This window comes from Tauraco erythrolophus, chromosome 13 (genome assembly GCF_009769465.1).
Source record: "Tauraco erythrolophus isolate bTauEry1 chromosome 13, bTauEry1.pri, whole genome shotgun sequence".
Classification (NCBI taxonomy): Eukaryota; Metazoa; Chordata; class Aves; order Musophagiformes; family Musophagidae; genus Tauraco; species Tauraco erythrolophus.
In genome coordinates this window covers 16,959,127-17,027,566 of record NC_141477.1, presented here as the reverse complement: position 1 = coordinate 17,027,566, position 68,440 = coordinate 16,959,127, and the positions used below count along the sequence as shown (strand labels likewise).

At 45.8% G+C, this 68,440-nt stretch overlaps 5 protein-coding genes across 7 annotated transcripts; 2 read left to right on the top strand and 3 right to left on the bottom strand.

Annotated features, from left to right (window-relative positions):
* Positions 1–1,146: 1,146 nt before the first annotated feature.
* Positions 1,147–4,808, top strand: STEEP1 (STING1 ER exit protein 1). Of its 2 annotated transcripts, XM_086619571.1 has the most exons (7): positions 1,147–1,281; positions 1,380–1,497; positions 1,676–1,717; positions 1,806–1,944; positions 2,472–2,561; positions 2,710–2,802; positions 3,570–4,808. In XM_086619571.1, the coding sequence occupies exons 1-7, from the start codon at positions 1,158–1,160 to the stop codon at positions 3,630–3,632; spliced, it is 669 nt and encodes a 222-aa protein (XP_086475697.1). In that variant the 5' UTR covers positions 1,147–1,157; the 3' UTR covers positions 3,633–4,808. The 2 variants fall into 2 exon arrangements, with proteins under 2 accessions (XP_086475697.1, XP_086475698.1); XM_086619572.1 differs by lacking the exon at positions 1,676–1,717.
* Positions 4,809–11,476: 6,668 nt separating this feature from the next.
* On the bottom strand, positions 11,477–13,378 carry SLC25A5 (solute carrier family 25 member 5). Its single transcript, XM_086619452.1, has 4 exons — positions 13,268–13,378; positions 12,667–13,153; positions 12,418–12,558; positions 11,477–11,811 (listed from the first exon to the last, which is right to left on the bottom strand). Exons 1-4 carry the CDS (start codon positions 13,376–13,378, stop codon positions 11,654–11,656), a joined length of 897 nt encoding a protein of 298 aa, XP_086475578.1. The 3' UTR covers positions 11,477–11,653.
* Positions 13,379–16,342: 2,964 nt separating this feature from the next.
* Positions 16,343–34,961, bottom strand: SLC25A43 (solute carrier family 25 member 43). The gene is made up of 5 exons (XM_086619736.1): positions 34,690–34,961; positions 31,465–31,706; positions 30,308–30,480; positions 17,943–18,077; positions 16,343–16,857 (listed from the first exon to the last, which is right to left on the bottom strand). The coding sequence occupies exons 1-5, from the start codon at positions 34,959–34,961 to the stop codon at positions 16,654–16,656; spliced, it is 1,026 nt and encodes a 341-aa protein (XP_086475862.1). The 3' UTR covers positions 16,343–16,653.
* A 14,952-nt stretch (positions 34,962–49,913) lies between these two features.
* On the top strand, positions 49,914–53,477 carry LOC147527926 (A-kinase anchor protein 17B-like). Of its 2 annotated transcripts, none has more exons than XM_086619889.1 (3): positions 49,914–50,003; positions 51,294–52,800; positions 53,341–53,477. In XM_086619889.1, the coding sequence occupies exons 1-3, from the start codon at positions 49,914–49,916 to the stop codon at positions 53,475–53,477; spliced, it is 1,734 nt and encodes a 577-aa protein (XP_086476015.1). The 2 variants fall into 2 exon arrangements, with proteins under 2 accessions (XP_086476015.1, XP_086476014.1); XM_086619888.1 differs by having other exon boundaries at positions 51,294–52,808; positions 53,337–53,477.
* Positions 53,478–59,224: 5,747 nt separating this feature from the next.
* PGRMC1 (progesterone receptor membrane component 1) lies at positions 59,225–64,000 on the bottom strand. Its single transcript, XM_086619740.1, has 3 exons — positions 63,679–64,000; positions 61,563–61,718; positions 59,225–59,432 (listed from the first exon to the last, which is right to left on the bottom strand). Exons 1-3 carry the CDS (start codon positions 63,998–64,000, stop codon positions 59,332–59,334), a joined length of 579 nt encoding a protein of 192 aa, XP_086475866.1. The 3' UTR covers positions 59,225–59,331.
* Between the last annotated feature and the right edge of the window lie 4,440 nt (positions 64,001–68,440).

Sequence of the window (68,440 nt, the reverse complement as noted above, 5' to 3'; positions counted from 1 at the left end):
CGGCAGGCAGGTGTGCCGCCATCTCCAGGAAAGCAGGGCTCTATCACACTGACATTTTTTTGGGAAGGCAAGCGCCATCGCTCTGGATATCCCCGGCTTTATTGCCGAGCATGACGTCATATGGTCTGGAATATCCCTTTAGTCAGCTGAGGTCAGCTGTGTCCTCTCCCAACTTCTGGTGCGCCTCCAGCCCCCTCGCTGGTGGGGTGGGGTAAGAAGAAGAGGCCGTGACTGCGTGAGCAGTGCTCAGCAGTGACACGAACATCCAGCACAAATCCAAACCACAGCCCTGTACCAGCTCCTGTGACGAAAATTAACTCTGCCCCAGCCCAAACCAGCACAACCTGCTGTGCTGCACTTTCTGCTTCCACAGAGAGCTTTTCCAAGCGGAAATAATCTATTTTCTACCCCGTTTTTCTAGCTTATCCTCACTTGTAACTTCATGTAATACAGCCGCGTGCGGAGGCGGCTTCAGAAAAAGACACAGAAGGCAGAGCCGCTGCCTTCCACAGAAGCTGAAAGAAAATAACAAAAATATTGCTTTCATGGGTGCTGAAAACCTCCTGGTTCTGACCTTTTCTGCTCTTACCCCGCCTATGCAATGAGAAACGGATGAGCGCTTGGTGCTTGTCAAAAACAGTTCAGTGCCTTGCCTTTAGGTACGCAAGAGATCCCTGTTCCCAAGAAATCCCTGTTTGCCAGCTGATGACGAACAGAGTTGGATGGCGCTGCCTGAAGCTGCAGGAGAAGGGAAACGGTGTAACCACCACCCTCGTTCCCCACAGTTCAGAGCAGTTCTGTGATGACTTCCGCCTAGCTTTTTTGTTGGGAGAAATGACGTAATGCCTAAATTTTGCCGTTCTAATTTGCATTTAAGGCACCATCCTGCTGTACTAGCCCGGGCTCGGAAGCGGGGTGCCTTTAGCCCCTCCGGTGCCAACATTCCCCACTTCCCCTTTCAGGAGAAAGGACCGCGCCTCGAGAACGTGCGAGAAAAGAAAAACAATTAAAAAACCAACCAACCAACCAACCAAACACGCGAAAAGGGCAGAAACAGACGTGACTCCCCGAGCCTCCCCGCCGGGGCCGCCACTCCGCGGGCGGAGCCGCGCTGCGGCGGGGGCCGGGCCTGCGGGGAGGCCGCGCCCGGAGCCGCCATGCCGAAGGTGGTGTCTCGCTCCGTCGTCTGCTCCGACACCCGCGACCGCGAGGAGTACGACGATGGGGAGAAGCCGCTTCACGTCTACTACTGCTTGTGCGGGCAGATGGTGCTGGTGCTGGGTGAGCCGCGGGCGGGGCGCAGGCAGGGGGGCAGGCGGCGGGGCTGCGGGTGCCCGTCCCGGCGCCGCCGCCATCCCGGCCCTGCCGCTGCCCCGCAGATTGCCAGCTGGAGAAGCTGCCGATGCGGCCGCGGGACCGCGCCCGGGTGATGGACGCCGCCAAGCACGCCCACAAGTTCTGCAACGCGGAGGAGGAGGAGAGCGTCTTCCTGCGCAGGTGGGACGCGGCCGGGCCCCGGTCTCTGCCCTTCTCTGCCTTCCTCTGCCCCGGCGGCCCGGGGAAGGGGCTGCCCGGATCTCCTCTCCGGGCCTCCTCTCCCCGGCTGGGCTCCATCAGCCGGGCACCAGTGCCCGCTGTCTGCGTGCTCCGCTCAAGCTCTTCCTCTCTCCCCCAGACCCGAAGGCATAGAGCGGCAGTTCAGGAAGAAGTGCGGCAAGTGAGTGGCTGCAGCAGCTCTTCAGTGACTTTAAAAACCCGTTTGGGAGGTAACCGTAGGAATCTTGAACCTAGGTTTGTGTTTCCAGGTGTGGACTGCTGCTTTTTTATCAACACCAACAGAAAAATGCTCCCGTGACGTTCATTGTTGACGGTGCCGTGGTCAAATTTGGCCAGGGTTTTGGGAAAACAAACATTTATACTCAGAAACAAGAACCTCCCAAAAAGGTAATCGGCTTCAGAGAGGTAAAAAGGCTATCTCTGCTTTTCAAAAAGGTGTGGTGAGTAAAATCACTTAATGGTGGCAGCACAGGAGATAAAAAAGAAAGAAAAGGACCTCTAAACAGTAACTCCGTTTAGCACCTTCTCCCTGTCTGCCTTAAGCTTTTCTTGACAGAAGTCACTGCAGCTTGGAGTCCTAGCACTAAAGAACAGCAACATAAACTTGGAAGTCTACTGTGTACCAGATGCATAGGCTCAGTTACCAGCAAGTTTCCGTTTGTAAGTAGGTCAGATTGGTAGTCTGCCCAGTGATTTTCAAAATCTGGCTCATCTACTATAGATCAGTAAGTTTGCTTCTGATAACGACAGCTCTAAGCCCAGAAATCACTGGGGATAATTCTCCTTTGCCACCCACAGAGTTCAGGTTATCTTAATGACTTGCATGAGAAGCCTTAAAAGCTTTGGAGGGGGAAGTGATCCCTGGTGGCACAGCTGTCACCAAGGTTTAACGAAATACTCTGCTTCTCACCCAGGTGATGATGACCAAACGGACCAAAGACATGGGCAAGTTCAGTTCTGTCACAGTCTCCACAATTGATGAAGAGGAGGAGGAGATTGAAGCGGTGGGTTTTGTCTGCCCTTAGTGGCAGTTGCATCTGAACTGGGCAGCTGTCTCAGACACCGATCAGAGAGGGTGATGGTCTCACCATTTGGATGAGGCATTGTTACTTTGGGGTTTACCTTTGCAAAGTGAGATGTTTTGTGTTTCAGAGGGAGATTGCAGACTCCTATGCACAGAATGCAAAAGTGATTGAGAAGCAGCTGGAACGCAAAGGCATGAGCAAAAGAAGGCTACAGGAGTTGGTGAGTGTTTTCTTCAGGGTTGAACACTGATCCCTGACATCTGTTGGTTTTGTACGCAAAAGTTATCTTGCAGATCGGACTACAAGTATAGAGAGGTCCTGGTACAGTCGTGTAGCTTGTAGCTTTGTGAGGATGACTTTTCCTTTACAGATTTTATAGAAATGTTCTCCTAGTCCTCCTAAACTTAAAATTGTATGCAATTACCTTGAGAGCTAACTGAAGACCAGCCAGCAGAGCTTTTGCAGAGAGACTTTCTGTGACCTGTTGGACAAGGAACAAGGGAAGGGGAAACCAGGCCATGGCTTTGCCAACCAGAACACCCCTAATGCTGTGCTCTCAAGCCTGTCTGGCAGAGCAGGTTTTTACCATGAGGCATCAGGGCAGGCTGAAGCCCTTGTGGAGGACCTGTGAGCTCAGCTGCTACCAGAAGGGTCACTTGAAGAATTAATGGCAAGAACATCACAGCTGATCTTACCTGCTGTGACAGAAGAGGAGCAGATAAGAGGTGGGGAAAATGTGCAGCTTCCACCTGAGGATAGAAAGTATGAAATTGTCTCCTGTGCAGTTAGTCTTGGGCTTTTTATGATTTTAAAGGTGGTCCTTGTTTTGTACCTCAGGGGAGGAGGGAATCAGCAAAGAACTTGAGCTACTCTTGCTCCTAGTGTGAAAAGCTTGCAGTGGTCTGCAACTAAGACCAAGCCTCTTTGGAGCACTGAAGTGAAATGTATTCAGACATTATTTCATCCTGTCTTAATTTTCTTAATCAGGCTGAGTTGGAAGCCAAGAAAGCCAAGATGAAAGGAACCCTGATTGATAACCAGTTCAAATGAAACGCTGCACATCTGCCGGGTATTTGGAGACAGGAGAAAGCTGCGAGGAGCTATTGCAGATCTGGCAACAAAACAGAAGTAACAGACAATGTTCAACATGCTGCAACTAGCTTGGAGGTTGAGTACCTCTTTGTCATAAGTGATACTCTGGTACCAATTTTAATAACTCCCAATGGCACTGGAGACACTGCTGAAGCTACAGTTCTCTACAGGCCCAGTGTTGTGAGCAAGCTGTCTGAGCCCAAGTATTTACTTTTGGGAAAAATCTTCGCTGGGTGCCTTCCTGGGTTCAGTGCACTTTTAGATACCTGTCTTTTTGTTTTGGTAGTTTTCAAATGTGTAAGATTTCCATAAATGCATTAGAACAATAGGTCAACTGTACAACAAAGAAATCGTTGCAGAAGTAAATTCTGTGCCTGTTGTTCCATTTTGTTATTTTAAATGTGTCCAGAACATGCAGCAGCCTGAGAGACATGCCATTCCAACACAGTCTGGAAGGACTCAGATGCAAGGCTTGGGGATCTTGCTGCTGCTCACCCTAACCAGCAGACAGGCTGTCAAAGGTAGCCAGCACAGGCTTGGCTGCAGCTTTGAGTCTCAGCTTCTGTTGAACATCAGAAATCCACAGTTGTACAGAATTACACTGTCCCAACATATCCTGCCTGATACAAGAATGTGAAATACAACCCTGTTTTAAAAACTACTGAAAACAAAGACTACCTGCATGGTATACCACGAATGAGTACAAATATATAATTGGAAGCTATCGATATGACTGGTGATCATTTAAAGAATACAACTGCACATCTGAACGAACCTGTTCCTGCAAAACAGTATCAGTATTTGGAATTGTAGAATGTGAAGAAGGGAAAATTGTTTTGAATGCATTGAGCACTAAGGACTTGGATAAAGACAACATTAAGAATTGGTGTGTAAAGAGCCTTGTTTGGGAAATAGTATTTTGAGTCTCTTGTGTGATGTACTAACAGTGCTCTAGAGCCTATGTCTTTGTTGCTCTACTTGGGATTAAATACCATGTTACAGATTGGAACTAAAATACTACTGCTCTACCAAGTATGGTAAAATGATGTGAGCAATGAACAAGATGCTTCACCCCCCACGGTTATTATGGAAGGCTTCCTATAATCAATAAAGATTTTCCATCTGGCTTTATAACTCTGAACTGCGAAAACTCAGGTCTGCTTAGCCTAAGGATGGATCCTTCTTTTCTTTGGGAAAATAAGGTGTGAGGGAGAGAATGAACTCTACCTCAGAGCTGGCACACTGGGATGCATCCATCAGTCGTGTGATAGTTTAATGCCAGGCTGGGTAAGCACATGTTCAGGTTAACTCGAGCAGCGCTGATCTCGTTCACTGCTGATGATCTGCTAATCTGAAGCCTATTTCCAGAAGCCTATGTCCAGAGGCTCTTCAGTTAAGCAGTTATAAGGCGATGTGTAATACTTGGGAAGGGCAGGCGGAATAAGTGGGGATGGCTTGGTTACACAACCCCCTTTTCCAGGTGTAGTAGCACTGTCCAGCAAGGCGAGGGCCTTGGGGTGCCTCTGGAGGCAACCCAAACCCCAAATAATGGTATGTTGGTCTCCATAAACATTAGAAAGTTTTTTCCAAGCAGCAGTCAGACTTTGAAACTTGAAAATAGGTTTTGAACCATGTGAGGTCTGCTGGGATGCAGACTTCTTAGTCTCCTGTTGTTACAAAGGATGAAGTATGGTCCTGCTGCCAGTGACACCCAGAACAAGGCTGACTCAGGGAGAGTGTGATTTACAGTTAGGGTTAAGGTTGGAAGTGACAAAACACAGGGCTGGGCCTGGGAAGGGGCTTCCAGGCAGAGCAAGGACCATCTTTGCGGTGTGGTGGGGCACAGAGAAAATCTCATGAGTGCACAGCTCAGCAGAAGTTGTCCAAAATAGCGGTTACCAACTGCCATCAACCTCCTCAGCTGCTCACCTCGAGCCTTAAGGCAGTGTTCAAGGCACAAGCACTCCTGCTTTCTGGCTTTTAGAAGACCAGGCCATGTTCAGTCAGTGTTTTTCCATTCTTGTCATTAGAAATCTGCTTGGTTTGGCTTAGGACTCACTGACAGACCCAGTCAGAGATGGGAGCATGCAGTTTGTCACACTAGGAGTCCCCGAGATACTTTTAATACACTCTGGTTATGCAGTCAATGGCTGAAACAACTCCAGCACAGAGAATCTGATCCAATACATTATGAAGTATGTATTTCTTACCCTAACTAGATCTAGTCTAGCTCACAACAATTTATATCAAGTTGGGTTTTTCATTTCTAGACCTAAATGAATTAAAAGATGTTAGCTGACTATAGCAACAGGAAGCAGAGGCACCTAGTTCAAAATGCTTGATTAAATGTCTTAATATATAAAATCAGACATTCTGCAGGGTTTCTCACACCCTGGTAGCAACTGGGTAATCTGCAGCAGTGTTCAGACCAAAGAAAAGTCAGATTTTGTGTTACCATAAAAGCCAACATTAGTTTTTATAGATCTGAAGTACTGGTAGGTGATAACTTTAACCGAGCCCTATATTGTACTTAAGAACTTGTCCAGATGCAGAGGTATTACACAGCAAAGTAGCATGTGAAAGAAAAGAGGAGAAGGAAATCTATTCCAAAAATAATGCCACACATGGCCAGACTTACCTTAGTGTGTTTCACGGCTTAGCCCGGTTTCCAAGCACCTTCACAAGAACCTGCTCTGAATTACCATGTCAGAATAGCTCTGTTTGTAGCAACTCAGCCTTGTTCCTCATAGCCTGTAAAAAACCCCTACGTAGTTTGCAAGCACCGAAGAAAAGCAGTAATGGTGAATCCGACCTAATGAGCGTTAATCGCAGCTGTACCTGGGGATCAATGCGGGGTCCTCCCCACCTGCCTCCCTACATGCAGCTGGTGCCATCACAGAGGCTCCAGGGTGCTGGGTAACACCAAGGCTTGTTCAGAAGCTGGTGTACAGCTTTATTGGCATTTCATAGAATGGCATAGGCTGGAAGGGACCTTAGAGATCATCTAATCCAACCTCCCTGTCATGGGCAGGGACGCCTCTCAACTAGATGAGGCTACTCAAGGCTCTGTCCAACCTGGCCTTGAACACCTCCAGGGAGGGGGCATCCACAACCTCTCTGGGCAATCTGTTCCAAAGTCTCACCCCTCCATCCTCACCACCTGGACACCTGGGGTCCAGGCAGGTTAATAGCTCAGAGGGAGCCGGGCCCTGGGAGCCCCATATGGGCAATCTCCCAGGGCAGGGTTGCGGGGTGTTTCGGGAGCCCTGCAGAGCTGCCCAGCCTTGCTGTCCTGGCCCCGTAACCCTGCACATGGCACAAGGAAGGTACTCGTTCCCACTCAGCATGGCTGCACAGGGCAGAGAGCTACCTTCGAGGGAGCAAGTGCTGATGGTTCCCTTGCTTTGCACCCGCGGCTGGTGCCTTGTGCCCTGGGGTGTGCTGGGGGAGCCGCGTGGAGCACTGCGCCCACTGCAAGGGTCTGCCTGTGGGACATGGCAGCAGCCAGCACCGGCTGGGACACTCTCAGCTCCCCAGTTCCACATGCATCCCCACGGTGCAATGGCACCGTGGTGCCCGGCAGTGACCAGGTGGCAGGACCACGGGCAAAGCTCGGCCTCAAAACTTGAAGGTAAATATTTCTGGTCAGCTATTACAGCTCTCCTGGGCTGTGCTCTGTGTTTCTGCTATTCCACCCGCTAGACTGGCATACAGATGGCTCCCTCTGACTCCCTAGACTATTGCAATGAATATTAATCAATGCACACAAACTTTTTTTGGTGTACGACAATGTGAGCAGCTTGGGAACAGCACTGACCGATCAGCCTAAATCAAACTAGACTCAGCTTTTGCTGGTGTTTTCTAAAGAGCCCCATGGGTCCATGGGGCACTGCCACACCCAGGCATTTAAAAACATATAACAAAAATTATGGGCTTGTTTAGAAGACTGCAGGGCTGGGCTCTGAGGAATGGGGGAGGAAGCCTTGTAGCTCGCTGCTGGGGAGATCTTATGAACCTAGCTGGCCACAGGATGCTGGATTTTTTTGGGTGGATTTCAAGGCACAAGTGGCCAATCTCTCCTTACTTGTCAGCCAGAAAAACACTGCTGCATCCTTGCAGCCAGGACTGTAACTCCTGGTGTGGGTCTTGGCAGTTCCTGAGGGCTCAGTGTGCCCAAAACCGCTCCCCCACCCAGCAGCTCAGTATGGTGCCAGGGTGTGCAAAAACGGGGCTGTGTCCCCGCAGACATGTTGGCTTTAGCTCCTGCCCCACAGCCTGACCCATGTGCTTTGAGCAGCCAATGGGGACACCTTGCACCGCTGGGCAGCAGCAGGGTCGGTCCTGCAAGTGGTTTCAACACACCCACCCCGCTGGGAGCGACGGATTTTATCCTGTGCTACCCAAAGCATTGCACCTTCCCCTGCCCCCCTGCACCAGCCACAGTGACAAGGGCAGGGGGACTCCTGGCTGCATCCAGAGCCCGGAGCCACAGCCTGGGGTGGCTGGAGGGGATGGCGGGAGGTGGGACCCTCTCCATTGCAGGGCCCAGTGAGATCCAGGCACCAGCCCCCGCAGCAAGAGGTGCAGCGCATGCACTGGAGCAGCTTTCGGACAAGTCCCTGTTTCCTCAGGAGCAGGTTTACTCCATGCAACACAACTGGTTTCTGTGGCTGCTCCTCCAGCCGAGGTGTCTCGGCCCTGGGCCTTGGCTTTGCCTTGCTCAGAGCCCACACCGAGCTGCGCCAAGCGCTGGGCACGGTCTGGAGGTCAGGCTTCAGTGGCACTTTGGAGGCAGAGATGTGAAGGTGGAAACACGAGGTAGAAATGTGGCCTCACGGAGGCAGAGCGAGCCTGGGGGTACCCGCCAGCCTGCCAAGGCATACCCCGAGCCTCTGCTTCCTGCCTGCACCAGGTGGATGAAGATCCCTCCTGCCCATGTGTGCCTGCTCCCTCCTGTTCCCCCCATCACCCCTGGGACACCCCAGCCATCATACTCCCCTGCAGTCTCCACAGCTCAGCCTGGACGTAGGGCAAGATGGGGGCCAGGGGACACTGCTGTCCTCCCCCACCACTGCCTGGCCCTGCACCCATCTCCAGCAGAGGTGAGAGCAGGGAAGCCCAGCCATCACACCTCCCTCCTGCTGCCCAGGGAGAGCCCCAAAGCCCTGCTCCCGTCTTTGCTGCCATTAGCGCCTCCCAAATCCCCCCAGGAAGAGGGCGGCTGCTCCTGCCTCTGCCCCCAAACCTCCAGGTGAAGGGTGGTCTCTGCAGCCTCCAGCACCGCAGAGCTGGCAGGAGGCAAGGGCAGTCCCATCCTGCAGCCCCCCCGGCACCATGGCCAGTCCAGCCCGCGGGATCTGGTACACACCGCACCATTCCGAACATCCAGCACCGCTCACCAGCTGCCCCAGCCGCTGACAAGTGTTGCACAGCCGTGCCACGTCAACAGCTCCAAAACCCGGGATTTATGGCCACTGGGCGAGGGGCCGAGATGAAAGCTGCACTACAGGCGCTTGTCCACCCCTCTCCGCCAGCAAAGCGGTTGGGCTGGGCATGGCTCCAGTGGAGGAAACCATGATGTATGAGATGTTCAGTGCTCCCCACAAGAGAACTGTGTTTAAAAGCCACCCCTGCCCCTGCTATCCCTGAGGCAGCACAGCTCGGTGGACTAAAGGCTTGTATTGGAAGGCTTGTACTCAGCTCGCTGCTGGCTGGCCCCAGTCCCTTTCCCATGCCTCAGTTTCCCTCCAAAATCAAAGCCCTTAATCCCTCTGGAACATGCTCCTGTGGCAGGCAAAAGCAGCAGCTGAACCCCCCAACCTGCTTCCCCAGCTAAAGCTGCTCCCAGGGGAGCTGTCAGAAGGGGGACGTTAAATCCCCAGGAGTCCCAAGCCAGAGGAGGGTGCCAGCCTGTGCTTCCTGGCGGCAGAGCACTGGGAAAACCCATTGTGGGCTCTGCCCCACGCCTCCTGTGCACCAGAGCTAAAAAAAGCTGTGAAACATGTGCTTTTTTCCAGAGTCCCAAAAGCTACTGTGGGTAGCTACAACCCATTTACTTGGTGCCAGCCCTGCACCCCAAGCCCGATGCAGAATGCTGAAGGTCTAAGGACTCATGAGTCCCCCAGCTGAGCTCCTTTACAGCCTGGCATAACAGCCTGGCTCAGCACCTCAGTCACCCACCACTGTGTGGAGGAAGAAATGATGCACCTACCTTACTGCTCTAACGGTCCAGCCATGCCACACCTGCGGAGGAAAGGTGAGGAAAGGATGCCCCACACTCAGCAACCAGCAGTGCATCAGAACAGCCCTTGAAATCCAGGAGAGCTTAGCAGTAGGAGGCAATAAGAGCCCTTAATTAATTAGCTTGCATCTGTGCAGCAGGAGAGGGCTCCCCGGTAAGGCTGCTCCATGGCACAGCCCCCACCAGGCTGCTGCCTGCTCCCCTCAGCTTGCTGCCCACCGCGTGTGGCATTGCTCTGCATCTCATGGGGAAACTTTCAGCCTGTTTCGTTCCACGGCAGTGGGGACCTCACACCACAGGAGCCCAGGGGAAGCTGAAAAGCACCAGCAAAGGCTCTTGGTCAACAGTGTGGCATGAGTCTGTCTCCCATCACCAATGCACATGCCCATTCACGGGGACCCAAGCACAGTGCTGTGCTCTCATGCCCAGCTGCCCCATTAGATTTCAGTAAAAAAAAAAAACAACTACCGCCCTTTGCAACACAAGGGCTTGTTCATCTGCCTTGGACAGTGGTTGAGATTGGTTTCATTGATTGAGATCCACCACTTCGAGCAGGCCTGGGCGCCAGAAAGGACCAAAGACGTGGGCGCAGTAAGGAAGGACTCACTGATGAGGGCAGAGGACCAGGAGAATATCCACTCACCATTCCAGCTCCCTGGAGAGAAACTAGGCAGCTTCAGTGGGGCAGCTCACAGACCCACAGAGATGTCTGGGTAAAGGCTAAACCACACACATTGCCCAGTCTTGCAGTGTTTTCCCCAAATTGCCCCAGAAGCATGAGGGAATTTCCCCCTTCCCCCAGAATTTGGGGCTGGGACAAGTTTAACTTCCAGGGGTAAGGCATGAGCCTGGGGATGCAACTCCCTGCCTTGCAAGCCCAGCCTGGCACAGGAGCTGCCTGTCTCCGCTCAGCTACTACATCCCTGCAGCACAACACCTTGTGCAAGGGCAAGGCCAGCCAGGGGCTCTGCAGAAGAGCAGCAATTACCTGCACTTATGTTCTCTGGCTGGGTTTTCACATGCCTGAGTAGGCAGCTCTGTTTCTAAGCCAGAGTATGTGTTGCCAGCTCTGCTACTCCAGACAGCAGCAAATATCCCTTAGATATTTCTCCAGCATCCCAGTCATTCAACACCATGGGGAGGGCTGTGCTTTGGAGAAGGCTTAGGCACTTGGCACGTTAAATATGAGGTTTCACCAGCCCCAGGGAGCACACGGGCCAGAGGCAGGACTGGTGGCACATGGTTCATTATCTCTAGTTACTGGGGTCTCAGGAGAGACCAGCTGGGAAAGTCCTTCAGAGCTGCCAGTGCCCATTCCAGCCCACACCAATGGCCTCCACTGGGGAGGAAACGCTACACACTTCCTCGGCAGCCTGCACTGTGTTTACTTGCCAGAGGCCACAGGTAGTCAGCAGGATGGAGGTGGTTCATCTTCCTCCTCTACAATCTCTGTGCAGAGACCCACACCCCGTTCACACTGCAGTGGTAACAAACATGAGACGAGGCAAGTTGGTTTTGGATTTTTATTTCTTTGTACTCTTTTAAGCAGGAGTGACTGAAATAGAAACCATGTTTGAGTCCCGTCAGGGGGAATGACTCAATAAAGACGGGGCAGGCAGTTGCCCCTGCCCCATGCCAACCTGTATAAATATCAGCCGTCACTGTTTAGTAACTAGGCGGTTTTCATACAAGTCCGTGGTTACATATTACAACATGCCAGTTCACAACAGGTAGTAACTTATGTGTATTTCTTGATTTCATCATACAGGACTAAGACAAAAGCACCACCCATTCCTCGGAGTACATTCGACCATGCACCTTTGAAAAACGCCTTGGCACCCTCGTCCCGGGCAATCTTCCGCCAGCAGTCAATAGTGCCGGTGTACATTATGTCAGCTGCAGGAGACAGACAGCATTAGGAATCGGATGCCCGTGACCCATGACATCCAGGCTGGAAATGGCCTAAGGTTATCTGCCAGCTTCATAATCTCAAGTGCATCCCGTTTCTTGACTGACTTTCTCCAGTATTAACCAGTCAGAGGACAAGATTGCCCAGGAGATAGGCTGCTGCTGCACTACCCTTAGGAGACACTAGAAGGACCGGTTTGAGCAGAAGGCAGCTACTGTTTGCTTCAACACCAACACTTCCAGACCCAAAAGCTATTGCACAGTCAGCCAGGCCATGTCTGCTACCAGAGATGTCTGTTCCTGGCCCACAGACACTAGCTTGCAACAGTCCTGGGCAAGTTCTGCCATTCCTACCTACTGACAGATATCGACTTGTGCACGCCACCTTACAGTGGTGCTGTGGAGACTGACCCATCTGTGCCCCCCACCTGACATCTGCTTCTGCAGCCCCTCTCCCACCTTGCTGTTTAAGAGAGGAGAGGAGATCTGCATGGCTTGGTGAAAGCCAAGCCACCCTACCTTCACCTCAGCTCCACCACCAACTGTTGATTCAGGGATGCCCACCGCTTTCTACACGAGGAGGTAGAAACTTACTTCCTTTACGGCCAGACTGCATCATCATGCGACGACGAACCGTATCAAATGGGTAGGAGGTCAAACCAGCAACAGCGGTAACGGTCTGAGCGATCATCCAGCTGACAACGATATGGGTGTTCTTTGGGTCCGGAAGCATTCCTGCAGGAGAGAGGTTTTGATGAGAACGGCAGGTGAGATCTGCCAAAAGGCACTATGGACCTGCCACAGCCCAGCATCTCCCTCTTAGCACCGTTTCAGCCAACCCACCCTTGGCGGTGTCGTAGATGCCGAAGTAGGCAGCTCTGTAGATGATGATGCCCTGGACGGAGACATTGAAGCCCTGGTACAGGCCCCTGAGGCCGTCCGACCGGAAGATTTTGACCAGGCAGTCACCGAGCCCACTGAACTCCCGGTCGGCCCCGGCTTTGCCCACATCAGCTGCCAGGCGGGTTCGGGCAAAGTCAAGGGGGTAGACGAAGCACAGGGAGGTGGCACCGGCGGCACCGCCAGAAGCCAGGTTACCGGCGAAGTACCGCCAGAACTGGGTTCGCTTGTCCACGCCGCCCAGAAAGATCTGCTTGTACTTATCCTTGAAGGCGAAGTTGAGGGCCTGCGTGGGGAAGTACCGGATCACATTGGCCAGGTTGCCGCGCCAGAAGGAGAGGACGCCCTGCTCCCGCGGGATGCGCACCACGCAGTCGATGATGCCCTTATACTGCTTGTCGGCGGCGATCTGCTTGCTGGCGTGCTGCACCTGCGGGGGCCGAGACGCCGCCGTCAGCGCCGCGACCCCCGGGCCCGCCGCCGCCCGCCCCCCCCCTTCCTCCTCCTTGCGGCGACCTTGGGGCGGCCCCGGCCCGGCGCTCACCTGCAGCAGCAGCTTGACCCGCTCGATGGGCGCGACGGCGGTCTTGGAGATGGCGGCCGCCACCCCGCCGGCGAGGAAATCCTTGGCGAAGGACACGGCCGCATCGGTCATGGCGGGAGGCGGCGGCGGGCGAGGCGAGGCGCGGGGACGGGAGAGGCGGCGCTGCGGGGCGCGCGGCTGAAATGGCCGCCTTATATAGGGGCGGCGGCGGACACGTGAGCCGGGGCCCGCCGCGCCGCCGCGTCCCCCTCGCCCATTGGCTGCGGGACGGGGGCGGGGCCGCCGCAGCGGAGCGGGGCCGCCGCGGCGGCCGGCGGGGGGCACATGGCCGCGGTGTCCCCGGCCCGGGTGCCCGGGCAGAGCGGGAGGAGCGGCGTCCCCGGGGCGGGGGACACACTCGGGATCGGCGGGATCACGCGCAGCCTGTGGGGCACGCACCGCCGCAGCCCCCGGGTCCGGCCAGCATCCCCGGATGGGGGGCACGCCGCCAGCCCCGCGCTGCGCGGGCGGGAACGGGGTCGGAGCTGCGTGGACCGGCCACGCTTCCACCTCCGTGCAGCCCACGTGGCAGCGACGGGGCTTTCCTTGGCCGTGTCCCCCCCAGCCCCTCTGCGCCATCGGGGTGCCATCAGGAAGGCCACGCAGGCAGCCGCCGGGCTGACAGCACGGCTGTGGTTCGAGCAGGAACGGGGGAGACTCAGAGCCTGTTTGATTTTCAGACACGACAGGATGGAGTCTGACTGCCCAATCTCACTGAACCTCAGCTGAGAACCCCACTCAGAGACACCTCTCTCTCCCATCACTATCCCCCTGCATATGCAATGCTGTGGGAGTCACAGAGCTCTAAGTATCCTATGGATTCCCTACAGCAGTCACACTGCTGAGCTCAGCTGTGATGAGACGCTCAGATGGACACACATACCACCACATACCACCTACCACCTTTGCTGCACGGCCACGTACCACCTACCACCTCTACTGCATGGCTGCATCCAAATGTCACTGGAGTTACAGTTCACTGACCTGAGTTGTCTCTGCACTTCAGCCTTGCTCTCAACTGGTTCTTCGTGATCACACACCATTTCACACTTTAGTGCTCCACTGCTGAAGCACTTTGTTTCGGTGCTGTCTTAAATATTTCAGCATTACCTTTCGGGTAATTTCTCATGCATAGATGTGATTACGCAAAGTAGAGGCTTGGTTGATAGAGGGTTAGTAAGTGATTTATAGGTCGTAGGAGTACATTACAATACGAAGGTGTTATCAGCATATTAGAAACAAGTTAGAGGTAACTTTTTGACTCACTTGGCTCTCACCAGGTTTGAAGAGCTGATCAAACATTCATATGCACTCATCACTCAACGTTTAAAATCTATTTAGAAATACAATATTAGTAAAAAACATACGGGTATGCTTGGACAAGGTAAGGGCACTCTTTTGAAATCCATTCCTCCCCAACGCACTCAGAAGTCACATCTCCTTCTTCATACATCTCAAATAAGTCTCAGTATTATTACCTGCACTGTGCAGATGGGGCAGCTGAGGCACAGAGAAACATATTCATTAGGCAGGTTGATCAGAGACCCAAGAGCACTTATAGCCTCAGTTTGATGCACAAGCCACCAGGCCTGCTCTCAACCATCTTAATTTTTGCTATCAATGCTTGCATTTCTTCTCTATGAAGAAAACCAGTATGAAGCACCACTGCAGCAGAACTGAGCAAGCCCATTAAGAGAGATACTGCAAGACCTCAGCTGTAGGATACATCAAGTTCTAGGTGCAAGGCAGGCCTTACAATTATCCCAAATCTTTCTGCAAACCCCTCTCCATAGTCACAGACTGTTCCTGCATTGACCTGCCATTGCCTTATCCCACTCTGACCTGGCCTAACCAAGCAGTTTCTGAGATTTACTTATTTTTATCCAGCAGGGACATAAAACGGTACAAAAACACACACCAAAAAAACTGTGTGGACCAGCAGGCAAACCCCGTGTTGAGCCCAGGCTGCTGCAGCTGGAGCAGGAGCAGAGCTGGTGTGCACACACCTTACCGAGCCGCTGTGATTCACATGCTGCCGCAGCCTGAGGCTGGTGGGACATGCCGCAGAGGGCAGAGCCACCTTCCCACGTGGACACAGAGTTTAAGTTTTTTAATCAGAAGGCACGAGGGATGGGGCTGTTCCATAGCTGTACTTCTACAAAGGATCCGGAGCAACAGCGCAGGTCCTCGGGTATAACGCCAAGATGTTGTGTTTTTTTTTTTCGCCAAAAGCTCCCTAGACTGGTCAGAGGCCTGTCAGCTGCACTGGCACTGGCAATAACCCAGGGGACTTGTGGAGAGGTTCCTATCTACAGAAACTATCTGTGGTTCGTGGATCACAGCAGTTAAAGTGGAAAAATCAGAGGTTGTGTGCACAGTGCTATTCTGCTGGCAAGTTCTGAGCAGCACGGTAGGCCTGGGTCTGTGCACAGGGATTAAAAAGTAGTTTAATATAAAAATAGAGCTTCTAGAATACCAAAACAACACAACAAGGCTAGTGGCTCTGAAATACCTAATGCATTTAAGAACTGCATTTTTCAGCTAATATTTCAGTTAGAGAACTTCAGGAAAACTATTTCTCAAAGCCTGAAATAATTCACGAACGTGCGGTAACAACACAGGAGAAAGGGGGGGAAGATTTTCTAGTATAAACTTAAGTTCACAGGATTGTCATTCCAGTGTATTACAGTTCATTTTACACATTACAATCCTGTCTTAGCAAAAGCACAGTTGCAGCAGTGTATTTTCATATTTACACCAAAGGTTCATACAAAATTATTATTCTCGAGTAAGCCTCAAAAACTGAAGAGTAGATTCTGGAGTGTGACTGAACTGAGATGCACTCTGCATCTGCAGAATTCCATGTCCACACACAGTATCAGTAAAAAAAAAAGTTATTTCAGTATAAATTCTTGCATGTTGTATGTATTCTAGTCTGTTTATCATTTTTGGCAGACTCGGTATCTCAGATTACTTAAAAAAATCCATTTGAATTTTCTTAATATTTCTGAAGACAATTTATACTCTCATCTCTTGCCTCTCTGCAAGTGGTTTTATCTCAAAATGGCTATTCAGTATTGAAAAGCAACTGGAATAAAGTAATTTCGAGTTCCAATAGCATAGTGTTCTCAAACTAGTTGTATCTTTCCTCTTCAGTATATGCTTGCTATTCACATCGTTTATATCCATTCAGCAAATGAGGTACAAGATTTATTCACTCCTGGCACTGGTGTCTCAGTACTAAAACCGTGCAATCCACTGAGATGCTGGTACCTGTAGCTCAGCATGACTTTCTTGCAAAGTTCCTAAGAAAGGTAGTGCGTACATGTGCAATGGGCACTCCGATGTCAGTTTTCAAGAGCTGATTTCCTTGGCTCAAAGTTTTCCCTTAGGAGGAGCTTTAATTCTCTCAGTTCTTGTGGCTGTAAACTCTGGTCCACGCCAGGAGTCAGCTTGTAATTTAAAGGGGATTCAATATAACCGTTTCTGTACAGACAGACCCGCTTGCAGAATTCAAAGGTGCTAAACATAACACCGAAGTATGGGACAATCTGATAAAATAAAAAAAAAAAAGCAACATAACATAAAAAAGCAATATTACACTCACTAGTAGCATTCTTAGCTTACATGTTTTAAAAATGGAAACTTCCAGGACTTTGAATCTGATCTGATCTGCTAATAGAGCTATGCTCGTTTATATAAAATCAGAGTCTCACCTCAAACTAGGCTGGCACATGCAGCATGCTAAAAGTAGGAGTTTATTATTGGTACATAACTAATTGTAACGATACTGTGAGGCACAAGGTCTGTGCTAGCCTATAGATTATCACAACTTGTCAAATACCGAAGCAAGTCCTAAGCAACCCCAGCAAATTCTGGTAGGAAATGTGGGATTTATTCTACATACAGCAGACAGACTGAAAAATTTTCTTCTTTTGCCCCATGCAGAATCAGCAGCTCAGGTGCCATGTGGCTTCATACCAGCCAAGGCAGGGCCAGGCGCAGGCAGGCCATCGCCATCAATCATGTTGTCACTCAATTACCACTCATTAGCCGACCTGTAATCCTCACCGCAGCTCTATAAAATGTCTTTCTGCAAACTAAATTACCTTCTGTTGAAGCTACCGTGCTTTATTTCATGCTTTCAGCTCAGCAAGGGCTGTAGTAACTGACATGCATGCGTTAAATAGCTGGTTGAAAGCACTACTTTTGACTTCTGGGGAAGTGGCTTATACAAGCTCAATGTTCTTTACAGCTCGGTACAACATGTCAAATCACTGGAGCTCAGCTGAGAAGTAGAACTTGTTTAGCTGTCCTAAGTAGATCACCTGCAACTCCCCATCCATACCCTTACTTGTGCGTTAGCAGCACTCCCTTCTCTAAGGGCATTCAAATGAACTTGAGAGTAGTGACATCTAGAAGCCAAGCTTACATTTGGGGGAATATGACCAAAGCAAGTTCCAAAGATGGTTTATAACCTGCCTGAGGTTATATACCTGTTCTGCCACAGACTCTGTCATCTATTAGCTGCTAATAAGTACGGAGGCACATCATAAGCTTTAAAACCCCAACTGTCCAAAAGTGTGTTTTGATTACTTCAGGATAGTCTTGGACTGGGATGAAAGCAAAACCTCACCTTGAGCAGGCTGGGTGTGAGTCCACTCCAAAGTCCGAGCACACCTTTGTTCTTCACAGTTTGCCGGAAACAGTCAGTCATGCCAGTGAAATGGACATCCACTGCTCCATAGTGGGGAAGCCAAGGGCTCTGTGCCTGGTCAAGAGACACCCAGGGGGATTTAGAACAAGCAAAGGAAAACCAAAGTAATTAAAATCATTATTTCCTCCATTCTGGTACACAGAGGAACACTTAATGCCAGGTTTCAACAGACTGATCTGGATTCTTCTGTCAGCCCAAAAGAATCATCTATTTTGCCTTTTTTGGCTTTGCCTTTGCCAAAAACCTTTTGCCTTTTTTTTTTTTTGCTTTTTGCCTTTGCCTATTTGAAATACAAACTAAAAAGAGAGGGAATTCACTCTCTGATAGGTACGAAAGAGAGCAGTAATTTCACAGAGCGCTTCCTTTTGTGCCATGTCACTCCTAGAAACAAATCCCACCCTTGTGAAGACAAACCATCCGAACCAGAGCCGCGTAAACGCATTGGCCCCACGTCTGCCAGCTGCTCAGGGCTGGGGAGAGGGATGTCACATCACTGGCAGTGGAGCACCTGGGAGGGAAGCAGGGGGCTGGCCCCCGATGCCGCACTGCCTTCCCGTAATTCTGATCAAAGAGAAGAGCACACTGACTTCGCTCTGGCTGCTGAGGCTGTGCCCACACGGCAGTGGGAAGGGGGAACTGTACTATGGGTTGAGGAACAACAGCAGAAACCAAAGATGAAAGTTTTCAGCCCAGGCTGCACAAGCCCACCGAGGGCTGCAGGTGAGCAGTTGGTGCCTGTGCTCCAGTATCTTTGCTACGTGGCTGGTTGATCCAGACAGGTTCAAGTTAGCTTGGGAGCATCCTGCTGGACTGTGACTACATTTCCAACTGCAGTACAGACAGTGTCTGTTCACATGGAGGAAGTGTAGTGGGTCATTTTTAACAGCAAAATCCTTCCTTCATTAATCTCCTACTGTGTTAGCACAGACAGGATAACCTGACCTAGAATAATCCCATCCATCTGTGCACATGCAGCCACAGGTTTATTTTGCATCAGCAAATCAGGGTTTCACTCAAACATATGGCAAGGGAAACTTCCCAGTCAGGAGTGTGCGGGGAACCCAGGACACAGGGTGATGACTTGCACGTGCAAGCTGATCACCACGGGGCAGAAGTTTGATAAGGATGGGACTTGTATAGTTAATTGATTGGTGAATATGGATATCATTATGCCTTCATTGATCTGAAACACCACGTGGTGTAGCATTTTTTCTCCTCCTTGGCCAGACTAACCTACAGCTTCTCAGAGCTGCTAAGCCTATGACAAGCCTCTCATAAACCGACAAGTGGTGATGACATTTTCTAGATGCCTCAGCTATAGCATTTCAAATACTTGGCAACTTGGATGCTGGAAATGGAAACAGATCAAAACTCGCGCTCCAGCTATGTAAGAGAAGCTGCTAATCAAATAGTTTTAATGCTGTTGCATCCCCTTGCATTACTGGCAAGTCTACTGCTAAAATTTAGAAGCTAACAAGAAAACCCTGATCATCCCACACACTAACTGCATAGTCTTCTTCATCTACAAAAAAAAACACAACACACACTTATCACGACTTTTTCCTCACTTTTTTTTTGTGCATGATTGAAATGTGCGTGAAATACTTCTGATGGCAGGTAGCAGGTAAAAACCATACAGTTTCCTTTTGATGGGGCTTTAGGAGGTGATTTTCGGAAAGCAGCTGTCTGCACTGAGAAAGAAGGCACTAGGCTTCCACCATATCCTGATTTTTATCTTCTGGATCCCCTTTATCATGTCCTGGCTCTTTTACCTTAGACAAGAGTAGGGCTGAGGACTTAATCCACGGTCTTTTATGCTTTAAGGAGGAGAGAACAGAAGGATTTGCTTCTCTCTGAACCTTTTCAACAGTGTACCTGGTTTGTAAGAGAGTGATCACATTTGTGGGGCAGTAAGTATTTCAACTGTTGTAATTGCTCCTCTCCCTTGTGTCTACATTGGCCTTGCTAACTCCACGGGGCTGTTTCCGTAATTCCTGCCTGTGGTGCAAGCTCCCACAGCTTCCTGTTTGAGGACTGGGGGAGGCAGGCATTGTGGCATTTCACTGCTGTGATTTTACAGCGTTACCACTCCTGCCTTCGTGGGTAGTTCAAGGTAACGGAGCTCGTCTGGTAGCCACGGGTCATGCACATGTTCACTTACACTCATTTGCTACAAGGCAGCTCGCTGCCTGCGTGGCTCTGTTACTTAAGGTGTGTAAGGGTTTTAAAAGCAATAGCTAAACCCATCAGTGAGAAAGAGAGAAATAACTTTTCAAGCCTTAATCCACAGTACTTGAGAAACCCCTGCACAAAGACCCTCCTGACTCTACTGTAGAAGATGCTGAGTGCCCTGACTGAGACTTCAGGGACCAGTTCCACTAAGAATGGTGATTTTGGCACCAGGGATGCTTAGGAGAGCACCCAAATGAGTAAGTATCTAAGTATCCTTAAAAATGCAACAGCAGTCATAGGAGACCTGGATTCAAAATCGTGTTCTGCTTTCTGGCCTGTCAGCCAGTTTCCATGAGCCTTTTTGGTACAGGCAGCCAAGCAGTGAAGAGGGACAGGTTTCTAAAACACTTCAGGAAGGCAGGAATGCTGTTAACATGTGATTCCCTTCCTTTTTAAGTCCCTCTGTGGTAGGCAGGGCATGACCTGCCAGAATTAACTGCATGAGTTTGACATAATCCCCTTCGTTACTGCATGCATTGCAAAGGGAGGTATCAAAGGGTGTTGATTACAGAACTCCTGCCTACAACACCAAGAGCACACTGTAGGTTTCAGTAAGATTCTGCACACAGTAAACGCACCCAGGAGACAGCTAACAAGGAATAGGTAAGTCACACCCCTGGATTTCTAATTTGCCCACAGACATTGACCTCTTAAGAGATTTACTGAAAGATTATTTATGTAACATTCACCGCAGTTACAGCCATTTTCACAATTTCAGTCAGTGGGGTGACGTACGCTTTGCCAGTCTTCCTGCTTTACAGGAGCAGTGTGTTTCTAGGACCTTATACACAGAATTTAAATAACAATCGTCCACAGAATCTCGGAATCACCTACTGCAAAACTAAAAACTCTATCAGTGTGTAGTTAAAACTGCAGTATTTTGGAACACAGCTAAACAAAGTTAAATGTATTAATGAAAGAAAAAAATTAGGAAGACATTTAATTTGGCACTGTTTTTAATAATAATAAAAAAAACAGCTGTGGGTTTTGGGTGGTGCTGCATCATCTAAGCCTGTCTACAACAGCACAATCCTTGCAACTGCCCTACGGCACCAGAGCCAGAAAATGGAAGTAACCAAACAGATTAAACTAGTTTTTCTGCCTTTTTTGCAGAAACCTACTGTGACATACAAATCAAACAGCTAACCTCACACCAAAACAATCAGGTTTATGACAGAGATGTTTCACACCATGCACCTCAAAGCTGTTGGAATTCCTTTCTTTCGACACCCGTTGACACTATGGGCTGCTGCGTAGAAACTTGTTTTGTTACGAACATTTTTCAAGACTTCCTTCCTCCCCAGTTACGGCTGTGTCATGCTGCAGAAGGCTGGAGATACAGTACAGCTCCCTGTGCTGGTAACAGAGCGCCAAGCTGTTAGTCACAGTAGCAGCAGGGCTAAGATGCTAATCTTTTTACCTCTGATGGATGATGGGTTCTCCAAATGATTAAAGCACATCAAATGCAGAAATGGCTCTATCTGCTCTGTCACAAACACAGTCTTTTAGTACCCAGAGGCCACCAATTGTACTAAACCACTGTGATATATCCCCGAAGTTAGTACTCTGTGCTATTTCGACAATCTAAACCCTGAGAGAGACAAACTCAAACTTACCTGCACTCACATTTTATTTATATAAACAAAATATTTAAATAAGGGTGAAGTGTCATGACAAAACTCAAATTCATTGTTAAAGTTAATTGTTACCTTAAAACTCTTCAGACACCATCTCTCCCATGGTCTGCGTCACGAGGTGACTGCCAGAACAACATAGTCCCATTTTTGGGAACTAATTTCCCAGACCCTTATAAAGATTTCCTCTTCAATGGCTTCCCCCAACCCCTCTCCTCCTCCTCCTCTCTTCCTTTTAGGATTGAGGGATGGATGTAGTTCGCTGCAGCTGCTGTGGGAACCGTGCCCATCTAAAGATCAATCACTCGGACCTTTCCAAGGCTCACAGTAGCCACGCAGGGACCAAGCAGAGACCACCGGGTCAGGAAACGGCAGACACGGTGGCCAGGCCCTTGAGCCTGTGCCCAGAGCTGTGCAGATACAACATTCCCACTTGTACTTCAGGGCATTTTGGTTTGCAACTATCTGAATTTACACGTATCAGAGACTATTTGGAAATACTTCCCTCTCAATTCATGTACTTTTTTTCTCCCCTTCCCTGTTCATAAAATTTGTTGATACAGATCTGCTATTTATTTATTTTTGAGTATGCAGTACTGTTGGCACAGAGCATGAAAATTAACTAACAGTGAATAGCTGCCATAGGTGGTATGGTACCCTGACGGTAGATATAGCAAAACTGCTTGTTATTTATATATTTTCAATAGATTCAGGTCTCCTACACTTCTGATCATATTTAAAAAAAAAAAAAAAAAGCAGAGGAAGGCACTTTACAACACAGCTCAAGAGTTCACACTCTTAATCTGGAAGCTAAAATAAGAAGTCTTTGCAGTCTGGGTTAATAAGGACACATGCAACGGGCAAGCGTAACTGTAGTTCAAAGGAAGCTGAAGGACAAAGACTGCAGTTTTCATTCAAGTGAATGCCACTACAGCCAAGAGAAATTTCACTCAACAGAAGGGTGAATGCTTGAAAGAGCATTTCATTCCACTCAAATAAGAAATAATTAAAATGTAAGTAAGTATCAATATTGGGTAAAAAAGCATGAATTCTCTTGGGCTAATCAATCCTTTCTCCTGGAGGACAGCCTTACTCGGTAGGCATTGTCTTTACTGCGTCAGTGGTTTGGTACTGCTGACTTCCCCCTGGCTAAAGTCCACCAAAAGTACTCAGGTTCATAGGAAGGTACATGATGACAAGCTCTCAGGAGGCCATCGGTTCCAGAGCAGCACAGCACAGCAGCTCACCTCCAGCTTCCTGCACTCTAGGAACACGTTGTCCTTTCCTCTGTAACCTGAACTGGGGCCAAATCATCTCGCCCTTCTGAGATCAGTGGTACTGAGTGAGCAAAACAGTTCCCAGCTTGCTCAACAGTTTGACTCTTAGTTTTAAATACATTATTACCAGGCCTGTTCTACCTGGAGGCTTCACGGTTTGTTGCAGAATTGCTCCTTTCCTACAGAACCTAAGCTTTCCCTGCTTTTTTAACACCTGTGGGATGAAGAAATTTTTGATACGGAATATGGAAGTCTTTTTCCTCAAGGCAGTGCAGAGCCCTTGCACGGGCACCTCTGGGTGCTTTCTGAATGCCCTGTGATGGTTCGGCTCAGTCTTTACAAATGGACCCACTATTTTCACGCACGTTAGTGCTGGTTTATTTAATGGTGCAAACCCTTAGGCAGATTAGCCTGGTCCCACGCTCCACACAGTGAATAGCAACACTAGTTCCCGCATTTCCTGCTGTCTGTGTAGGAACTGAGGAGAAAATTAACGCTTTATATGATTGAGGCTTTACAGAGGATGTATTTCCCTTGGCCTTATGTGGATGATGTAAGGAATTACACCAAATCAAAATAAATCAGATATAAAAGAAGAAAGTGTCCATAAAGTTTAACTCCTGTTTATGGAGTATTTTGCATAATTAATCACCTTGTATGTCACCGGCTCATTATTCTAAGTACAGACAAACGGATGCAAGGCTCTCCTGTATGCAAGAGTGCTCATGTTAGGGGTAACAGCAATAGCTGTCGCTCTGGAGACATTACTGTCTCCCTGCTGAAAATTACGGCTATAATAGTTGTGTATAGCTCACCCCTAACCCGTGTCGGGCCCCGTCAGCCAGGTGAGCTTACCGAGTTCAAAGAGGTGGGCTGGGTTAACGCACCTGATTTGCCCCAAAGCAGATGAGAGAGCTCTCGCTCACACCACGCTGATCCCAGAGCTGCGGAGGCTGTACGAGGCCGGCTGCCGTGCTCGGCTGGCACTTCCAGATGTAGGACTGGGAGCGTGGCGGCCACTTCAGTGTCTGGGAAAATCATTCGGAGAGCATTGCATCCTGCCCTCCCTCAGACCTCCTGTGTTTCACATGAGTACAGCGTGCTTTCCTGCTTGTCTTTGGCAGACCGCTGTGCTGCAGTGCTAAGCTACTGCTGTAATCCACCTCGGAGCCAGTACTGCATACTTACGCACCACAGCTCCTTGGATGAACGGGCTTAAAAACAACTAGACACAGCAGGAGCTGTCACAAGGCAGACCTGACTGTTAGATCAGCCCAGTCTCACTTCCCATTTGATTTATGTTTTATTCCTCTTATCCAGTCTTTCCACTGACACTGTTCAGTGTTTCAACTTCACAAGCAGCGAGTCTTCACGATTCTCTCCTGTGGAAGTCTGGGGATTTAAGAGAAATGCTTCTGAGGTTTGTTCAGATGCACAGAAGCTGATCTAGGCTGTTACAGAAGGCAAAGCCCGTGTTAGGCTTGGTAGTTTTTTTCAGGCATTGTCTCAACCATTTACTGGACCAAATACTTCCCAAAATAGCAGGGCACTATTCAGCAACAGCCTCAGAGAAAGTGGTATAAAACATCTTTATAGCAACAACAACGAAACAATAAAAAAATGCTGGTAGTTCTAAGCATTTAGACATAGGGAAAAAGAGAAGGAAGGAAGGGATTCTACCAAATCAGAATCTGTCACTACTGCCTATTTGCTAACAAACAGAGGAGCCAGGCTGGTCCCAAGTTCAAGTACCACCCAGGACATGGGGTCCCAGCTGACGCCTGAACCCCAGTAGCAAGGAGAAGGGAAGCCTGAGATCACAGGGAGAAGTAAGAAAAGTAAGAACTCACACTGCAGCCCTGTCCTCAGATGAAATATTTTTGGAGTTTCATCTCTACCTATGCATTTGTTTTCACAAAACTTGAAGGAAGTTAGTATCTCTGAAACCTCCACTCAGTTGAAGTTGGACAGCAGGATCAAAAGTTATCTGGGACAAGGACAGACAGCTAGCAACCATATAAGCCTTACTTCCACAGGAAATCAGACTAAAAGTAGTAATATTACTCCTTATTTGCTTCCACACTATGGAATTTGCCACTCTATGTGGTCAAACAGCTCCATCTCTGAAACTTTTCAAGGCTTAGGCTCCCATGCCATTCACTATTAAAGGGTCTCCCTGCACAAAGTCTCAGAGCACGTATGCTTTTGAGATGTCGTGTGAACCACATGACCCAAAAAAGATCTCTTATTTTTAAACCGGGTCATGACTCCAATAACTTTCATATTCCCAGCTGACAAGAACGCGGATCTCACAAGCAGCAGGGACACCACAGCTCGAGAGCTTTCAGAGGCCGCCGTGCCAGCACCAGTGACAGTCTCCAGTGACAGAGCACTCTTTGCAAGTTACTCATGTTTACGCAATGCAGCAGCATCAGCTCATTTCAGCAGGAACACATTTTGCTAACGAACGTTTATCGATTTTATTTTCCAAAGCTTTGTTTATAAACCAGCCACTGGGCTCTTGTTAGACTGGCTTTTACCATGCAAGGAACACAGTTAGGGGACTATTGTTAAATAAATACTTCAATAACATTACTACTTTAAATAGAGACTTCAGTATCTCCTTTAACTGACTTCAGACTAGAAATGTGCCAACAGGGCACAAGACTGGATTTATTTTAAACAGGCTGCCTCACAAAGGGAATGACTGCTTTCTCCAGGTTACTAAGAACTCATAGCATTTACATAATTTACAACAGATTTCACACTTGGAGAGCATGTTGTGTTCCAAAGAATGAAAAAAAAACCCAACCAAAAAAAAAAGCCAAATCACATTGCAGATTTACAGGCAGCTGAGGCTTAACTGATTCACTTTTGTCACCGAAAAGGGGCCACTTCTGGAGTGATGCGCGGCAACAGTCTACACTAACCAAGAACAGGGAGTGAACCTGTTTGTTTATGGCAGCGGAGGGAATTCAAAGCCTGGAATTTAGAAACAGCAAGATCACTGCTGAACAACACTCTCAGTTGCTGTGCAGTCAACACCAAAAACGTGCTGAATCCTGCCACACGCTAGAAGTCTGCTTATTCTATACTACCAGGGTTTGATGGTAAAGCTATACCTGAGTAGCATTTACTGGTGAAAGAGAGTTTCAGGCAAGTTTTAGTCACAGAAATTAAAACAAATTATACCATCAAAATACAGAGACAGGACTGAGCTTCTGCAAACCATGCAAAGTTTGTTCATGTAAGCAGGTGAGGAGTAACTGTACAATCGATGGAGTATCTGTAAAATTTTAGGGCCATCTTTGTACATTTTGCCTAACAAAACTACCAAAGTCACAGGTCAATTTGGAACGAAGGCTGAGAAGTGCCAGCCAGGGGTATCTGAGCCTACCTCTGAGCGTCATGTGCACAGAGGGAAGTGCCAAACGTGGGTTTGCACTGACCATTTGGATGTTTGCAGATTATCAGTTCTACTGATAGCCTGGGATCGGTGTCATTCTAAGAACGATCTCCTCTGCTGCATGTAACAGCTTTAAATGCATCTTCTCTTACTGAAATGCCAGAAGTCAGTCCAATGTGCACTTATGAAGGTCATCATAGCCAAAAAGATGATGTGGGGAAGTAGAAACATATTACCATTGCTTCCCTTAGACCCAGACTCATCCATAGGCAGGTATTTCCCTGCTTAACATAAAAAAAAAAAAAAAAAAAAAAGCATTCTTGCATTTAAATAAGTCTGCAAGGTAAAAGTGCAGTACTTCAATATCACTTCAATACTGGATTTAACAAAGAACATGATATTGTGGGATAAGGAAGGAAAGACAACAATAAGAAACAGTCAGGATATAAAGATCATTAAGTTTTTGTTCAGAAACTGATACAGTATAAAGAGTGAGTCAAGAAAGCATTTGATACAGAACAACCCTTTGAACAATCCTCTCCTTCACTAATCCCCTTCTACAGATGCACAACAAAAGCCGTATTTCCATGCTGAAACATGCATACAGTACCTCTTAATTCTCTAACATGCCAATCAGGAGCAAAGTGAAAAAAGGAAGACAAAGGAATAAAATTAGGATAAGCACAACAAAGAGGACTCACATATTCAGCAAGACTCGCTCATATCAATTAACATCTCTTTTAAGAAAACCATTCAAGTATACTTAGCAAATGTAATATCTTTGTAAAAAAGTAAAAGTAAACATGATAAAAGATAATTCTAGTAGCAGAGGAGGAAGAAGCCATGGTTACAGAGCTTCTGACATTGTAAATCACCAAAACATAGAGAAAGAATTGTTCACTGACAGTCAGCTCCTACTCCCACAGATGTCAGTGACAGAAGCTGCCAACGTCAGAAGTGTAGGATTCAGATACGTAAAATGAGAAAGGATGAAACAAAATTATTACAAGTGGGATTAAAAATAACACCGCCACAGCAGAATTCATTTTCTAGTCTGTGCAAACAATTCAAGCTTTGTCTAGCTGAGGAGATGGATGGAGCCAACTCTTCCGACTGCCTAGCGTGTCAGGTGAAGATCTGAACTGGATGTTCTGGTCTCAGGCTTGTACTACACCCAAGAATCACAGAAGACAGCCTTGTGTCCTAGTTTCTCAGTTTTTGAAGCTTCTGAGACTCCCTTACAACTCCCTGAAGCCTCATCACCAACAGGTTCACTGGAAAGACTTCTTTGGCAATGTACTCCCTCCATGTCAGAGCCATGGGACACGAGGGAAGGAAGAGGAATCCGATACTGACCTCTGCAGTGTGCTGGGTTCCTCTTCATACACAACACCGGTGTTGGCAGCTTCACAACAAAGCCAGCCCTTCCCCACACACGCTGCAGAGCACGCACGCCAGGCGCGGGGGTAGCGGAAGGCTCTGCTACACCCCACTTTGTAACAGCTGGAAAGGGGAATCACTGAATGGAGGCTGATCAGAATATGATGTCTGAGAAAAACTGCCATCAGAAGTATTTGCTCCCCTGTTTTCTACAGAACACTACAATGTCTTGAAGCTGTTTTCCCCTTCTTTATTCTCCCCCTTTCTAGGTCCCTTTGCATGATACCTTTGCTGGTGCTGTCCCACACGTTTCTCTCTGACCACCACCCTGCAAACTGAGCAGGCCAGCAAGCAAGTACAAAGCAGACCTAATCCCTGCAAGGCTGGGCCATACTGTGAAAAACAAACTTCTTGGATGACTTTACAGGAGTTCTAGCGAGCTCTTAGGATGAGCTTGGGTGTGATTTTCAATAGGTCTCTTTTCTGGACAAGCGTCCGTGACTTGTATCATTTTCAGGACCAAACAAATTACAGGCTTTTGCACCTAGGCAGCTACTTCTTCTGAAACACCTTTGCCTTCTCCCATGCCTTGAAACTAAATCACCGAACAGGGGGTGTTTCTCTAAGCTTGGAAAAATCACTGTTCAGTTGTTGCGATGCACCTATAAGGAAAAAGCTTCTCTGTTGTTGAGTCTTTTTTCTGTCCAAAGTATTTTTAGCATATCCTCTTCCTACATATTTAGGCAATAAATCCAGTTCCTTTCTTTTTTCCAGAAGTGTCAGTCAGACGTTTTAAGCATCCCTTTGGTGAAATAGTACAGCCTAGTGGCAGGAAAGCAAAAGATGGGCCTGTTCCACTTCCCTACTTGCCCGTCAAGACAAAGCTTGACACAGAACTTCACATCACACCGGTTACAATGGAAAATTATTTTTGAACTGATTATGAAAACCAAATGTTCAAGTAACTGATGTAAATATTAGACAGAAATATTAAAAGGGAAACAGCACAGTAAATGCCTTTCTTTTATTCTTTAGGGCAGCGGTCTTGCTGTGAGCCTAAAGACGTAAAGAAAAAGAGGATTTGTAAGGAGTAATTGCTTTTCTTAGACCCACTGATACAGCTGGAAAAAACGATCAAGTTTTCATGCTCTGAATCTTTTTCTCACCCGAGACATTCTATGAGATACCTGACAAAAGGCCTCAGCTTAAAGCTTGACTTCTGGACAAAACAGCTACATGAGCTGGTCTAATAAAAGATGTTACTTCTCCTGCTGAGGTTCTCTGTTACGAGACGGAGAGAGGGGAACGAAGGCTTCTGTGGCACTGGATCTGAGCCCTGTCTGAAAAAGGGAACCTGGGGAGCAGGAGAAGGGAATTCACAGTTCCTCCGACCTTCTGCCAGCTTGTGACTTACTGACCAGGCTACCATTTGATGAGTGGGAGGGAGACCTACATAATGCTGCCACATCAAATGACTGCTTTTTTCATAAGATCACGAAAGCTTCCCATAAATCTGCAGTCCCAAGAACTAGGCTGAAAGAACAAACTCATATGCCACAGCCAGAGAGCCAGACAACGACAGCTATTCACTGTCATTGTACTGATGAACTTCTAATGAAAAGTCAACGTCATCGAACCAATTATGCCAGTGAGATGGAAATTGTTGGGTAGTGGTTGTTTTGTGGGTTTTGTTTTTTTTTAAGATAATTATTACTAAACTTTCAGAAGAAAGTATCAGCAAGATAATATAAAATGATATAGTAACTTGATACAGTAAATCTTGTGTTGCTGATGCTCCAGGAAAGCAGCAGCACCAGCAACTGGGAATTCACTTAACCAGGAGTCAGAAATAAGAACGATGACAGTTCTGACCCTTCAGACTTAGTAGCTGCTGTGTAAGTTTCTTGTGGTTGCCAGTGTGTAGGTCAGGCATAAACAGCAGACACACAGGCTCTGAAAAATCACATGGGTCTCAATCGTCCTGCCTATCACCAAGGGGACCGAATGCCTGTATTTGACTCAGGGTTTGCCAATTCAGAACTGTAAGAATTTGATGGAATTGCTATGAAAAAGAAAAGAAGCTAAAGACACAGAGTCTGAGAGTATACATATATCCCACGATAGTACTTGGACCCACCTTAAAAGTGTTAACGACACACTTATAAAAATAATTTTCAAACTTTAAAAACAAACCAAAACAAAACTCAAAAAAAAAGAAAACAAAAACCAACCAAGCTAAAACAGTCTCTGTAGGCTACTGGTAAGTGAAATAAAGTGGCACTCATGATCATCTGGCTAGTCTTGCCCCAAGCTCCTGTAACACGCACCTATAACAATAACATAAATACTCTGTACCTGCATCTTCCTCTTGACAGTCTCGAAGGGGAAAGAAAGTGTCTGTGCTACACCAGCTGCAACACAGCCATTTATGAAGTTCTGAACAGGAGTGAAATGAACTATGGGCTCTCGCCAGATTTTGTCCAGATTGATGTAAACAAAGAATGAGCCTGCAGAAAACGGGACAGCACCTAGAAAGCAAACCAGACAGGTTTGTATCAACACACTGTACACTAAGAAAACAGAGCTGCTCATCACATAACCTAGAAAGATGAGTGAGCTGCTATCAGTTTACACCTCGCACTGCTCAAACCCAATCAATGTTCTGAAGGACTTGACTTATTAGTCACTGGTTTACCACCAAACGCCCATACTGTAGCCTCTAGATGTGCTGACAGGGGCATATATTTACATACTAAAATGTGCATGTTGTCAGAATTGCTTTAGTCTCGTGGCAGGTCAGCTCTTTCTCCAGGCTGTCTACTGTGGCAAGCTCTTTCTCCAGTCCAACCCAATCCTAGCAGTTGTACATGTAAAAGTGCTGCCTCTTCAGTCAAGCTGATGAGGGATACTTCTGTCCTCTTTCGCTTGTTTCATGCTCTCATCAATTTTTACTGGGATTATACATTATTATTATTATTAATTTTTAATAGGGTCATATTGTGAAAAAGTGGACTCAAAGTTAAATGGCATTTTTAAAAGTTATGGAGAGTAAATACATAATCAAAAAGTCATTTAATTTAAAGAGAGAATATCACTAATCTTTACTTTTCGCATCAGTTAGACATTACTGCTCATACTGGTTTCCCTGAACCACTTTGGAGACACTCTCACGCCTAACAAGAATTAGTAACAATCTGTGTATATACATATAATTTTATTTTAAAAAAATTAAATGGTGGAATTCTTGCATCTGAGCACAACTAGATCATCTATAAAAGAAGGAAAAGAGTATTTTGTTGAACATTTAACCACACATAAAATGCTATGCACTTGGTCATAATTTCAAGCAATAAAGCTGCAATGGAGGTAATCAGAATTGCTGTGCTTGTAAATCTACATACCTTCTACAAAATAACATTACTATTTGCTTTTGAAATCGAGTAAGCAAATGAACACGCTACATAGCTGCAATAAACAATGTGCAATGAGGTGATTTCTCCCCATCATTTTACCTAATATAGCTGGTGAAACGCCACGGTAGAGCGCAAGGAGTCCTTCTTGATGATAAATTTTGTAAAAAGCATGAAGAATTCCTTCGTAAGATGGTTCCAGTCGGTTCTGCACAATGAGCCGTGTTTTAATTACATCAGTGGGATAAGTCACGATGGTTGCAACCATGCCAGCCAGACTTCCCGCCATGATGGCTCTCCAGTGGGAAATATGACCCAACTCATCCGTGAGAAGTATAACGAGTCTAGAGTAAACACACAGAAGAGGTACTATTAATGACGGTACAAACAAAACATACGAAAAATTAAGTCAGATTATTCTCAATGTAATTGTTCTTCTGCCCAGAAGCTCCTTCAGCAGCAGGAGCTGAAACTTTAACATGCATTTCATCAAAGACTTTACTATATAAAACATCAGAATCTCTGTGAAACAGAACACAAGAATGGGCAAACATGAGCAGAATCCAAAAAACATGCCTAAGAGCTCAAAGAGATTTGGGGTAAATCCACAGAAGTGCAAAAATGCAAAAGTTATAGTTAACAACTAAATCAGGGACTGAAATATATAATTCTTCAAACGCAATTTGCTTTGATTTTAGTGTTACTAAAACGCTATGCGGCTTGCATAGCTCTACCTGCATCACAGTTCCCAGCACAGACTATGTTCACATAGCTTGAGTTGCGGTATCGTGCTGGAAGTCCACAGCACCAATTCAACAGTGAAAAAATCTTCAGAGATGTGGAGACTAACAGTTCAAATGATTTACTTGTTTGCTTTGCAAGAGACTTTTACAGTAATTTTTGACCACTGAATCCTCATTTATATTTCCGCCTACAGGATGAAAATTACCATGACTTAAAAACATGTCTGCAAGAAATTCTCTGATCATCAGTCATCAGAGACATTGGTCCAACACCGCCAGTCAGAGTTATCAAGTAAGAAGAGATAACATCATCACAGGCTGCCTGAGAACAACTGAAGCTTCCTCTGTAGCTTATGTTGGGACAGAAAGTTTCACAGGGATACTCCTCTAGAGAAGACTTATGTCCAGGTACTATTATTCTCAGGAGGTTAAGTCTAAATTTGAAATTTTGAAATTGAAGCAGAGAGTGTTAAAGGCTAACCTAGAACTCATGCATTTGTGATGCACAGAAGGACTTTTCTATGTATGCAGGGCACTCCTGCATCAGGGAGAAGTGTCATGGAAGCAGCAAGAAACGAGTAAAGAGACTTGAGAGAAGAATCTTAGCTGGAGGTAAAGAAACTTATTATTCTGTTTTGGAAACATTAATTAAACTGCCTCAACAGCAGATTTACGCTTAAACTACATGGTGTTACCATTCCGTAACAATCTAATTTTCAAAGATTTACAAGCCACTGCTTGCTCCGTGGATGTTTTTTCACATGAGCGTGCAATTTCTACTGCCTGACAGATCCCTGCATCTACTTGTCTCATGCCCTGGAGAGAGCTCAGAGCAGAAGGACTAGCCAAGCAGAAGTGAAAGGGCAGAAACTTTTTTTCCTATGGGTCTTGTACAGTCCCTAAAGCAACACAGCCTGATTTTCCTGTGCGTGCACAAATGCGTGGGGAGGGTGGTAGGGTGTTTCCAGCTGCTACCCAGATAACATTTAAAACCGCCACGGAAAGACGGAGTCTGTGCACAGCAACCGCAGACGGAGAGCAGAGTCAGCTAAACCCCCCCTTCCCCAGCCAGTTCCCCCACACCGCAGCTCCTGGGGCTGCTGACTGATCAGTCCAGGTCCTTCTGCAATTGGCATTACTATTTACTTAAGCTACCATGTAACATTCTCTCTTTTTGTACTTCTTGCTCTTATATACACCATCTCCCACTAGAAAATACATTAAAAAATCCCCCAATACTGTATCAAGAAACATGTGTAGGCAGCTTTTATTTAATTCCTGGTAGCCTGCTACCACTTCAAAAGAATGCCCTGTGCAAACCAGAGCCAAACTACAGCCTTGCAAAGGGAATACACCGTTTCAAGCTGAAAAAAACAATGAAGTTATTTTGCTCCAAATCAGGTGGTTTATACGGATGCAACACACTGACTTTTCTGGGAACTTTAAATTACATTTAAATTACTGTTTCTGCTGTCCCACTGCCATTATACCTCCCCTTGTTTGACCACTGCCTGCATTACAAACAGAAGGACACAACAAAGCTGCCCGGTTCCAGGGTCGTTCCATCCATCAGTTCCTGCAAGGCGCAGACAGAGCTGGGAGGATGACTCTTGCTCAGCCAGATGAATGACAAGCCTCAGCAGGCTGCGCAGCGTCAGCCCGGGCGAGGGCTGCAGCGGGCTGGATTGGCCAGCACAGGCTGAGCCCATGTTTCTCTCCACCCAGCACGGCCCACGAACTGGAATAACCCATCGCCCAGCTGGGCGGAAATGTCAAGTGCATACCATGCAGGCAGCTGATCTTAATTTAAAAAAAAAAAAAAGAGAGAGAAACCTAACCCTCCAAATGGCAAAACACGCTGGAGCGTGCAAACAGTCAGGCACTGCTTCCAAAGGCTAAGAGATACTAGGAGCAAACGGGAATCCTAGGAAAGAGCACGGGTCAGCAGAGCTCAGCCAGCACTTCTCCGTGTTGATCCTGCTCCAGTCGTTCCAGTGTTTACCTTAATGCCTTCGTATTATCAAAACCGAGATCTTAAAACAAATAATGTCACATATCGGCTTCAAACCCGATCAAATTTGCGTAACAACCGCTGACTGATAGGGTAGAAGATTTGAATCATGATTTGTTTTTGTTATTTTCTTTGATACAGACAATATAAATTCTTGAAAGTGTATAAATGAATAAAATAAAACGGTTGCAAAGAGCAGATGTCACAGTCCCATTTGTAGGTAGTGCTGCAACCCCATTTCTAAAGGAATCCGGCTGAGCAGAAGAGATTTGACAATCAAGCCTTCATCATTTAAGAACATCAACGACTTTCTCAGCAGCTGCTGGCACGTCACCAGCCCCTAAGGGCTGCTACGTGCTGAATAAACGACACAAACGAAGTTATTAGCCAGGGAGTCTTTGGGAGAGGAGACACACAACCAGCGAGCCATCCAGCTGAGACAGAGACGCCGAAGTGCCCCTACGGACCGTTTTCCATCCCCTCCTCTTGTGTAACAGGCGCGAAAGGCCGCAGCGAGAGCGCGCCCCTCCCCGCGGAGCCCCGTCCCGGCCGGGGCCGGCGCCGCTCGCTTACCGGCGGGAGGCGGCGAGCTGCAGCGCGCTGTAGGGGAAGAGGCGCAGGCAGGCGGTGAGGTTCCCTTTCCAGAGGGCCCGCGCGCCCTCGGCGCGGCACAGGCTGCGCCCGGCGCCGCGCAGCCCCCGCCGGCAGTGCCAGGTGCCCACCTGCGCCAGCACCGTCAGCAGCTCCAGCGGCGCCGTCAGGCTGAGGCTCAGCGCGCCCGCCAGCCCGGCGCAGCCCAGCCGCTGCACGGCGGTCACCCGCCCGTCCCGCCGCCAGGTGGCCATGGCCCCGCGCGGCCCCGGCCGCCACAGCGGAGCGGAGCGGCGCGGAGCGGCGGCACTGCGGGCGCTCGCAGCGGCGGGGCGCGGCCGCCTCGGGGGTGTGGGGGGGGGGGGGCGGCGCCGCCGGCCGAGGGCGCCGGGACACCCGCCCCGCTCTGCCCGGGGCGGTGCGATCCCGCCCCGGCGGCCCCGATCCCGCCCCCGGTGCGATCCCGCCCCGGCGGCCCCGATCCCGCCCCCGGTGCGATCCCGCCCCCGGTGGCTCCGATCCCGCCCCCGGTGCGCTGGCGGAAGGGAAAACCCGGGGCCGGGCGGAGCGGCCCGCTGAGCCGCTCTCCGCGCCGCGGTCCCGGTGCGGTCCGTGCGTCGGGTGGGTTTGCACGCAGGCGGCATCAGTACCCTCTGCGAAGTGCCCCGCGGCAGTGGGCTCGTATTTAAATTCACGTAGCGTTACACTATTTGCGTTTATGTAGCATTAAAAAAAAAAAAAAAAAAAAAAGCCCTCACAACGGTGATCGAGGCGCATTCAGGACACTTCTCCTTTGTCCACATTTATCCCGTATCCAGGGCTAAGCAGTAGCCAGCTGTTCTATTTCCCGGTCACCTCTCTCCACTTGAGGAGTCGAGAAAAGGAAGGAAGACCTGCGAGCTGAGCTAAGAACTACCTAATAACTGAAATAAAACACAATGAAAAATAATAATGATAATACTAATAATATACACAGGCAGGTGATGTACAGTGCAATTGCTTACCACCCCTTGGTCAATGTCCAGCTCATTCCCAGCTAGCGATCTCAGAGCAGGAAAATCCCAAAACCACAAGCCTGGAAGAAAGGGAGTAGGCCTCGGGAGCAGAATGATAGGTAAGACTCTCCAGGGACGGCGACCATTGAGAAAAAGAGGCTGTCCCCAACAAACTTTCCAATTTATAGTGAGCATGACGTTAAATGGCATGGAATACCCATTTGTCAACGTCGCTGTCAATTGTCCTGGCCACACTCTCCCCAGGTTCTTGGACATCTGGGTGGTTAGCAAAAAGAAGATGAAAAGTCCTTGATCACTATGGATACCTGCAAACCACAGCTGGCTACAAACTAAAACAAAGTGTCTTATCAACTCTGTTCTCATGGAATTGGGTGCTGCAGTCATCTTAAAAACACAGCTTCCTTTAGAAATGTAGCTTTTCTGAACAGAAAATTGATTCTATGATTCTGTCCCAGCAAAACCAGGATGCTTTTGTCTTTAAAATTAAACCTGTTTCCACTGATCAAATGCATCCGTTGCTTACTGTTTACTTCCTGCATTACTAGCCAAAAATACTGCTTCTAAATAGCGAGTTCTGCTTCTGAAGCCCTGTGTGTTGATGCTGAAAGTGAGGACCTGATGAACGTCATTAATAAGATTTAGGAGGTCAATTAGTTCAGGCTTTGTTGATGTGCTACCAGAAAAAAGGGGGAAAAGGGATAGGGAGGGGAGAGAAGAAAGTGGAAGGGAGATACACTTAGCAACCAGGATCTACGGAGTGAAGAGATAACAGCTAGTAAGAAGGCAGTAGCAGTGATTTGCTCCAAAACAGGATGTCTACTCTGTTTCTTGTAATATGAAAACAAAACAAAACCAAACAAAAAGCCCAAATTGAAATCTTCATCAGTCTACATTCAGTACCTTTTTACAGTGCATCCAACAAAACAGTACAAAAAGATGGCCCATGGCTCACCTTTGGCAAGAATGCTCTGCTGCTGATCCAATAGAGTATTCTCAAAACAACCAAAAAGCTAGAAGACATTTCTCTTGTTGCCAGGAACTCAACTATTTATGGCATTGTATTTCCTTGGTGGGAAAAAAGTGTTTAATCATCAGGGAGAGGATTATTTAAAGGAAATTATTTAAAGAGAAAATTCAAAATAGTAATAAATTGGTATAAACTTGCTATACATTAATACTGCTCAGAAACAGAAGACTTCTAACCATAAAAGGGAGATATTTCTTCTAGTGGTTTACCTTTCTTGCTCATCTGCACAAGACAAACCTCAGCTTAACATTCTTCCTGAGCAGTTTTCTTCCATCCAGTCTTCTCATTTCCATTACTCATTTTGGTTGAGTTTTTACGTACTTGTTCTGGCTCATAAAATGAATCAGCAGATGACCTCAGCCTTACACAGCACAATCTAATCCATGGAAAAGTTCAACATAATTCAACAAAGACAAATGCAAGGTCTTGCACCTGAGAAAACATGATCCAGGAGCGCAGCACAGGCTGGGATCTACCCAGCTGGGGAGCAGCTCTGTGGAAAGGGACCTGGAGGTCCTGGTGGGCAAGCAGCTCAATATGAGGGAACGGTCTGCTGCTGTGGCAAAGAAGGCCAACAGGATGCTGGTTTGTATCAACAAGGACATCACCAACAGAGACAAAAATGTCATTATCCCACTCCACTTAGCGCTTGTCGGGCTACTCCTGGAATACCATGTTCAGTTTTGGTCCGTGCTATACAAAAAAGCTGTGGACAGGCTGGAGAGGGTCCAGAGAACGGCCACAAAGATGATCCAAGGGCTGGGAAGCCTGCCATGTGAGGAAAGGCTGAGAACTGGGTTTGCTCAGCCTCGAGAAAAATAGGCTTGGGGGAGACCTTATCACCATGTTCCAGTACTGAAAGGGTGGCTCCAAAGAAGATGAAGACTCCCTTTTTAGAAGGAGTCACACAGAAAAGATGAGGGGTAATGGGTATAAGTTACTCTTGGGAAGATTCCCATTGGACACAAGAGGAAAATTTTTCACAATGAGAACAATCAGCCATTGAAATAATCTTACCAGGAAAGTGGTGGGTTTCCCAACATCGGACACTTTTAAGATTCAGCTGGACAGGGTACTGGGCCATCTTGTCTAGACCGTGCTTTTGCCAAGAAGGATTGGACCAGATGATTCTTGAGGTCCCTTTCAACCTGGTATTCTATGATTCTATGAAGATGGTTGGTATGAGTTTGGCTGTTGATATTTTTTCTCCTGTGTAAAGGGACCTGCCAAAATAAAACCAGTCATTAAATAAAATAAATAATAAGTTTAAAAAAGTATGTCACTAGCAGGATTTAAGATTACTAAAAATGAATACTTTAAATTACACCTTCTTTTCACCGCTTCTGCCAGCCCAATCAAGTTTATATTGTTTATGTCCTACTTAGTTTTCCGTATCTCACAAACTATCACTGCAAAAACAACCAGAGCAAGTGAATCCTCTGTGGGAACTGATTTTCTTTTGTCTCTTCTGTTATTCATATAAAAGTACATTTTTATTACGGTGGGAGACTGAGTTTAATTGAACATGCATTTTATGCAGTTGAGTCCTTTGTAAGAACTAATCTAAACATAACTTTTATTTCCTAGAAGATCGCTGTGTATTTCTTTATACTTTGTCTTGCATAGTTGTAGTTAATAAAGAACAAATTACACTGTCTTTAAAGTAGCTACTAGTTAATTCTTTAATCATTCCTACATTGACATCATTCTGCATTACTATACACCTTTTAATCAATCATGCCATCTTTGAAATTTGCTTCAGACACCCTTGCAGTGAAAACCTCAAGTTCTAGATCGGTTTCAGTGGGGTGGTTGGTTTTATTTTTGAATTCTACAAACACTTTGCTCACTGTCAATGAGTTGTTTCAGGATAATAACAGTTGTGGCTAACATCAGAATCAGGCACAACACTGAAATCTGTTACACGCTGGTTTTATTAGTAAAGGTGGTGTTGGAGCTTGCTGTCATTTCCTAAATTAAATTCCATTCTACTCTGACACTGCCTTTCTTGGGCACATCAGTATCTAACAAGAATATGTTTAAAGTCTCATGGGAAAATTGGGATCAGGGAGGAAGAATGAACAAAGCTGTTGAAGAACCCAGTTTTCTGCCTGTGTCATCCCCACACACGAGTTAGAAAAGCTCTAAATTTAGCACTGCTCTGAGGTGCCACTGCTTCCAGGACATTTGCTGGAGATCCCTAGAGCACAACACACTCTTGGTCCCTTCCTTCCTTGGTGGTGGGAGGAGAAGCCACTCCAGCAATCAGCTGGGTTGTCCAACAGCGAAAACTGGCAGATTTGCCTAAATAGCCCAGGATGTCTGTGATGGAGCCAGAAACAGAACCTCGCACTCCCACTGCTGTGACTTAGTCACAAACCTGCCTTTCTGTACTCAGAGCGATTTACAGTGCCAGCTGGCTTTGTCGGTTGTAAAGCAGACCATAGAAAAAGGAAGCAACCAAGAAACTTCTTCAATCTCTGTGTCTCTAGCAAAAAGCTCACGCTAGAATTAATGCTGTTGATATGCATTCCAAGCATAGCTCAGAAATGTTATAAAAGAGAATTATATTAAGAAGGATTGTGTATTCTGGACTTTCTGTATAAATTATTGTATTTCCTCTGGCTGGACAACCTATGTTCTGGAAAAATAATTCTCTTACAGCCAAAACTTGCCTGTTGGATGAAGAATTTTTTTTGTTTGTTTGTTTTTTTTAATGCCTTCTAGGCAAAATCACCCACTTATATACAAAGTATTTCTGAGGTAACCTTGTTGTAGACTAAACCCCTCATCATACAGGCTGATTAGAAAGTCCCAACAAGGAAGTCAAACATGTTAAAACAAAACAAAACAAAACAAACTCAAAACAAAACATCACGAGGTGCTTTTTAATATTACCTTAAAGAAATTTAAGTTCAAGTTTTCCATGCTGCCAGCCAGTGGATGGCAGTATTCAACCCTTCATTCAGTTCTTCCTGACTAGAAAGTCATGCCCAAAGCTTCTTCCCATCACCTTCCTCCCCAGCCTATTCCGGAAGCTCCCAGAGAAAGCTTGTCTACATGCACTAGTTGCCAGGCTTCAAATCAAACCCATCTGAAATGTAGTAAGTTACGATGCTGCAATCTCTGTGTGAAGACTCCTGTGGATTAAAGTTGATTTACTTCAAATCCACTTTAGCTAAATGAGAATAAACCCAAAATAAACAAAAAAGCTGGCTCTACACAGTCCTTTGCACCACTTTTGCCTAAAATGATTTTCAAAGACATCACATGACTTGTGCAGACAGGGTTTCACCTTTTTTTACTGTCCAGTTTTAAGAAGGAAGTTTTTCAAAGAGTAGAGCAAATCTGGGATCTGTACAATCTAGGTAGGTAAGAGATGTGGGATAAAGCCTAGAAAACTGCAGGTCACAGAGAAAAGCATAGCTATTCTGCAAGAGGGAGAAGTGGGATAATTATGCCACTCAAGATCTCCTTCTAATGTCTCAGACATTGTATCTCTTGCATAAAATGAGATAGCTAACGCTGGCAGAAAATTGTATCTGCCAACAACTCTGTATTTCCCTGCTGCCTCTAGAAACATCAATTCCACTTCTGAAGCAAGGAGCTCAGTTTCCCATATTTTTTGTAGCAATGATTTCCATAGTTCTATTACACACTGTTGTAAAAGTGAATCTGTTCCTTCATCCACTGTGTAAAGTGAATCATCCTTTTATCAGTTTTTGATGTGGTACTTTTAATTAACATGACATGGCACTTCTCAACATGAGAACGTTGCCAGAGTGGTTTCCGTAACTGCAGTTTTCCCTGTCTCCTTTGCCAGAGGAAACACAACTTACTGTTCCTTCACAGATTAACTCATCATACTGCTCCAGCAACATGTGTGATCCCAGTAGGCAGGATATTCCGCAATTCAAAAGACCACAGTTTCCAGTAATTCGCTCCCTGAAATGCAGAATATAAAATAGATTGGATTTACATATGATTTGCTTAATTACAGGTAAGAAACTGGATTTTTTTTTGTGTGCAACCAGGAGGCACAGTATGTTTTTTACTTATTTGTGTGAGTTAGTACCTCTGGTAGCAGAGGTGCTAAGATGTGATATTCCAACATTGGGTTGGAATGCATTGTGCTTAAAAAGGATGGCAGCATTCTTATTCCAAGCACAAGCCTAAGAAAATGAAACCAAAAGCCTCAAAACCACTGCACCGGTGACAGGAAAATTATAGATATTTGTGGCAGAGATCAACAGAGCTCAACATAAAAGAAAATTTAAACTCTATTCATTGTTTGTCATTTCATTGTTACAAAATAATTGCCAATGAAATTAGAAAATGAAAATGTACTTTTTGTATAACCCCTCTCATAACAGGAAAAACAAAGTATTAAGAGCATTGTCTCCTAAATTAGTAGGTGTATATCTTTTTATCTCTTATTTCTGTATCTCACTCTCAGATCTTGAAAGAAATAGCTTTGTATGGCTACACGAAACGTTTTATTTACAAGTTAAAACATTAAAGTTTCTCAACTTACTGTATCTTTGGAAAAGCAGCAGGTACGGAGTAGATGAATATAATGACCCTGCAGCTGCAAACTGATCTCAAATTCCAGTTTGCCTGTTTGGGTTTGGAAAAATATACGTAGGAAGGAAAAGATCACGTAACTAGGAGACAGTATCTTTGAAATTTAACCTTTTGTACCATCAAAACACAATTTTGTCTTTTAAGACAAACGCGAATAAATGTCAGCGTATAACAGACTCCTAAAAAACCTTCCTAGTGCAACGACTGTGGAGGAGGCAACTTGACCCAAGAAATGTTTGTAAGTAAAGGTAGTATCTGTGTTTTATCAACTTCTACAAGTACTGCATTCAGCTCTGGGGTCCCCAACACGAGAAGGACGTGGAGCTGTTGAAGCAGGTCCAGGGGAGGGCCTTGAAGATGATCCGAGGGCTGGAGCACCTCTGCTATGAAGACAGGCTGAGAGACTTGGGGTTGTTCAGCCTGAGGAAGAGAAGGCTCTGGGAAGACATTCTAGCACCTTCCAGTACCTAAAGGGGCCTACAGGAAAGCTGGAGAGGGGCTTTTTACAAGGGCGTGTAGTGATAGGACAAGGGGCAATGGATTTAAACTGAAAGAGGGGAGATTTCGATTAGATCTAAGGAAGAAATTTTTTACACTGAGAGTGGTGAGGCACTGAAATAGGTTGCCCAGAGAAGCTGTGGCTGCCCCATCCCTGGAAGTGTTCAAGGCCAGGTTGGATGTGGCTTTGGGCAACCTGGTGTAGTGGGGGGTGTCCCTGCCCACGGCAGGGGGGTTGGAACTAGATGATCTTTGTGGTCCTTTCCAACCCAAACCATTCCATGATTCTACAGTGAGAAAACGCAGACACGCTTTTTGGCACACAAAGTTGTGACAGAAATAGACTCCCACGCTGAACACGCCCATAACAGTTGTTCCCAGGTTGTAACTGCACACATAGCAATTAGACCGTGTGGGAAAAGAAGCGCTCGGCACACACCCCTGCCCGCAGCCCCAGCCTTACGCGCACCCGGCGACCGCCAACCATCGTAGCTACAGCCGTACTACCACGGGGGAAGAAACAACCTGTCTGGTTTTAAGAAGGGGGAGAAAAACGTTCCATGTTTAACAGTTGGGTTTGGAGGATCACACGAGACAAAAAAAAAAACACTGAAAACAGGGAGTGTTGGAGCCAATGACGCCTTCCTCGGGGTCTGGCCGCCGCCAGACGGTCCCCGCGGGTGCATCGCCTCTCTCTCCCCGGGCAGCCCGAACCAGCCGCCGCCGGCGCAGCGCCGGGAGGCGGGAGGAGCGGGCGGCACCGGGCCGCGCCCTAGAGGCGGGTCCCGCCGCCGCTGCCCGGCCTGCGCCGCGCTCCGCCCCGGGGTGGCGGCGGCGGGAACAGCTCCCGGCGGCTGCTGTGGCGGCCGGAGCGGTAAGGGGAGCCGGCCCGCTGCGGCCTGTGCGAGCGGGGTGCTGCCGGCGGAGGGCGTCCGCCGCTGCGGGCGGCTGCGCTCGGTGCCCCGCTCCGCCGGGGGAAGCGGCCGCGACTGCCGGGCGCCGCGCTGGCGGAGCGCGCCGGGGGCCGCGGCAACGGGGAGCGGCCGCGATGCGGCCTGTGCTGGGGAGGGGTCGCGGCCGGACCGCGCCCGCCGGGGGACCGGGGGGTGGAGCGGTTCTCGGCAGCTCCGGTGGCGCTGCCCGGAGCCTGCGGCCCTGCCGGGACGGGCGGGCGGGCTGTCTGTCTGTCTGTCCTCCCCTGTCGCCGCCTCCCCTGGCCCGCGCGGTGGGCGCCGCGGGGGCGTGCGGCCGCGGAGGCGCTCCGGTGGCCCGGAGCAGGGCCCGGGGGTGGCGGGGGGCGGCCGCTCCGCTCCTTCACCGGGGCTCGCAGCCGGGTGCAGCGCCGCCCGGGCAGCAGAGCGGGTCGGGCCCTGCCGCTGCCGCCGTCCCTCGGTTCCCGCTGAAGCCGCCTCTGGGGCTGTGGCCGAGGGGTGGGCGCCGGCCGGGGGGTGGCTGAGCCCAGTCCGCGGGGCTCCCTTTGGCCGGCGGTGCGGTAATCCTGTTTGCGGCGCCTGCCCTTCCCGCTGGAGCGCGGGCCTCTTCCCGCTGAGCAGAGGGACCGCGGCCTGACGGCAGTTGCATCCATGGAGATGGGGTTGGCTCGCGGTTTTCTTTATCCCCAGCTCGGAAAAGGCAGCGCGGAGCAGGGACGCGGGGAGCGTTGGCTTCGGAGCGCGGCTGTTACCGCGGTGCTCGCGTGAGCAGCAGCGCTCCTCATCATCTCCGCGCTTCGCTTAATTTTGGGCAGAGCGAGGTGAATAACGCATCCCGTCTGCTGAAAAGCTGTTCCAAGCTCTTCTTTAAACTTCTCCAAGTGACTCTTTGTGGTAAACGCTTTTCCCTGCGTGAGAGGCTCGTTCTGCTCCCATGGATCAGTGCATACTCTTGCTACATTGCCATTTGCTCGTAGGTGCTCTTGCATGCCCACCTCTGCAGAATTAAGGTATTTCCTTCACCTTCAGCTCTACTTTGGCTCTGCTGGTGGAACTGCTGGGGGGCTGCACTGTGCACGAGGGCAGGGAAACCAACTGTCTGAAAAGTAACCTGGCAAAATACAATTTTTGTTTTTTTCCTCCAAGCTAGCTCGCTTTCCTGACCCGGTTGATGTTATGGTTTCAGAAACAGTTACGATGGCCCAGGGCCTGGCATGAGTGACCAGCTGGGAAGCTGGGGATGGTAAGAACTGTTTGAGGCAGCGGTACTGTGAGCAAATGTGAGGGGCACCGTTGGGTCATTATTCTTGCTACTTGCGTTTTGCTCATATGGACTATATGAATGTTTCAGCTTAGGTACTGCCAGGCTGTTAAATGTTTCCCTAAAATCTAATTTTGTTTTAAAGTATGATTTTGGGTGACACGTTTTAGGGTGTTTTAAGATAATTTAGTCAATGTTTAAAAGGATTGTGCAGATATTAAGAAAAATAATTTCAGAGTTACTGATTTATCCTCATGGTTTTCTTTAAGGCAATGAAAGGGTTATCGTAGTACATTAGTAACAGCTTGGGTTTCCATTGCAGTGTTGTGGGGAGTGATAGTGGTGATAGAAAGTAGGCTTAAAGGAGTCAATTTACTGTGTATGGCGCTGACCAAATTAATACTGTGTGTGGGTTTGGGATTCCTATGTTTTACACTGGAGACTGTTGGAATATTGCAACAAAACTTACTCAGGGGCTGGACAAAGTGCCTCACAATGAGAGACTGGGAGAGACCTCTCAAAGAACTCAAGCTATATGTTTTATATAAGAAAGATGATTGAGAGGTACCTGGATTACAGCATGTAAGAGCAAAAAAACCCAGAAAACTCCACAAAACCATCTAGATGCTAAAATGATGTGAATATAGTAGAGGAAGGCTTATGAAAAGTCAATATCTGGAAGGAGCTTCTGTTTCAAACGACGAATGAGTAAGGAATGGGATAAACCGCCTGTGGGAAGTGACAGGTTTTCATGTTGTTGTGTTTTTAAACCAGAGCCAGGTGCCTTCCTGGAATAGATGCTTCAGTTAGCACGGACCTGTTGTGGTCCTGATCCGCTGTTCTAAAATACTGTATTATTTTAGACCCCTGAGACATAGGAAGTTACTGGGTTTCACAGGAATTCCTCAGCAGAGCTGGGAATTGATCACAGATCTGTAGATTCTTGGGTCAGTATCTTGGTTTCTTTTTATATATTGAAGTAATGCCCCCTTTTTTTTTTTTTGTTGAGTATATATCAGGGTTATCAGAACACAATCACAGATGAAAGGCATGCAGGTAGCAAAGGACAGTTCAGCCTGCAGTTATCGTAGTAAACTGTAGTGCAAGGGCAGATGTGTTCCTGATGTTATAACCATGGCAGAATGGTTAAAAAGAAATAATAATTTGGTAAAGAAGTCAAATGTCAGATTCCTTGTGGTTTGTTGGTTGGGACGGTTAAAACCTAAAGGTAAGATAACAGCTTATTAATAGATCAGGATTGATTCCAAAAGCCCGTGCTGCTGAGCAGCAAGCCAGTGGATCAGCCAGTAAATAATTGTGTGCTTTGTACACAGTTATATGATGAAAAATACATTTCTGATGCTTGAAGAGCTCCTTGCTGTGAAGAAGAGCGAGAAAGGGTAAAGGTAATGGTCTGCACTGGCAAACCGCTATAGCTTGCTTAGCTGTGTGAGACTTTTGGGCTTACTTTTAGGTGATTTAGGTAGTAGGAATGTACTTGCAAAACAGAACAAGCTTTTGGGTACACAGACTTGACTTTCATGTCTCTACAGGTTTCAACAACAGTGTCCTGGATGGTTTAACCTGCTGCACCTCAAATCTTACTGTGATGGGAAACAGTGTAGTTGATACTGACATTATAAACAGCTTTAGGAAGCTCTTTAGCTTAATGCACAGTGGGCAGAAAGGATTCTAGAGACTACTTGCTTTCTCAGTTTTGTGTTAAGTACTTGGGTTGTACCTGCTTTGCTTATACGAGATACTGAAGGTGTGTCTATATGTGTACATTGCCATATTCAGAGATTAATTGTGAGATATTCAGCCTTGCCTGACAAAGTTGTGGTTAATTCTGAGTGCATTTGGCAGCAGTTCCTTAACAGGAGTGATTCAGTGCTGTAGTCTGCGTGGTAGCTGCTGCTTCCAGAGATTCTTGTTGTGTTTTTTTTTTTTTTTAAATTACATTAGCTTTTCCTTCAGTACATATGTATTTCTTTTCTTCATCATTCTGAATAATGTGTAGTCACCCTCTTTACCAGACAACTTCCTGCACTGCACTTGTCTTCCTCTGTAGATTCCTAGATTGAAGGCAAACAGGCGTTCCTCAAGTAATGGCAGGATAGTTTTTGGCCTGTGACAACCATCTTCCAGACTTTTTTTCATGTTGCTTCAGTGGAAGCTTTTATGTGGCACTCCTGCGGTTCTGTTGTGTATGTATATCTTCCCTTCTCCCCTTTGGTTTAGCCTGTATTTATTTTAAAATGGTAGCAAAAAAGAAATAAAAATATAGCATATGGGCAGCATTAAAATGTACTAACCTTTATTTGTTACTAACTGCTGAGATTTTGTGGAAGAAAGTGGCACAGATGGTAGTTTGCCAATTTCTGCTCCTTTTTCCTTGAAGTTATGCCTGAGAAGCCCTTGCTAACCAGAGGAAGCCTCTCTGTAAACTTTTTGAACACTTAAGCATGTGTTTAAAAAGCCTTGTGATTATCCTGTTTGTACTGGGTATAGAGATACATGAACTTCATACATCAGTATCTGAACTTAAATCCTTTAATCAAAAAATGGCATTTTGCTGGTTTGTTTTCCTGAAAAATTTGTGTGGGTAAGGTAAAAGTGGTCAATATTTTCGGTGTGGTTGGCACTGAAATTGGGAGACGAGCTCAGGAGCTGGCAAGACTCTTCGAAAGATACGTGGTTTCTTATTGTGAGGTAGGTGCAGCAGCTGCCCTATTTAGGTGGCTCTTGAATAGTGAAGGGTACACTTTCTCTTCTCGGTGCCTTTTTGCTTAAGTATGTCAAGGAAGTAATCCATTGAAGTGCTATGCTTAGTGCAGCATTATAAAGGAAAACTTGCAATCTGTAAGCTTTATTTCAACAGCCTAATAGCTTACCTTCATAAGTACTTATTAGGGTGTACCCTGCTTTGTTTTTATTTCCCAGCAGGTAATTTCTAAACTCTGATCCTAAAATATACCTCTATGCTGGAAATAACACTTCATATTACTTTTTTTTTTTTCAGTGTAGATGGACCTCGATGCAATTTTATTTAAGTATTTTCTTTTAAGGTACTCACATCTGGGCATTTGAAGCTGATTAAATGCAGCACACATCAACAGAATTCATCAGTTTTTAAGCAAGCAAGCAAGCATTTGATCCAAAAGATGTTGCTCTGAGAGTCAGTGAACTCTGTTTTTGGCAGAACTGCACGAGTCCTGCAGCTAAAAGTGCTCTGCTGAACATACTGAACTTTGAGTCCCTGAAGAGCATGCCAGGAATGGATTTGGCCAAGGGTATGATGTCAGATGGTGAGCCCCTGATGTCACAGCAGGAGGAAACATTTGGGAGTGGGGTGTTTGAGCTTGACTGACAACGCAGTGTGAACTTCAGAAGAGATTTTTCTGGTATGCCAGGGTAGAGAGAGACATTCTCACGAGTGTAGTAGTATTTGGGAGTCACCTGGGGTCTCTCATTTGCTCAGCAGCTTGTCTGTGTTTCTGTAAATACACAGCAAACTGGACGGCTAAGTCTGATTCTGCTTCTTCTGTGACAGGTGACTTTTGGTACAACCAGACATTTTAGTGAAGGAGCCCTAAGAAAGAGAAGCCTGGAGAAACGAAAGCTGCAAGAACAGGAGCACAATCGAAAAAGGGGGGAAAAAAGAGAGAGGGTTGAAAGGTGAGAGTATATTTTTAGAGAATGTCTCGTTTTCTTGAGATTTGTTACGCTATCTTGTACCAAGTAAAATCCAGGAACAGTGGCTACTGTAAAAATCCAGGTTTTGAGGAAGAAGGAGTCTGAGAACTTGAAGCAATACTACATAGTTTTTAATTTATGTGTTACTGTCAGAAAGAAAGGCATCATAATTCTGTGTCAGGCGTCAGATGGAGGGATCTGGGTTATGAGAAAGGTTGGACTAGAGGCATGCTGAGGTCACTTTCAGATTGGATTATTCTAGGATTCTGTGGGCCTGGAGTGAAATCGGAGAGATGTTGCTCTCAAAGTGCGCTGAGGCTTGATTGCTTAAGGTTCTGCGTGTGGGCTTTTTTTTATTGCTCTATGCTGCAACATCACAAATTAATGTCTTTATGCCCTGAAGTAAAATTAATGTAATATACATATCTAGGTGCCTCCCAGTTGACTGGAAGGTCGAAAGCTAGAGATGAACACTTCCGCCTTTCCCTCTACCTCTTTTTATGTGTTATTTTTTTCACTGTTGTTGTCTTTAGAGCAGTGTTCTTAAATTTTGTATATGAGTAATAGTAGTATATCGTAGTTTTAATTCTGTAGATACTGTGTTTGGATGACATCCTAAACTGTCATGAGTAATTAATCATGTTACACACCTTCATATCTTAAAAAAACCCCCACCACTTAGAATGTAGAGCATAGCAGCTCTGATGCTAGATCTCTGAAAACATTGCTGTGCTTCCATTGTTAATGCATTCTTATTCAAATACTTAAAAAATATTTTTAAACATTTATTGGTGTGGGCACTTTATTGTAAGGGTAAAAGTGAGAAAACTTGTGGGTTGAGATAAACACAGTTTATTTAGTTACTGAGAGACTTTTTACAAGGGTATATGGTGATAAGACAAGGGGCAATGGCTTTAAACTGGAGAGGGTAGATTTTGATTATACAAAAGGAAGAAATTTTTTACATTGAGGGTGGTGAGGCACTGGAACAGGTTTCCCAGAGAAGCTCTGGATGCCCCATCCCTGAAGCTGTTCAAGGCCAGGTTGGATGAGGCTTTGAGCAACCTGGTCTAGTGGAAGGTGTCCTTGCCCATGGCAGGGGGGTTGGAACTAGATGTTCTTTGAGGTCCCTTCCAACCCAAACCATTCTATGATTTGGTAAAGCAAAGCTGCGCATGCAGCAAAGCAAAACATGGAATTCCTTCACTGCTTCCCGTTGGCAGGCAGGTGTTCGGCCATCTCCTGGAAATCAGGGCTCCATCACACGTTGTTAGTGGGGAAGACAAACGCTATCACTCCGAACATCCTCCCCTTCCTCCTTCCCCCAGCGTTACATGCTCAGCATGACATCATATGATGTGGAATATCCGTTTGGTCAGGTGGGGTTGGCTGTCCCACCTGTGTTCCCTCCCAGCTTGTTGTGCACCCCCAGCCTCCGTGCTGGCGGAGTGGTGTGAGGAGCAGAAAAGGCCTTAACATTGTGTAAGGACTGCTCCACAGCAACTAAAACATCCCTGTGTTATCAGCAGTTCTCAGCACAAATGCAAACCATAGCCCCTTACTGGCTACTGTGAAGAAAATTAACTCTACCCCAGCCAAAACCAGTACACAGTTTCGACTTTCGTTTTTAGAACAGAGGAAATGGTCTTGTAATGTCTCTTAAGTGGGACCCTCATGCTGATCTGCAAGGTAGATTTGTTAACTTAAGAATTAGATCCAAATGATCAGTCTCCTTGTGTCCTTGGAGACAAACGATGATGTGAATCTGTCATCTTGGCAGTGCTTATAAAGAAAACTGTAGAATGCAAACCGTTTGAACAGACAAGGAACTTCCTAATCGTATTCATCAGTTGGATGCATGTCATCTGCGTGCCATGTTTTTTTAAACATGTTATTTTAACGGGCAGGCTTTCTTGTTAGCCACACATGGATTCTTGGCGACTGGTTGCTTATTATTAGCACTTCAAAGACTTGCATCCAATTCCCCAGGACTCAAAATGTAAAACTAGTGTCGTCTAAATTGTCCCATATTGATAATTACCTAGAAAAAGACGTGATGATGAAAAGAAGTTCAAGAGAGAAAAAAGAAAGCTAAGCTCGAGAGGAGAGAAGAGAGGCAGATAGATGGAGATGAAAAACATCCCCCAAAGCCGCAGAAGGTACCAGCTGAAGAACAGCAGTGGCCAGAGAATATGCCTGAATGGGAAGAAAGGAAATCCCTGCTAGCTCAGAGAAGAGTGGAGTCTCTCAGACTGCTTACAGTGCTGTTAAACCGTGTGAAAGTAAGACTGTTTTAAAACATATTTTAAATTTTGAAGGGTATTTGTTAGAGCTTGGATAGTTCATTAGACATTTGATGTCTTGATGCTATTCAGAAGAACGCCTAAGGACTGATCGGACCCTGAGAAGGCCTGAGGTCTAAGGCTTGTGACAATCTACTCTCAGTCTTGCCCTGAGAGCAAAGGTAGTGCGTTTCCACCCAGAAACTTTGCCTTTGGTGCTTGTTCGAGGCCTTATCATTACTGAGTAAAAAATAGGGCTGGAAGGGCTGTATCAGCTCTTCCAGACTTGTTCCAGCATTGCAAACAAGGAGTTTCAGGGCGGGGACGCATATGATGCTATCTCTGCTTGCTTTGGTCTCAGGTCTGCAAGTTACAGCATTAAACTGACATGGATTATGCCAGTTGCATTTCTAGTAGCCTCTCTTGTGGCCAACTCTTGAGCTATCACTTTTCTTTCAGTTTGATTCAGCTAATGTCTTGAGAAAGTCATCAGAAGTGTGATAAGAATTTGAGTGTTTTGCACACAGATTAATATTTGGAGGTTTATTTTAGTGCTTTGGGCTAAAAAAAAAAGTTTTAAATGAAAACAGGGGTTTTCGTTTCTTGAGGCCTAAGACATGGCTTTGTCTTTGCCATTTGCTAGGTAAAAATTTGCTTGCAGCTTTTAAGAAGTGATTGTTTTCCCCAATCCTTAATGCTGAAGATATCTGTAGAACTATAATTTACTAAGAGTTGATGTTAGAGGCTACCCTTGCCATTCTGCATGGATTTTAGAGCCCCATAATGCCTGATACTGGCCTTCTTAATTATGAAGGTGATGTGTTAATTAAAATTCTATTTTCTTGATTTCACCACTTGGAAAACTTTAGATTGGTTGTATTTGGACCTATTTAAAACAATGTATTGCAAAACAGTTTATTCTAAATAAAATATTCAGTCTTACAAAAGTGTAGTAATTTTACTGTTGTGTGCAGCACTAGTTATTGTGATGCCATGATCAAGCAAAGAATACATGTTTTCTTCTGCATTTGCAGTGAGACAGATGAATTGGTTGAAAGAACCACTTATTTAATTGAGAATGCAGCTTTCTGAGATGATGAAATATCTGTAGTTCTAATTTAGGAATAGTGAGATTGGCTTAGTTCATTCAGAGCTCAATCATACAAACTTATCCCTCGCCTGTATAATTCTTCTGACTGTGGGACTGCTTGCTTATGAGTTTGCAGTTTAGTATTCTTCATGGCACTCAATAAATGTACATAATTATTTTCCTGATTTTTTTATTTGAAGGATTTTGTGCAGTTGGCAAGTCAAAAAGTGGATCCTTCATTGGGCGTAAGGAGGGATGATTCCTTCTCTGAAACAGCATTAAAAGACATACATCAGGAACTGATTAACTCCCATTATCATACGCACAAAGAGTTGAAGCAAAAGGAAGAGCTTAAGTGCCTGTTAACCCCAAAAGTTGGCAGCTTATGTAGTGAGGAAGGAGATGTGAGTAACTTCCGTGCATCGACCTGTCACATAGTCAGGACAATTTTAAATGATCCATCTGCAGCCCCGAGTTCTGACAGGCTGCCTGGCAGAGACGCGTGCAGCTCCTTCGGCTGTGGATCTTTACTGATTACAGTTACGCAAGACTGCAGGGTCGTCAGATCTCTCGGTGGGAGGAACTACCCAACGTTGAATGTAGTTCACACACAGACGGTGTCTGATGAAGACGGCGGCAAAAAGCCAAAGGTTTATGAGACTGATGAATTCATCCATTATTTACTAAACTACTATGAGACACCAGGCTATGCACGTGTTTGCTTAGAGCCAAAAACCACTGCAAAGAAGTCCTGGTGGAAGAGAGTGGTGTTTGATGATGATAGTGATTTTGACATCAGCTTGAGTAACAAACATGGTCAGCGCTTCAGAGAAGTGAGTCCTGTACAAAACCTCAACAAGAGAAATTGTAGTAGCGATGATAATTATAGACTGGTGATCACTGTTGGGGAACTTGAGTTAACAGATACGGTGTTAGAAAACGAGTCCTATGGGGGTAGGCTTGAAAAAAGGTTGCAAGTGCAGAAGAATGACTCACTCACTTTTGATAACTTACCACATGCTGGACTGAATCATTCTTTGGATTGCACTGCTGTTACTCATCATAAGGAATTCGGACAAGAAGATGGTAGCAGTGAAGGTAACGTACCTTACAAAACGTGTAGATCTGCTTGTATATTAAAGGATTTGTTGGAAGAAATCAGTGATTCCGGGTACTTTAGAGAGGCACGTAGTGGCTCAATGAAGAGAACAGAAAGAAGGTGTGAAGAAATTTACAGCAATTGTGATAAAGTGTGTTTGCCTGCAAGGGCTGGGGAAAGAAAATGGCTAATGTACCTTAAAAATGTATCTTTGGAAGGTCAAGAGAAAGAAAGCAGCAAATGTAGCTTCTGTTCTAATTCTGTCCATGAGGGCTTGGCAAGGCAGTGTGAACATAAGCTTAAAAAGTCATGCAAGAGATCCAGTAGTAAATTAAGACATGAAGGACAGAAAAGTGAGAGACTATCCAGGGAAGAGGAAAAAAATGCTTGCAAGATGAAGAAAAAGCGAAAAAAGCTTTCTTCTAATCTTGTATCTGATGAATGTGGCTTTTTAGAGACGGACAGTTGCATGCAGCTGGAGTCGCTGAGAAAGATGCAAAGAAAATGTAAGAAAATGTTCCACAACAAAGTGAAATTCAAGACACTTCACACTGACGTGGCAGTGCCAGATGTTACCCCTTGTGATGGCTCATCACTTCAGGAGACAGGTGAGAAAATGAGACACCAAAACTGAGGTGACTGAATTTGACAGGTCTCTGGCGCGTGAGGTTAGTTGCCTCAGTTCTTAGTGATGAATAGTAAGGGTTTCTGAAAAGAGTTTTAAAAAGTAGAAACATGGCGTAAAAAAAGAGTGCGACTTCTCCGCTGTTAAAGGTTTGTTCAGTTTAGCTCAGAAACACTAGGTGCAGCTGCAGCTGGAGAGTATTGTGTGTCTACTTAATTGGCTTGCAAAGGATCTGTCGTCGGCATTAGCAGATAGAAGGTTATTCTGTTAGTAACAGCGTGCATGCTAACAGCTCAACATGCTTCAGACAACTAAAGCCTTCTTAGGTGACTCAGTATGTGGTACATCTGGGTGAGAAGTGCTGAAATTAGTGAATTTACGTATAGGTAGTCACTGATCTCCATCCAGGATTGCTACGTTTCAGTTTGTTGGTGGATTTCTTACAGCTGCCTCCCCATACCCTTTCCCTCCCCGTCCCCTGACAAACTCATTTCAAGTAACTTTTTAATATGCTTATCTACAGGAGATGAGAGGAAATTAATGTTGAGAAGAGAGATGGATGCAGATGTCAGAGGATGCCCTCTGTTTCCTCTTGAGATAATTCAGACAAGTCCCTGCTCAGATACTTTCTGTGGAGCAGAGCCCAGAAGAGGATGCTGAACAGCTGCTATACAATAGCTCTTAAGTTTTTGTATAGAAGTGGGAGAAGAAAGCCTTTTGACCATTAAAGGGTACATGAAATACAGGGGCTTTCTTGCTTAGGTAGTTCCTTTGGTTAGAATATCTAACCGGTGTTGTGAGCCACAAAACCAGAATCTGTGTTTGCCTTTTGGATAACAGAGGACCAAAACTTTCCCTGGGGCCAGACAAACTCTCATGGACCAGTTGATGAGAATTTGAAAGGATACAGATTGAGATCTTGGAGTGTTATACTCTCATTGAATGTAGGGAACCGTGTAAATATCACAGTATTTAGTAATAATGGGTCATTGGAAAAAATAGTAGCTGTATAAATCCTAGAGCAAACATATGAAGTGCCTCCTCAATCAGATTGTTAAAATGATGGAACTGGAAGGTGTAGGGGACGCTTATACTCAAATGTGGGAAGTAATAGATATCCAAATACGAAAAAAATCCCATCTTCTGTAAAACACACACTGGAAAAATGTATTTTCTATTCACAGTTGTAGAGGTGTTTCTGAAAACTTGCTGGTCTTTGGGAGGAAGCATTTCACTGAACTTGTGCTAGATGTAGTGCTTCCAGGAATCCAAATGATTGTCTAAGCAAAGCTTGGAATGCTAGGTAGTGAAAGGGCAATGCTTGTCAGCATGCTGACGGTCCCCATATGTACATGTACGCAGGTGGAACATTTGTTGGCAGATTTTGAAGGCACATGTAGTGAGATAGCTGTTTAGTACAAGTTTGCTTACAAATAATTTCCAGAGGAATTGTGAAATGCTGTCAGACTTGTGCTGCATGTAGGTGAAAACGCAGTCTAGGAGCTTCAGTTATATCCATATTTATTCAGCTGGCTATATTTAGAAGATAGCCACAATTGCTTTTGGACAAAGTCCCTCAGCAAGATGCAAAGGACCAGTTCTAAGTTCAATACACTGATGGTTTCAGCTTTCATTTTACTGTGCTTTATTTATTACATGTCAATATACTAAGTTAATGTGATAACGTTGCCTTCATTACATAGAATCTTACCCATGTTTGTAACTTCTGCTTTAATAAATAGTAATTTAAAAGAAAATAATTGTAATTGTTCATGGTAGATAGGTGTCCCCCAGTGTTCAATACTGGCGATTCCTACAGACTTCTAAGCCAGCTTTTACCAGTCTTCTCTGTTCACATGTTCAGATGTTGAGTGCCTTTTCAGGGTCATAAATGACAAATGGTTGCTACTCAAAGTACTGTTGATCTATTACTTTCATGTAAAAAGATCTTATTTTCTTGACAGAACTATTTTCTGACTATTTTGGAGAACATTTATGCCCCTCTTAAGTCTCCTTTTTAGTATTTTATACAGTGATAATGAAGATCAACTACTGTGTGTGTTGACTGTGTAAAATGCTTCAGTTGCACTGATACGACATACCAAGGGTGTTTTTTCTCTATGCAGTATTTGCAGATTAAAGATGACAAAACTTGCCCCTCTGTCAATCTATAGGCAGTTCTGTGTGTGTAAGTACCCATTTCCCATGAGACAGGCCTTTTGAAATATTTATTTTTATTAATCTGGGGGAGTAGGAATTAAAGATTTCCTTCAGTGTAAATTCCCAGTGTTTTATCAACGTGTTGTCACAATATTCAATAACAAATAAATACACCAGTTCTGTAACTGCTTCTTGCGTTCACCTATATTTATTGAAACTGATAAAGCAAATCCTCTATCTCCAAGGCCTCATTCTGTGTAAAACATTATTAGTAAATAAAATACGTGTGCACTTTAAAATGTAAGACATCATTGTAATCTTCGTACTGAAACAGAACTTTTGTGTTTCCTGTTTGCTTACAGGTGGCATTATTTAGAACCTGTTTTCAGGTGGTTTAATATTAATTTCTTATTTTTCCTATTGACACACTTAATTTGAGCTCCATCCTTTCATACACTGGCCTGTTGAGTATAATTTTGATGATTATCCTGAAGGCTAATCTTTAAAGATACATATCGCAGTTGGCTTTCGAACTTTAAAAATACATAGCTCTGTAGATTAAATTTCAATAGTCCTAAAAATAAATGTCACATCTCAAGTACCAAAGTTACAGAATGTCTAGACAATTAGAACACTGAATAGCTGAAAAGATACATTAAAAGCAGCATTTGTGTAGTTCAGCAGGGGAAATCTGTAACATTGCTGGCCTAATTTTACACCTTTCAGCTTGCTGAACAGCAGCAGGTGGGTGCTGTTGTACTTGGCTGGTGTTTCAAGAGGTTGGTTGGGTTTTGGGTTTTTTTTTTTGTTTGTTTGTTTGGTTTTGTTTTTTTTTTAAATGGAAACCGTTTGCTCAGACGTGTATGAAGTAGGGCCTTGCACCTGCAGATCTTGCAATCAAATCTGACTTTCTGTACAGAACTAAAGAAAATGCCTCCAAAGAGAGCTAGTGAGAACAGAAGTCTTCTCAGGGGAGCTGTCTGAACTAAGCTTGTTATTAGAAACACACGGCCAGGTCATTGTACCTCGTGCTGAATGCTGAGGTCAAAATCCTACAGCCTGTTATTAAAGCAGAAATACACAATGTTAATTATTACATCAGTCCATCTGCTTGAAATACAGGAGTACAGCAATTATGATATAAAGCCCTTTCTTCTTAATCCAGCGATTCCAGGCAATGCATAGAAACGCCTCACCTTTTGTAAAACCCTTTACATAACTCTGGGCATAAGCATTCATTACTGAACTTTTTTTTTGTTTAACTGAAACAGCATGAAGTAAGACCTAACAAAGATGATTAAGAGCAGATAGAGTCCAGATAAAAGAATATCTGAATTTTACAAAGCAGTTGGCAGTATGCCAGAACTGGTTGGAAACGAGATACTGCTCAATTATTTTGATTTGTCCTGGAGCTCCTGAAGTATGCCCTCATGACACGCAGAAGTAAACGGGTGTTTGGACACTGCAGAGGAGGGAGGTTGCTGACAGTCTCTGCTCTTAGTTGGTCATCTTGCCCTACTTGGCTGAGGTACAGTCTCATAAGCTGCCTGGTGCAGCTCTTTTTGCTTAGTCATTGCAGCCAGTCACTGTTCAAGGAAGGGATCGAGTTGCAATAAATGCAGAGTGAAAAAGAAGCTGAAACCCATCAATTTTCTCCAGCGCTTTAGAATAAAATAAAATCCGTGCCTGCTGCTTCGTTAAACCACTGCTTTTGTGACTTGCTTCTTCCCCTTTCACAATAAATTATCTTTGCATTCTCTGAAAAAGTAGTGGTCGTACCACAGTGTAGTATTTCTGTCCCAAGAGGCACGGATCCTCAACATTAAGCCTTGTCTTGTGTTATTGCCAGTTTTCTGTGGAGTTTTTATTTGTTATTATTGTTCTTTGTGATGCATCATGTTCCAACATGCAGTTTAATACTTAAAATAGTGTTTCCTCAGGATATGTTATGGACTAACTTAGAGTTAGATGGTTGGGTCCACTGGAGGGTAGGTTACAGCCTGGCCTAGTTCCACTACACGACAGCCTTCCAAAGCTCCAGCTTTTGCTCAGTGTTAACAATTACTTGGGCCTTTTTATGCCTAATGCTGGTTTTGCAACAGCAAAGCATGTTATACAACATGAACATGTTCTATATTTAATATTCTGTTAAAGTTATACTACAGAGCCACATTCACAGGCATTCAGCTACAACATATACTCAATCTGTGCGCTGAGTACTGTAAGACACGAGAGAAAGACAATATAAAACTGGAAGCATTGAGGGAGAATTAAGTATCACATTTAGTTGAAGCAAATAAAAACAAACACCACCATTATGCAAGAGTATTTTATTTTCTGCCTTAAACAAATAAAAGCACATTTCTGATTTGAGGTAAACCATTAGTAGTAGTTTGCAAAGAGTATAAATGTCTCTAAAAATAAAATAGCAACACAAAGGTCATGACAAGATTTATGGTTGTCTCTAGACCTTCATTAGGTAGTTCATACAGTACCACTTTATGCAAGCTGTCTGTCAAACAACTGCACTCTCCATTTGAAGGCCCGGTGTAACCAAAAGAAAACGCCATGGTAGTGTTGGGACTGAAGGCAGGTCAGTCATCCTCACCACAGATGGTCTCAGGCACTGTAACGTGTTGTGTCAACTTGTTCATGAAAGTGCTGTTGTGCACTGCACTGTCCTTCCGAGCCATTTTGCCTAGTTTACACCTTCCTGCTCAGGACTCAGTTCATAGAATCATAGAATGGTTTGGGTTGGAAGGGACCTCAAAGATCATCTAGTTCCAACCCCCCTGCCCTGGGCAGGGACACCCCCCACTACACCAGGTTGCCCAAAGCCTCATCCAACCTGGCCTTGAACACTTCCAGTTCAAGGAACACTCCACAGTTTATTGTTTTGGTTGTGTTACCAAATCGGAACAACTCCGCTGAAGGGCCAAACCAGAGAAACTAAATAGGGGAAACTATACCAGACAGGCACCCAAGCAGAATTGCCTGGACAAGAAAAATGTTTACGAGCGATCAGCAAATCTTTAGTTATCTCCTTGGAACTTCTGAGAAAGTTTTGCAGAAGTATTTTGGATGATGGACATATTTACATTTTTCCTTGGTGAAATCTATTTATCCAGCCCCCTCTGGTAGGAGACCAGGTTACACAGTCGGAACAAACCTAGTAATTAAGCACAGACGTGAGCTAAGAGAGCAAGTAAGTAAAAAGCAATTCAAAGGTCAGGTGCCCCAGCTACAGCCTTGCTGGTTGTGCATGAGATTGTGCCGTTTCTTTTAATGGCAACATTCCAAAGCAATAAAGGCCTCAACACAGAAACGGCTTACACCATATGACTTTATTTTGTACAGGAAACTTGTGTAAGTTACATTGACCAGTAGCTTTTTTCTGCGAGTTAAAGCTGCATGTACAAGTGCCCTTGTTAATCATGCCATACCAGCAAGTCTTTTTTAGGCCTAGGAATCAATAGCAGCTGATTTTCCCCATTCAGTATCATTTCATTAAAATTCACAGAAGAGTTTTACTAGGAGGAAAAGTGAATGACCAGTAGTCCAGCCAAGTCACACTTCACAGTGTACCTGGTTTTTAAGGATGCCTAGTTACACTAGATATCTAACCCTTTGTAAAACTTCAGATGTGCTTCAAAAGTAAACAAAAAATATTAATCCGTGCATAATTATGCATCACTGAATACATTGAGTATTCATCAGTCCTTATTAATTTTTTACGTATCTAAAAGTGATTTAACTTCTCAAAAATTATCTTTTTTAAAAGCAGTTAGTGTTTCATCTGTAAGCCACTATGTAACTCTTTAAAAGCCAAATTATCTTACATAATATTGAATTACATTGCACCGCAAATGAGTATGATGCTTAACGGACAAATAAAATATAGTCCCTTTTCTAAAGGAATTACGACCCAGGGCCCAGATCCTGCAGAAGCTAACACAAAACAAGATTTAGTGGAATTTGTGTTGCAGATGTGAAATTACTCTTGTGCTTGTGTCTACAGTGCTAGGTTGTTAACGAAAAACTGGATTTCAACCTACTCTGCACTAAATGGTAATAGCAGAAAAACCGTAATAGTCCTTTATTGCCAAAACTGCGGTTTACTTTAGCACAGACATTTTCCGTGCATACTTCAGATTATGCAAGTTTAAAGGAAGACAGATCCTAGACCTTTAGTAGTTCACCAATGAACCTGAAAAGGAAACCTTTGAAAAGAAACAAGTCACCGTAACTCTAGACCTTTTGTACGCATTGCTGCTGTTGCAGCTTGTAAAACAGAAGTGGAATGTTACAAATGATCCGTTATGACTGAAAAATAGATTGTTCCTCACTGCACCCTCTAGTCTTTCTTTGCATCCTGGGCATCTTTCTCGTCTTCATCTGAGTATACAGTGGGTTCCTCCCCTTCCTTCAGCAGCTTACCAACATGGTGATACTTAACTGGGGAAAAAAAGAGAATCCAAATCATTATTCTGCCCTGAAGATATACCATTTTTAACTCCTATGTCTGCTTCCTGAATTAACAAAGTGCCTACATTATAACAAAACAGCTCTTGTTCCAAACACTGGAGGGAAGGAGAAAAGCCGAAATCAACTATCTGGACTACTATGCATGTTGTGGTTAAGCGTAAGTAACCTGCAAAGTCAATGTAACTATAATTCTATTGCCTAAGCCAAAAGATGAATGAATGTAAAGATACATGTAAAATAAGAGACTCATCCAGCTAAAGAAACAGAACCTTGGTTTAGAGGATTTCTATTCCAAATGCCAAAGCTGGTTTTTAAATCAATGGCATTGTCAGAATATTTACGCTATGTATTATACACTCACGCACACAACTTTCAAGGGTTTTTATTTTTTGTAATATATGTTGAAAACATCCAACAGGACAGAAGAGAGATTCCTTCTCCCAAAGGTAGAGACTGTTATCTGATTATACAGCTAAGCCTCTGCCTTATTCTGTCTCTCTGAGCATTTAAAACCGCCAAGATCATATATATGTAAGAACTGAGAGCTATGTAGCCCATCTGTAAGCTTCAACAAAGCAGGAGATGCCTCTGACTACAGGTATTTTGGACTAGCGCTGCTATAATTAATAAGAATTTAGAGCAACTAATTGCCAAGTTTACTAGAAACATCATAATAAAAAGAGTGCAGTTCACTGCCAGTCCTGACGCCGACTCTCGGCACGCAGATTTACTCACACACACCAGAGCAGGTGAGATAAATGGCAGCACAGTTCTGGTTTCTGCGACACACTTGTTAGCGTCGTAAAACAGCCATTCAGTGTGGCGTGATTAACAGCCTTGATGAAGGCAGGAAGAGTGCCAAAATAGTAGGGGCACAGCAGGTCAGAACTGAGATGTTCTAACGACATGATGTGGAGGAAAGCTCCGTTCTAACTAGCGAGAGTAAATCTTTAATACCAAACACTAGATTTAAAAACAAAACCCATTTGTTTTCCACTATACTACTTTTTTGAATATGCAATTTCCATCATATATACATATAAAAAAATTAAATTCATCAAGACAAACAACTGATACATTTATTTTTTGTCTTATCTGAGTAGAATTAATCCCTTTGGTGTTCACTTGCCTAAAACGCATCATGAGATATGGAGGAAATATTTTTCATCAACAAGATACACAGTAAGAGAAAAAAAATACCAGTGGGCATGCCCTGGTACAAGGTTACCACAGCAATTTCCATAAACCTGTTGTTCGAAGTTCTCCTTTTTGAGCAGCAAGTTGAGGCACAGGACACAAATCAGTTGGAATTGCCTTTTGTAAACTTTTAATACTAAGCATAGAAAAACAAGGCAACTACGAAAGTGACTTCCTTCTGTTAATTTTACAACAAACATCTCAAATGTGCAAGTTGCCCTTTTTCCTCTGCCACTCTGGCCATCACTGGCATGGTAATGCCCAAGCTGCTTGCAAGTGCAGAGGTAGCATTTTCTCATTCCTGATCATCTTCTGGGAGAAAATCAGCTGGATACAGTTGTCCATGAATCTGATAAAGCCATGAGCAAGGCCAGGCAGAATAATTTATTTAGAGTAAAAAAAGTTATATCAAGAGCTCCAAGGGGAAAATGGCCTAGTTTAAACAGTCTTCAAAACTCAAAAAACCCAAGAGGTAATAATTCAAATGTTACTCTTGTTTCTGAGAAGCTGAACAGGATGTAAGCTTCATTTTTTCAGAGCATTAAAAGCTAGTCATCTCTATAGAGTCTGAACTGTATCAAACCCATGAATTTCCAATCAAACCAGGAACTTCCAATTCCTGACAACTTTTTGGGTGGTCTTACAGATCTTATCCTATGACAGGGTGCTTCCATCTCTCCTGCAGTTCTGTAAGGAGCAGAGGGAGGGAGAACGCAGAAGGAAAACCTGACATTTCTCTTAATTCTTCTGAGTAACAATAATTCTAGTAATACTTAGCAAACTGAGATATTAACTCTAAGTTGGCAGACCGATGCTTCCAGCTGGTAACAGCCTTTTAACCGTTGCTTCCCTTATTACATGGTAGTTAGCAACTTCTTTGTAAATAGGTTTAAAATTGCTTACAAGTGAACTGTGACTCCCAGTCCCTCAAGGTCTCTTGCTGTGTAGCATTGAGATCAGAGAGGTCATCATAGTCATCCCTCACAGCCTCCTTATCCAGGCAGAAAGTGGCAAGACCTCGGGATGCATCTCTTCCAGCAAAAATGCCGTACGGGCCCTCTTTAAAACAAAAACATAAGCAGCATTATTACAGAGGTAACAGATGCTCTATGATCTTCACAGATCAGAGTACCCAAACTGAAACAGATGATGAATTCCTGCTCTGACCTGTGGATCAGAAGTGCCTCAAACTTCTGAAATGTTTTAAAATTTTATTCTACTTGGTAATAGAGGAAAACAGAGGAAGAGGGCAAGAAACAAAACCATGGGAAGAGATACTGAGTTGGCCGAAACACCAGGGCAATGAACCACACACAACAGTGCATGGAACATACAAACAGGGTAAGAATAAGCCTATAACTTGGGAAGCGCATTCTCAGAAAGAACAGAGAAAGGATTTGTAAGTCTAAGGTGAAATGGAAGTCTTCTAAGAGATGCTCCTGACTCGAAGAGCTGAAAGGATGACTTGACAGAAAATGTGGTGGAGATACTAGAAACTACCAACTTGGAAGAAACATCTATTAAAACTTTGAAAACGCAAGATGAACTCAAATGACCAAAACATGCAACTCACAGTACATCAGATACCTTATCAAGACAGCCTCTTGCTAAACTGCATTAATTATTAACTTGCTTGTATGACACTCCGAGAACGGAGATATCACATGCTGTAACTAGATATTGAAAGTTCTTCATAAGGGAGCTTAAAGAAGTTAGATGTGAACTCTGGTTACTGTAGAGAGCACGCCATCTTCCACACCTCCTGGAGTGAGTTTTTTTCTAAATTCATCATAAGAATCTTTTCCATTACAACAAAAAACAAACTAGCCAGACACTGCCATGAACAATCCAGCAATTAGTAAACCAGATACAACAGGCAGCTTTTACTGTTCTCAAGGAAGCATGGTCCTTAAGTCAAGTGGGTTTTAGTTTGCACAAATACAAAACTGCACATCTAACTTAGCTGTACATATCACCCTGACTGCTGCAGAATGCAAAGTTACAGTCCAGCATCACTTGGTGATAGTCTCCAGTCTATATTGCCAAATATACGGTGTCTCCTGCACTATTTTCCTTGTGTCCGAGTAGCACTGGCTACCAGCTGTCCAGTAGCTCAAGAGTGGTTATGCCAGACAGATCCTGGTACAAATCAGCAGGCCTCAGTTAAAAATCAAAACCTATGCCCTAGTGGAGGTGATTAAACTCTCCTAACCTGGATGCACATACTCCCACCCACTAGCTGCTCTATTAGTCTCTGCATAGCTTATTCACTCTTCGCACGTTTGAACTGCCTACACTCCCGATAAGCTGTTTTAATCTAAATTGCTAGTTATTTAGTATAAATATTGTGCAATAGAGTGATGTCCACTAAAACCGGGAATGGAATGTAAACACTGGGAGAACACTCCGCTTCTGCTGCCTGGCATCAGGCAAAGGCATCCGAGGCCAGTGCAGCCGCCCAAACCCTTTCGGTGCTTGCGGTGCTGCAACCTGCCCTGGGAAAATAACGCGCACAATGAAGGCACGCAGGCTGGCAACGCCGGGGTTTGCACAGCACCGAGGCCCGGCTGTGGAGCGCTGCCGACAGCCGTGATCCCGCCGCAGGTCTGCCAGCGCTGCTGGTTGCGCGATCCCGCCACAGGCCGAGCTGCGCACGCCCTTCCCCGCTCCAAGAAAACCGAAGCTTTTCCAAACCTCCGGATCGCGAGCAGGGGCGAGAGGGCACGGGCGGCTTAACCGCGCGTTCACCCCGCAGGCCGGGAGGCGGGTCGGGCATTAACGCGGAGCACGCCGATCCCCGCGCCGCAGGGAATGCATTCCGCCGCCAGCACCGGGCAGGGGCTGCGCAGGGCGGCGGGCGATGTGCCCGCGGGGGCCCGGCCGCCGAGGCACCCGTGATGCCTCCGGCCAGAGGCCCCGGCCGGCCGCCGGGCACAAAGAGCCGGGGGTTCCCGGGCCGGGCCCGCCGCGCCGCCCCGGGCGCGCCGCGCAGCCGGCCCCCACCCGCTGCGGCTCTCACCGGGCCCGTAGAACTTCCTGCCGCGGGTCACGTCGAAGACTTTCCCGTTGATGGCCATGAGGATGCGGGGGTCGCGCACCCCGTCGTAGCGCCGCAGCTGCGCCAGCGTGAAGTCGCGGCGCTTCATCTTGGGCAGCGGCGGCGGGTCCCCCTCGCCCGCCGGCGGCGCGGGCCGCTCGCCCCGCAGGATCTGGTAGAGCAGGAAGAGGCAGAGGCCCAGCAGGCTCAGGTTGAGCGGGGAGCCCACGATCTCCAGCAGCAGGCCGCCCCCCTCGCCCGCCGCCGCCTCCTCGCCGGCCACCGCCACCTCCTCGCGGGCCATCGGGCTCGGCTGCGCTCCGGCACGGCACGGCGGGCTTCCAGGCGCGACAGAGAGCCGGCGGCGGGGAAGGGACGCCGGCCCGCCTCAGCGCGCTGAGGGGGCGGGACGCGGGACGGGCGGGCTGAGGGGGCGGTGTGAGGAAGGGAGGGGCTGAGGGCGGGAGGAAGCTGGGGAAGGGGCGCGGCTGCTGTCCTCGGCGTGAGGGGCGGTTCGGCTCCAGCCGCTTCATAACGCGCTGCCGACAGCAGGTGGTGGTGTGAGGCAGGCGATGGCGGCGTCCCTCCGGAGAGGGAGCCCGCGGCTGAGGCGAGGATGGCTCCGCGGAGCGCGCCGGCGGCCGCCGTTCCCCTCAGAGGCGGCAGCGGCTCAGGTGAGGTCGGGCCGCTGCAGCGGCGGCTCCGTGGCACACGGTTTCACAGAAATTTTGACAAAAGTAACCTCGGGGTTGCGTTGGACCCGCGTCAAAGCTGCCGCTGGGAGCCAGCCGGTCCCTTTCCTGCGCTCCTTCCTCCTGTGCCGGGGCGCATCTTTGCTTCCCTGACGGCGCAGTGTGTTTTCGGGGTGCTTGCCAGCCATCGTGCCAAACTCCAAGTGGGAGAAAAGGGAGGAAATTATCAGGCTTCTGGGTTTTTCCCATTCAGGCAATACCCTCTCGCCCCCAAAAAACACAGAAGCAGCAACCACAAAGTACTATTATGAGATGGAAAAGGGAAGTGTCCAGTCGTAGGCTTCTTTCAATGGATATTTTGGTGAAGTAAAACTGAAGATGGAGGAAGTACTGACTTGATGTATCTACTTGGTATGGTGTTCACGTGAAGCAACTGGAGTTCTGAATACAGCTGAGTGCTACTGGTGTCATCTGCTCCTTGGTGTCCGGTGTGAGAAAGCAGGAGCAATGGTTTGGGTCTGAGTAGTTGTCTCTGCAAATTGTGTCCTCACCACCCTTCAGAAAGAACACAAACCAATTCCCAGTCAGAACATGGTTGTTCCCTCTGCACAAGTGAGTGATATCACAGGGTGCACAGGGAGAAGAAATGCAGTGTACCAGCCTTAGTTGTGCGTTGCAGCTTGGCAGGTGGTTCCCATCGGTGCTTCAGTGGATGAGGGCTGCTTTTACTGGCCTATCACCAGGACATTTAATTAAATAAATTCGGAAACAGTGCATTTCATTTACTTTCTAATTCTCAGTGTTAGGAAATTTTAACTCCGTGGGCCACCTGGGCTACCAATAAAGAGTTTTGCCTGTTGGGATACGCTCAGGACCTCTCGGTACTAAGGTGTTTAAACATGTTGGCTCTTGCAAGGTAGGGTGTTTGGTTCTACCTGCTGTCTGCTTTGGGAAGCTCCTTGTTTTATTGAGCAGCACTTGAACCTTGATCTGTGCTTTTATGGTATACACTGACTTAGGCTTCCAGCTGCTGTGTCACTTAAAAACCTCAAAACCTCATTGTTGCATTGGTCTGATGACTGAGACTTGTATTTGGGAATAAAGCAGGTCTGGGTTTTGACCCTATTTAGGATGCTGGATAAATCTCTGAAACTTAGAATTAATTTGAACTAGGAGCTATATTACCTAGATGGCAGTTAATTCTGCTTAGTGTAGACATGACACTATTGGACTTCATTGTGTTGATATTACATGTTAGAGGAATGGATATAGAAAACACAGAAATTTGGAGGGAGATTTTTCTTTCTTTTTTTTTTTACAATTCATTTTGTTCAAGAGAGAGGAGAAAAAAAACCCACCAAACTCCAAAACGACGCAATCTTGAATTTGACCATGAACCAGACACTGAAGGGCAGGGAAAAGAAGCTCTGTTTGTTCCTGGTATCCTAGAGAAGCCGTCCAAGAACAGTTCATTCTTAGATAAAGAAGGGCCAGGAAACATGGCCAAGATTGATGGAATCTCAAATTATCTGCCACATGAGCACTGGTACTGCAAGTTACAGTTGCCCAACTTCAAGCTCTTTTTCTACCTTGTAGCATGTCAAAAAATATCCATATGCCACAGAATGCATCTTACTGACGAAAAAAACAAGAACAGATATTTAGAAGTAAATGGGCATAAATAAAATTATGATAAATGTCAGAATTGTCTAAATTCATTAACCCTTTGTTATACATTTCTTGCTAGCAAACTTACTTGGCAATTCCTTTAAATGGAACTGAGGTTCCAGTCAGAATGGAGTTGGCCCCAGCTCCAGTTAAATACCATAGGCATTAGCTGTGCTTCCACTCGGGTTTTTCTCTCCATTCTATAGACAACAACAGTTTCCTTCTTGAAACCATTCTGTTAACAACGTCTATGAGATGGGTTGATAAGGCAGTTCTAATGTAATGCTCTCTACTTATTAATTGAAGAAAACATTGGAACTCAGATAACTTTCATATCCTTGCAAATCAGAGTAGTTCAAACAGTTTTAAAATTTCTTACTTGTTTTTTTGTTTTTTTTTTTTTATAACCAGCATAAATCTGTTAGACAAAGCAAAATTAACTCTGCTACACCTCAGCATTCTTCTTACTGCTCTGTTTCCACTTTTGGACTTGTCTGGTAGATTTAATGAATCTTTCAGAGCATATTTAATGCTTCCAAACAACTTCTAAACAATCAAGTGTATCCCCATGATACACTTTACCTTGACCAAGTACACGGGGACCATTGTTGACAAGCTGGTTTTGGTCTTCAAATTCATTGTTTCTTTGGAAGCTCATCACAGGAATTCCTTTCTCTAACTTACCTGACAATTTTAATTCAAACGATGACTTCAAGAAAGTTTTCAGAACGTTGCAAAGATACTGATGCCTAATTTGTGTTACTTGTGAGCAGACTCCCAGAGCTGCTGGTCACCTGGAACTATCGCTGGCTTTCATTCAACCTGCACAAGGACCCAAGGTTTGTGAAGTAGATATGAGGTATCTTAGCCTCTGACCTTTCTGAAAGCTGCTGATGAATAAAACCACTGGGAAGTTAGATCTTTACTGTCCAGCCTAAAGTCTGATTTGTAACTCCCGCCTGAGAATTTGAGACCCTTCAGTAAAGCACCATAGGATTGCGTTACAAACAGCTTCTAACAGCAGGTAGCAGCCATGGAGAGAAGTTTTTGCCTTGTTGTCCAGTGGCCTCTGGGAATCTGTAGACTTCTTAGGAAACTAAGTAAAGAAACTAAAATGCAAGATTAAATGTGCCTTGCAGGGACACAAAGAATTCAAGCTCTACATATAGAGAGACAACGTATTACATGAGACCATCCAATAAATTTATGTAGGCAAGATGCATCATACCTGCCTGTTTCTCGCAGCTGGTGTAATACAGGTATTACTTCTCCTCCCCCTGCCCCCGTAATAAATTAACTTACTAACAAGGAAGAAGAAAGGAATGATGAGGAGCTGTAATCTCACTCTTCTTTTACTGACTGGTACCTACCTATGCCAAGAAAACAGAACCTCTCCCTAAACTGCAGAGGTCCAGGAGGTCAAATGTACTCCTAATGCTGGCAGCAGGCATTATATTAAGCTGTTGTTAGTGCAGGTCTGTTCCAGGTGCAGGGCAGGCACCTGACCCAGGAATGCCCTGAGTTGTGTCTAGTCCTCAGATCAAAAGCATAGACCATCTTTCTACTGGACTTGTTTGTTTTTGTTTGTGGTGGGTTTTTTTTTTTGTTTTGTTTCCATCTCTATCACATTTCTCTTTATTTTTCAGTTGCATCTTTCTAGCTGTGTTCTTCATCCAGCTAAGTGCTAGAAGAACTTTGCAATGTGAAGATGACACTATGCTGAAGGCTACCAAGATCCTGTCGTTCCTGGAGATATATGTATAAACATCTGCAGCATAAAGCAGCTCCAGATGGGAATTTTTACCAAGTTTTAGAAAATGTGTCAGAGAGAGGGGGTTAGAAAGGCAGAAGCTGCTCATGCTGGAGAATTGCTTTCCTCAGAAATATACTGATGTGAGCTTGCAGCTAAAATCTGCCCCCCCCCTCAGCCTCACCTTCCTTCTTGCTTGCTTGTCTTCTAGACTGCCAGGACTGTGGTTTTCAATTCAGTCGTGCCGAACGGGACTGACAGTCACCATGACAAGAAAGCTTTCTTGGTCAGTATGTGCAGCAACCACGCTAGGAAGTTTTGGAGATGTCTTTTAACTATAGATGAAAATCTGAGTATGAATTCTCAGTATGGGCTCCTTGTTTAAAAGGCAACAGATGTCAAAAACAATCTAGACAAGCTGTGGATACTTCTGGAAGGGGCAAGGAAAAAAGAAAACGTAAGTCCACTTGTGATTCTTGCAATGTAACAGTCTCAGTATCCCTAGAAAGCACACTGAGAGTAAATAAAATCCCTGCCTTCCTGAAAGTAACTCCCTGGATTTGCTTACAGGTCTGCGGAGCCAGAAGGGTTTTATGTATGAAAAATAACTGGATGACATAAAGGAAGCTTGATG

Excerpts from the sequence above, each read along its gene's own strand:
- STEEP1 (XM_086619571.1), top strand. The coding sequence starts at position 1,158 with ATGCCGAAGGTGGTGTCTCGCTCCGTCGTCTGCTCCGACACCCGCGAC. Across the intron at positions 1,282-1,379 it reads GCAGATGGTGCTGGTGCTGG|ATTGCCAGCTGGAGAAGCTG; the intron begins GTGAGCCGCGGG and ends GCTGCCCCGCAG. Across the intron at positions 2,803-3,569 it reads AAAGAAGGCTACAGGAGTTG|GCTGAGTTGGAAGCCAAGAA; the intron begins GTGAGTGTTTTC and ends TTTCTTAATCAG.
- SLC25A5 (XM_086619452.1), bottom strand. The coding sequence starts at position 13,378 with ATGACCGATGCGGCCGTGTCCTTCGCCAAGGATTTCCTCGCCGGCGGG. Across the intron at positions 13,154-13,267 it reads GGGTCAAGCTGCTGCTGCAG|GTGCAGCACGCCAGCAAGCA; the intron begins GTGAGCGCCGGG and ends CGGCCCCCGCAG. Across the intron at positions 11,812-12,417 it reads GCAGTCTGGCCGTAAAGGAA|CTGACATAATGTACACCGGC; the intron begins GTAAGTTTCTAC and ends TGTCTCCTGCAG.
- SLC25A43 (XM_086619736.1), bottom strand. The coding sequence starts at position 34,961 with ATGGCCACCTGGCGGCGGGACGGGCGGGTGACCGCCGTGCAGCGGCTG. Across the intron at positions 31,707-34,689 it reads CAGCTCGCCGCCTCCCGCCG|ACTCGTTATACTTCTCACGG; the intron begins GTAAGCGAGCGG and ends TGTTTACTCTAG. Across the intron at positions 18,078-30,307 it reads CTGTCAAGAGGAAGATGCAG|GCACAGAGCCCTTGGCTTCC; the intron begins GTACAGAGTATT and ends TCTCTTGACCAG.
- LOC147527926 (XM_086619888.1), top strand. The coding sequence starts at position 49,914 with ATGCCTGAATGGGAAGAAAGGAAATCCCTGCTAGCTCAGAGAAGAGTG. Across the intron at positions 50,004-51,293 it reads TGCTGTTAAACCGTGTGAAA|GATTTTGTGCAGTTGGCAAG; the intron begins GTAAGACTGTTT and ends TTTTATTTGAAG. Across the intron at positions 52,809-53,336 it reads TTCAGGAGACAGGTGAGAAA|ACAGGAGATGAGAGGAAATT; the intron begins ATGAGACACCAA and ends ATATGCTTATCT.
- PGRMC1 (XM_086619740.1), bottom strand. The coding sequence starts at position 64,000 with ATGGCCCGCGAGGAGGTGGCGGTGGCCGGCGAGGAGGCGGCGGCGGGC. Across the intron at positions 61,719-63,678 it reads CAGGAAGTTCTACGGGCCCG|AGGGCCCGTACGGCATTTTT; the intron begins GTGAGAGCCGCA and ends TTTGTTTTAAAG. Across the intron at positions 59,433-61,562 it reads CTGGGAGTCACAGTTCACTT|TTAAGTATCACCATGTTGGT; the intron begins GTAAGCAATTTT and ends TTTTTTCCCCAG.